This window comes from Glycine soja, chromosome 2, assembly GCF_004193775.1.
Source record: "Glycine soja cultivar W05 chromosome 2, ASM419377v2, whole genome shotgun sequence".
NCBI classification, from domain to species: domain Eukaryota; kingdom Viridiplantae; phylum Streptophyta; class Magnoliopsida; order Fabales; family Fabaceae; genus Glycine; species Glycine soja.
This window is the reverse complement of record NC_041003.1, coordinates 659,756-731,844: the sequence shown is the minus strand read 5'-3', so window position 1 is coordinate 731,844 and position 72,089 is coordinate 659,756. Positions and strand designations below refer to the sequence as shown.

Genomic DNA, 72,089 nt, shown 5'->3' with positions numbered 1-72,089 from the left:
GATAACATGATGCTTTTTGACTTTGATAACATGATGTTATGCAACACTTGTCAACTCATTCTGAGACACAAAAGCTATCAAAACTTCGGCTAGTCTAATAATGGTAGAGTTACCAATTTAGGTTCCAATGCAGAAAATTTGCCTACTCTACAAAAGCCCCGAGACTCTTAGCAGTTAACACACAACAGACATTGATACACCAATAAGATGGCAACACACATTATTCACTGAATCATTAGCTGATGAGACTAAAGCTCCAAAAATAATGCAATGTGAAAATAAGATAAAGCTCATTAAATCCCCAATTATATCGCATGGTTGATATCTGTGATGGAATGGGTGATGAGATAGCTGACTCCTATTTATTTCCCACAAGCAAGAAGAAGAGATGGATTTTAGTTAAATTATTTTCATCACTTACCTTTCACATCTTTTATGCTTTTATGATAAAATTAAATATCTCTCATTTTTTATTCTAAAAAGAAATATGTAGAAACTGTTTAGTAACTAAGATTAATTAAAAAATATAAGTGGTTACAACTTATATCAGTTGATAAAATAATAAATTAATTTATAATATATATATATATATATGTATTATATGAATATAGTAACTAAATAAAGTAATATATTAATTCAGTGTTATATATTACGAAACCGGTCCGCACGAAATGCACGAACGAGTGACTTTTTTTTGTCACGCGCTGTATTTTTAACACCTCCGCAATATTTTGCCTTAGCCACTGTTTTGACCCCTCTGCAACCTATCGCCCAATCATCATAATTTGTTGCAAAGTTTTCTTTAGTTAATCTGGATGAATTCCCTCAATTTGTTGTGTATATGATCATGCAAAAGACTAAAAAAGACAAAGATAATTATGTAATAATCAATCATCAGACGAATTGAAACAAAGGTTTGAGGAACTTAAAAACATAAGATTATCCATGAAAGGATATCTTCTGAATTTATCCATGCTTGGGTTGGTGGATTGCTGACAGTAATACTTCAATGCAAATAATGATTGAACTATTGTTGAATGCCTGGGTTCTGGGTTCTGGGTTCGGTACTGCTGAAAAAGATAAGTGATGAAAACGTAGGGACAGGGACAGAACAACATTAACGGAGGGGAGAGAGTAAAAACTCACTTGCACGTCATTCGTGCATTTCGTACGAAATGTCTTTCGTAATAATAAGCATTTTCCATATTAATTTATACAATATATATTATACTTTTTAAATTAGCAAATTATCTTTTATATATATATATATATATATATATATAAAATAATTTTAACACATAAATTTAAATTAAAATATTAAAAATTAAATAGTTGTTATTCAAATATTTCTTAAAATAAAATATTTGACTCTTTTAAAAATCATATATAATTTATTTATAATTATAAAATTAACTGCATAAATAATTTATAAAAAAAATTCATAGTTTATAAAAAAAAATTAAATTGTAGGTAATTTTGATGAAATAATATTTTTTAAATTTGATCATATCCGAGTACATCAAACATTAAAATAATTTAAATTTATTTTATTTTTATCCTGTTCATGTGTCATATCCTATCTTATCCTCAGTGAGCCTGAGCCTGTACAAAATAGTATAAAATAATATAATGTGAATAATAGTTTTGAATAATTGAATTGATCAAACTTAAAATTTAATTAACAAGAATAAAGATGGCAACTTGCCGTAGAACTTTCTTCCATAGAGTTAAAGTCAATTTGTAATAATAACTGTTTGATACTCTATCTCCCGTCATCTTTTCTTTTCATTTTTCTATTATTTTTTATATTTTGCCCACCAAACTTGACTAGATACGTACGTAGTCACATACAAGTTTTTTGCCCTACCCCCTGATTACATCTTATTCAACTTTACACAAGAACAAATTCTCCTATTTAAAACTGCTAACAATATATTCCTTGGTATACTTTTATCATTGACAAAATTTTATTAAAAAAACACAAACAAACACTGATAGGTTTTATCTCTCATTTAATGAGTTCTATTCATATATAATACTACAATTTCTAATAAATTTTGGTTAATAATAAACAAAAATATTAGAAACTGTATTGTTAGTATTCATCTCTTCACCTTATTAATAATATAAGATGTTTGTGGTGAAAAAAATTGATAAATATAGAATAACATATATATAAAAATCAGCACAAAATTTTCTGAGAAAATAAAACAGTTTAAGTTACCCTGTAATGTTTTTGTCTAATCACAAATAACAATAAGTTTAATTTTTATGCACAGTCACACGAGAATCAATTTTATATTATTATCCAATCATAAATTATTTTAAGATAATTGTTTTAAAAATCAATAAATTTATCATATATAATAAGTTATAATTAGATAATCGTATAAAACTTTTTACACTACCAATTTATAACCCTTTTACTCAACAATAATATATGATAAATTTATTAATTTTTTTATAGTAAATATCTTAAAAATTATATTCACCGTATTTTTTTTATTGGTTTATTGTTTTTCCTAGTCTCTAACATGTAACATCTCCTGTATATGGTACAATAAAATCACACTCAGATTGGTTCACCCCAAAAAGAAAATCAGTCAGATATGTGTGAACAAGAAAGAATTGTGTTGAAAAGTAATGGGCAGAATTTCACTGATTGTGGCAATTGAGTTTATGAGATTGATAATCAATCAGATTCAGATTTGGTGCAATGAATAAGACCTGGAATCTCTTTTTATTAGTTTATTAATTGGCAATTATGCTTGTAATATGAGCAGATTGCATATCAGTGACATGTGCATGTGCTAATGTTGCTTTTAACGTTAATGGGGCTTCATTAAGTGGGCTACATTAGGGGTCATCTCGAATAGACACTTCTAAGTGGCATAATTTATTAGTACTCACATGAACATGGGGTGCTTCCTGGAATAAAATGTTGATCTTTTAGACGTTAACATCAAGGAATCAATGGTAGAGACTAGAGGCCAATGCCATGGAGCAGGAGCAGCCTACACAAGAAATAGGATATAATTGATTACGGATAATTTTCAATATATTGTTGATGCATATTCTTTTTAACACAAATTATACTATTACTAAATTTGATCATAATATTTACTAATATAGTAACATATTACTAAATTATAATACTATAAAAAAATTGATGGAGTTCAAACCCATAAATTATTAGAAATAATAATGAGAGCTAAGCACAATGTCTAATGCTATCATCCCAAGGTGATGGTTGATATTTCTTGTCAATTGGTTGTCATCGTTTGGGAATGGATGGATTAAAAAAAGTGAAACGAGGCAAATGGTGGCACCTGTCACTCATTTGTTTTCAATGACACATAAATGATGCCTCTTACGATTTCAAGTAAAATGTTGATTAGAATCTACAGAACAGCTTAATTAATTAATTGTGATCTCCCTCTGCTTAAAACCAGTCCCATCAGTACCTAAAAACCATGATCTTTTTTTGTTATCCTCTGTTCGTTCTTAATAATATTTGAATTTTTCAAATTCGTTTCTAAATTTTAACACGGATATATTAAATTATGATTTTAAGAATTATAGATATATACAGTATTATATTAGTTCTTAAATATTAAATATAAAATTAATATAATTTAAAATCACGATAGAATTTTATAATCTGACGACTACTAATGTGCTTCTTGTTAAAGTTTTTTAAGAATTAGTTTAGGAGTTTATTTTAGTATATCATTTATATTAGGGGTGAGTTTGAGTTTGAGTGCAGAGGAGATGCACGTTTAAACTAATTAAAATTCCTTTTAAAAAAACTCATTAAAATTGCTTTCAATTTAAGTTTTTTGGTGATCAACTCAAACTAAACCAATAGAAGTAAGCTTTAGTAGTTTGGGTTAAATATTTGGGTCTTTTATTTTTTAAAAAAAAAGACTTCATAAAAATTTTAAAATTTGGAAAAAAATGAAAATTCTTACAAAAAAAAAAAAGTAAGACAAAAGACCTAAATCACAAACCAATCTAAAATTTAGTCACTGTTATCACAAATAAAATCTAATAACAAAAAACTTTCATTTTTCAATTTTAAAAAATTGATACAAATTGGAAAAATATCCGAAAGAGTTCGCATGAAATCTATTGTTCTAAAATGAGAAATAGTACAAAACATCTTCAGAGCAAGGGAATACCTAGAGATTGTTTGATAATATGGTGAAAAGAATGTTCGATGATAACAGCGAAGTCCAAACAGATGAAGGAAATCAGAAAGAATAATGAATAACGAAACAAGCAGTACGCGATATTAGTAACAGATTAGTAGAACAACTCCAAGAATGAAGAAATGAACAAATCAGGTTTGTAGTCAAAACTTTGAATACGGAAAATATATCAATCGAGAACTTGACACGACTCCAAAAATACATACGTACGTGCTTAATATGGGTTAGATTTCATTAGGTTTGATTTATGATATATGATTTCACGTATTTAAATTGTAATTGACTTTTTAAAGCCAAATTCTAATTGAGTTGATGAAATTAATTCATTTGTTTGGGATGGGTGGGGAGGGTTAGATTAGTTCATATTCACTATATTTGTAGATTCATTCTTATCAAAGGTTCAATATTTTTTTACATTGGCATTGCATGCGGATATAATTTCTATACATTGATATAAATGTAAAAACAAAATTATATTGTTTACCCTCTCAAACATGTCGTTTTAACACGTTATTTAGCAAATAAATTACAATAATATCTCTTCGGATTTAACTTATTATTTTTATTTTACACTAACTTTCTCTTTCTTAGAACAAAATTTAATGACCATTTTATCTACATTAAAAATTGTTTTAATACAAAAGTAAATATCAACGTGACCTATACAATTTCACGGATCATGGTACAAGTTAATCTTAAAAATTTTATTAACCTCTCTTACCTCCCTTTTCGAGAAATTAGTTGCAGAACAGAACAGAACACATGAACTCATTTGGATTGGGGCGTTGACACGAATATATGATGTTACATGAAGTAATGATGTTTTTCCTTACGACATAGATCCCATTGCCTTTAAGCGTCCACTCTACTTATGACTTGGTCTGTCTCTAACGTGGGCCGCTGGGCCCAAAAACAGAACACTAGTACTTCCTCCAACTTTTTTAACCCCTCACGGGGAAACTCTTTTAGTTTTTTTTTTAAAAATTTACTTATTTTAAAATATATACAATCAAATTTATCCATATTCCATAGTGTTGTGTTTAGCGAGATGGATCAGCCTCTCACAATACAACAAACTAATATTTGAATTCTTGTTGAATGATATGTCCATGTTTAACAAATCAAAGTTCAAATACTGATGCTTGATTAATCCCATATAGTCTTGTTTAGAATTTAAGATGAGAGAAATGTGAGTAGCACAATCTTGAGTAAATCAAGTGAATATATATATATATATATATATATATATATATATTGGTTTAAGAAAATGCTCATAGTAGTTCCTTATGATGAGTATGGATAGTCTGCAACAGTGATTTTGGCCATTAGATTTAAATCTAATGGTTATTAAAAATAAGAATATAAAAAATACATTTATATGTTTAATTATGAAAGACTAATACGCTGTTGAAGGGGCCGTATGAGGTATATATAGGGCGGTAGAGAATCTAAGTCCTCCTATTATGGAAAAGGAACATAACATAATGTGAGTAAATCGAATCACGCTCACAAAATTTATCCCACAAATTTAATCAATTAAATTGATTTACAGAGATAAATTTCAATACGTTTTAATTAATGATTTATTTTTGCTGGGCTACGTTTTAATTAATGATATATAAAGATACCCTATCTATTTTTTCATGAAATTAAATGCGTCTTTTGTAAATGGGAATAAACCCGCACACCTAATTTACAAGGATATGATGCTTTACGTATTGAGTTGATAAAACAGTTGTAGCTCACAAATAAAAAAATTATCCACATGATAAAAAGAAAAATAGCAATTGTAGCACAATCACAAACTTGATAGATTGGCGGCAATAATTACTTCACCGTTTTGCACTTTTCGCGGAGAACAGTGTGTAGCAATACGCTAACTGTTGTGTCGAAAGTTGTTGTGATGTGGTAATGCTCGACATGCCTTGAAGAATGCAAATCCATCAATATTCTTCGCCAAGCATATTATTATTATTATTATTAGTACTATCTCACTCTCATCACATCACTTGATCAATGAATAAATAAATTAACCATTAACAGACAGGTTAAAGAGGGATTTGCCGACAACCACTGTATGGTGAACACGTGGCAAAACATCCATGGCAAGCTAACCTCATTCACATCATCATCTAATTAAAAAAGAAAAGAAAATTGTAAAACAATACTCAATTATCGTATCCACGACTTTGACTTTATTACATTTTACGTTAATAATAATATTACCTCTCCCTTCTCTTGAGGGCTAGAAAGTGTCCCCTGAGAGGCAGATAAATCCTGTGGATTGGATTAGATTAGATTGGAAGTGTGCAATGCAATGCATGAACTAATAACAATGATAGATGAAAATGGGGTATTGTTGGAATTAAGATATAATGCAATGCATGGCGAATGGTGATGATGGGTATGGTATAATTAGTTGTACGGTCTATAATCCAACCTTGCATCACATCAGTACTTACTCATTGAGTTTGGACCCATATTAATGGGGCCATGGTTGAGATCGTGTGTATTTAATTGCATTGGGTCCTCTGTGAACTATAAGCCATGTTCCAGTGCCCGTCCCTTTCTACTTCCCCTCCCTGTGTCCAATAATTGAATCCAAAGGAAAGGCTTAATTCAGTTGCCATTAATTTGCTTTCTTTTAATTTCTAAATAAATGATAGCTAGTATTCTTAGGACTTAATTAAAGAATTAAAAAGAAAAATATTTTTATTAGGATATATAAAATTATACTATTTATAGTTTTTTTTATGATTTTTATAATATATTTTTTTTTTTAGTTTCTTAATATCATATGAGTACTTATATATTAACAATTTCTTAGTTTTTCCATATGACAATGCAACTTATCCTCTCTTTTCTTTTGACAATGAAAGATATCGTCTTGCTTGCACATGTGTGTGTACTCGACCTGAAGATCGTGACATAACCTTGGATTACCTATCTCGGCCTTCTCTCTCTCTCTCTGACCATGCTATATATTGTACCACTTTTGAGCCTCCTTATGGAAAGGGATGTAATAACTGATTTGCAAACTCAGAATTAATTAATTAATGCTATACCACTATTCACGCAACTCAGGATAATTAAAGTTCTTCTTTTTCTAAATGAGGAAATCAAATTGTAACCAATTATTGACTTTTTAATTACAAAATATATATCATGACTTTAAAAAATTATATTTTATAATAAATTTGTTTTTAAAGTGAATAAAATACATATAATTATTTTATTAGCATTTTAATAAAATATATAATAATCTAATTAAACTATTAAATATCTAATGATAAATATACTCTTATTTCTGTTCATTTTAAAATTAATTTATTTTGAATTTTTTTAATCTCAATCTATTAAAAAAAAAGACATTGTTCATTTGTTCTCTCTCTCTCTCTCTTTGTCTCTGAAGAAAAATTTAGACAAAGTACTAGTGAGTCTTTTCATAAGGCATATGCAAGTGAAGAAAGTAGCTTCGAGTAAATTGGAACTGAGTTGTGTCTTCACTCTCAAATTGATCATTTTGTGGTCGAATAGAGATATACGTGTACGTAGAGGATAATAATAATTATAATAGAGGCAGAGGTACACGTACTGAGGTAGGGTATTGGAAAATAAAATAAAATAAGATAAAATAAAATAATTGCATGTGTGTCTATAAAAATATAAAACTTGGGGAATGGGGCCCGAAAACCTTCCTAATGGAGGACTGCTCACCACCCTGCTGCTTAGCTAATTGTGAAAGATTTGAGGGAAGGAAAGAGACATTTGCATTAACTATGTAAGATAAATGCACAATTTAAATCATTTAGGAAAAGTTATAATGAAAACACGTAATTTATATGAAAATACGTGAAATGTGTGTATGTAAATTTAGGCCTATATTAACATTATTCTTTCAAGAAAGGTTATTGTTTAAATTTGCTAAGTAGCATATTAAATCGTAAACTTGAAAAGAAAAGAAAATCCTCAAGGCCGTCTCGCTTTTTCTTTTTTTTAAAAAAATAAAATAAAATAAAATAAAGATTTTCCAATTTTTAGGTTTCTTTTCCAGTTTTTAAAATTTAATTGTCATTTTTATAATTTCTTTGTAAGATTTACTAAATGAATGCGATGCTCAGCTATGTTGAGAAATTTGAGGTGAGAGCAGGATAAAAAAGAAAAAAAATTGTGAAGTTTTTTATGGACTTTTGCAGGTTGAGTCAAAATCGAGACATTTTATAGGGAGAGATTGAGTCAGATAGGTCATGAGCTTGATGCGAGTTAGTAAAAATAATAATACTAGATTCAATTCACGCTTCTAAGTTATGTCTAAGTCCAGTGTAGCTTGGTTTGCAATAAAAACTAAGCTGGCTAAATTTAATTTATGTTCGAAATTTAAAATTTGGCACCTATATTTTACAGAGCGAGCTTAAGTCAAGTCGATTACAAGTTTGATATGAGTTGTCTAGTATCTTGAGTAAAACAAACCCAAATTCAATTCAAGCTTTTAAAATAACGTCAACGCCTGGTAAAAATTAGTTTATATAGGCCTTTTGCTGGTTATGTTTAAATCAGGTTAAAATTGTGCTTAAATTTTAAAGCTTCAGCCGAACATTTTATTGAGTGTGTTTAGATGAGTTTAATGTGAGTTGTAGTCTAAAGCAAGTCAAAAGGAAACAAGATGAGTTTAGATGAGTTTAATGTGAGTTTAATGTGAGTTTCTAAGACAAGGTCCAATCCTAGTTTGTGCCAGCTTTTAAGGCTAATTAAATTTATACTACATTATGACACGATTAGATATGATTATAAAGGTCCCAAATCTAATTTATGCTCAAAATTTAAATTTCATATCATATATTTTATTGAGTGAGTTTAGGTCGAACTGACCACAAACTTAATACAAGTTATGACTGGATTAAGAAAAAAAATCAATCTTTAAATGAAACTCAAGTTTGATTTGTTTGAGCTTTTGTTAGCTAGGGTCAAATTGGGCTAAATGACCTATATTTACTTCATGCTAACCTCTAACAAAGATTGAATGGAAGCCAAAGGTAGAAAAAATATATAAAAGTATTAAAAGAGATGAAACAACTTCTAAATTAGAAAAAAAAACTATTGTTTTTTTCAAAAGTGAACTAAAGTGGATTTAAAATTCACTTTAATCTCACTTTACCCAAACTAATTTATTTTCAAATTTAAGTTTGAAAACATAAAGTTGGAAATCTACAATCACCCCAAAACAACACCTTAAGTTTTTTTTTTTCGGTCTCATGTATGTGGAAATCCAAAAAGTGTATTGTATAAAATATTTGCTAAAAAATCATATACAAATATATAGTAAAAATTAAACATTGGAATTGTCTCGGTTAGTATAGCCTTTTATGTAATGGAAATTATATTGTTTTAGTATAGATATTTGTGCTTTTATATTAATTTATAATATACTATATTAATATTTAGTATATTAGTAGTATATGTTAATTTTTTATACAGTAATAAATTATTTATTAATATAATATATCATATCCATGATAATTATTTATACTAAGAAACCTTATTTTCAATTAGAAATAAACCAAAACTAAGTTAATTAAATGTTAAACAGTTGCTACATGACTTTTTCTAATGATTCTTTGACTATTGAATTTTCCTTTCATTTTTTTAGGTTTTTATACGGGAACCAATAAATATAATAAATTTTATTTATAATAAAATAGTTATCAAGTTTCCTGTTGGTTTATATCCTTAATTAGCAGAATGACTGATAATAGATTTGTTTTCATGATAAATATGTAAAGTAAGTAAAAAAAATTATATAATAAGTAATTAAGAGTATAATTGACAAAAAAAAATATCATCTTGAATTTTGAAAATGAAAAATAAATAAAAATAATATTTCTATAAATGCCACACTTAAAAAGGAATGCAGAGAATATTATACACAACATTTTAAAACAAAAATAAAACCTCTTGAAAAAAAAAATTGGAGAGCGTGACACATGATAAACATGATAGTGAAGTGATGCTTGACAAACAAAAGCGTTCTGTTTGAACTGTAAAAGGTAACGGATCATGAGATTGTCTCTCTTAAATTAATTCAATGCCTATTGTTGAATTGGCCTGGCTGGTAGTTACCTAGTTTTTCTAGGATCCAAGTTCATCAATAGTTCTTTTTCTATCAAAGACTAGTGTCCTTTTCCCTTTTAATTTGGCAACACTGGCGCTTGGTAGAGGACCATTTAATCTTTTGGGAACCCCCATGATTTAAGGGAAGTTAGCGGCTGTACATGTGCATATGCACGATAGGGTCAAATTTAAGGGAGTACTCTTTTACCTGGCACACTAATGTTGGACTAATAACATTAGATATAATTCTTGTGAGAATAATTGTTAATTTAAAATGAGTTTTATTTACAAAACGCTTTGATTCAATGGGACGTTAAATAAGTTCTTTTTTTTTCTTCTTTCATTTTACACATTTCCTCACTTTAAAGGAGATAAATTAATTCAATAACATTAAGCATCTAATATCTTTGTCCAATACAATATATGTTATTTGTAAGTTTTGAATTCTTAGAGAAGTCGGTGGAGTTAAACATCAAGTGGGCAAGGGAAAGCTACATGTATGGTTTGATTTGTTTGATCATTTGTATGGTTTGATAAGTGGTGGATTCAGAAATTTTGTCAGCGAGGATAAAAAATAGTTTAATATTTTCTCAAACGAAAATTTTTATAAATTTTATCAAAAGTGGTAATAAAAAATTAAAAAAGTAAAATTTAAAAAGATAAAATGGATAAAACTAGTATTAATATATTCTTTTTTTTATCTTTTACAATTATTTATATTCATTTTATTAAAAAAATTATCTTGTGGAGGCAAGATCTATTTTTTTATGGGACAAAAAAATATTTAGTAAAAAAATTTAGTGAGAATAATTACCCATTAAACTTCATGTAGTTCCGCCGGTGATTTGATTAATGTGCATAAGCATAATAAATATATATTACCTCCTTATTTTTAATTTTTATGCGTGCATTCTTTTTTTGGGTTATTCATTGAAGCCAGCTTGGCCTTGGGGATAAAGGTCATGAAGGAGTACCAATTAATATACCTAAATCTGAAACTGATAGGACGGGATCACAAGCACACTCGTGCGATATATATGATTATTCACCTGGTTTAACCAATGCATGCATATATTATTGAAAGGCTACGCAGCCACATCAATATACGTCTAAACCAAGCCCCATCTTGGTAGGCCATGGTGTAATCTTCCGCAGTTGGCAATTTCTTGCAGAGGCCACAGCTGTTAATTAATTAACTCGAGTTCCCTCGTTGCCTAGCTAGGGAGAATAGGTTCTAACACTGCTTTTCCATTTTATAATCAATCGCTTTTGTTCCCACCGCTCTTAATTTTCTGTGTTTTTTCTGCAACTCTTATGCAACATATACCCTCTTTTAACTGTAGTGTTCTCTTGAATGCACCGACGGGTCTCCATTGTGTTTGGTGTTTGATCAATAAATGTCCATAATTAGATATAAGTGGGTTAGATGTTTAAGGGAGAAAGGATGAGAAAAAAGGTCACAGGTTCAATTTCATGCTAACAAAAATTAACTATTGAATTATAAGTGAAGCGAAGTTTTATATTGAGTGGAAGTGGAAAAGTTGAGAAAAAAAAATCTATAAACCTCAACTTTATGATTTTAAGTTAAAATGTGGTGTCGAGTTCATTCATATGATTTGCTCATGACTCATTGGTTAAATCTCATCGGTGTTTACTCATTCAGTTATACAATAATTAGTATCAGAGTCTGATTCCACTTAGTAACTAGCTCATACGAGTATAATAAAGTTAGTGGAGGATCCATGGGATTCTTATATCGAAAGTCTTCCTAGCGAATAAGTCAATTCTTTGAGGTCCACATTGGTCCTGCAAGTATTGTGGCGGTATAAGGTATTGGAGCATGTCAATGACAATGGCTAGACAAGTTGGGACAACCACTGTTAAGCTCTAAGGGCTACCATTGAATACTTGTGGATTGAAAATGACTTCGGTCCAAGGAAGAGATTATCATATATAAGAGACTCACATTTAAGGGAGTGATTGTTGGAGTACAAATATGAGGTGAAATTACACATTAGGTAGAAATGTGAAAGTTGAGTACCTTATAAGTAAGAAGAAGATCCAAACTTAAACCTTGAGGTTTTAAGTTAAAGTGTGCTGTCAAGTTCATTTTTATGATTTGTTTATAATCTATTGGTGAAAATCTCCTTAATATTTATCTCCTCAGTTGCACAATAATTTGATAATAAATGAGATAAAATTAGTTAAATTTTTTTTATATTTAAGATACAAAACTTATTTTTCTTCTTCTTATATTTAAGACCACAAGAATAATGATTAAAAACTCAATTAATTTTTTCAAACAAATTTAGTTCTTTTAATTTAAGGTGAGATAATGAGAGTATATTTACCTTAATTTGATTTAAAATGAGTTAAACACTTTAATTCATATCAAATGTGAATGTTCCTAGCTAGTTGGAATTGTGTTCCTAATGTGATGCTATTGCAAGTCTCTTTTAATAAAAAAAAATATGAATGCATCATTATCTAATTATTAACACATTTTCTTTACGTTAATTAAAATGAGTTAAACACATTTTATTTTTGGTTTCCGTAAAAAAATTCTTTTAAAATGTTATTGAAACATTTTTTTCATTAATCCTTGGCATTAGAAGTTGTTGACATCAACAAGTATCATATAAACAAATGCTAATGTCACAAAATGTTACTTCATACAAGAAAGTGTACATCGGTGAGGAATAAAAAAATATGATTTACAAAGACTAAAAAAACATAAAAAATAAAATTAAGGGACTAAAAAAATTATATTTACAAGGATGAAAAATATATTTAAGACTTAAATTAAATATTAATATAAATAAATACTTAAATGAAATAAACTTATATATTTTAAAAAATTAATATGAAATAAGCATTTGAAGGTAAATCATAGGTCAGCAAGTTAGATTTTGGTTTGGCTTGATCCCTAATAGGTTGCCTATCATATTACCGCCACTATAGGCCTTTAAGTAGGTCACACCAAGCTAGGTTCAATTTCTTTAATCAAGTTAAATCTATTTAAGAAAACAATGCCAACGTTTATTTGATCGCACTACCATACACAACTTTATATGAATAAGGAACAAATACCCAACAAAATTTCAAAGTAGTTTCTTCTTGCTGTCGCAAGTGTGACTTAACATTTTAGTTTTGTAAAACATGTCCTGATGAGTGGTGTTTGGGTCTCACTAATGACTATCATGGGTGATCCTGTCATGTTTGTTGATTGTTATAGTGTAAGCATAAATGATGATCTTTGATACTAAAGAATGGCACAATGAAGTCTAATTAGGTACTGGTGCTATGATTATTTGAATGATAGTCATAGGGGAGGATGGTTTAAGGATGACAACATGAGACAATTTTATGGACTACAATGGGAATCTAATAAATAAAAAAAATAGTGTCACCATCAACATTCAAATAAGTTAAGTCACATAAATAGGTTTTTAGGTTAAGTGACAAGTGTTAATTATGAGTATATTTTAGGGGTTAAATTATAGAGGAATTTATAATTTTTTTTCTTCTAATTTTTTTGTTTTGAGTAAATTATTGTTAAATTAACATCATTTAAATTTTTGTACATATTGTTAACTAATTGACAAGTGATGTAATTCGTCCAAGTAGTAATTTAAAATGGTAAGATCGAGTATCATATATATATATATATATTAAATTTACGACTTTGAAATCATATTTAAAAAAATTAAGAAGTCGCAAACTTTTTTACGACTTCAGCAGAAAAAAAGAAGCAAAAATAAAAAATGGTTTACCACTTTGAACTCAGAAGTCGTAAATTATACTATGACTTATTCATTTTTGAGTATTTACTTCCATTTAATAATTTAGAAAAAAAATTATCCCTAAATAATGGTTTGACCTTTAATATTGTGATATTACTTACATAATACTTTTTGATGGCATGCATTTGATGGTATCATTTGTTGACATAGACATTTTATTTGTGTACATGACATATGTTAATATCATTAACCATTAGCAACTTTTAATGGCAAAGATTAACGACAACAAAAATATTACATGATATTTTTTTTATAAGAATCCAAATAAAAAATATAGGAGGAAAAATTATATTTAGGTAATTTAATTAAATAAATTAAGTCATAAATTTGTTTAAGGGGATCATGTACAGTTCATCCAATAATAAAAAATATTAAAAAAGTATGTTATCAACTTTTTTTCAAAAAGACCAATTAATAGTATACCGTATTATTTATGAAAATGGTTTTTACTTTGTTGTGTTTGTTACCCTGAGGTGGTGCCGGTATGATGTCTTAGACTATTATTTCTTATATTTTAAAACAAAGACTATTATTTTTTATAAGAAAGAAACGTCAGTTACTAAGTAACAGATTTTTTTATGAATAAATCTAAAACAGTAAAGACAATAGTCGACTAGGGAAACAGCTCATGTGCATGAATATGATAAGCTCGCCAGAGTATACATTATAATATGACGATCACGATAAGCCGGAGTGACAGTTTCTAGTATCTTTTCCTTTTTTTTTCTTTTCATTTTTCTTGAATTATGTAGTTCCTTGATTCATTTATGATTGAATAATACTCCATATATTATTAAATATGCCAAATTTAATAGGGCATTGCTATAGGGTAAAAGAGGCTACTGCAATAGTGTTATAAACAGACAACATATATACTATTATTATAATATAAATTAAAGGAAAATACTTCCATATTCTCCTTCATTTGGAGGTTTCTTTCAAATGCTCTTAGGCATATTTTTCGTTTATGCCACTTTTATAACATTGAACATTTTTCTTTTTCATTTAGGAGAAAGAAAGAAATAAGATCGAGATATGCTTTTGGCTGTCTGTAAGTATGCATGCATCCATCCGGCCGGTGCTGAAGAATATTTGCTTATCACACCATGGCACAAACGCATACATTGTTCATTATTTTTCCCTCTTGACCAACTTAAAAGAGTTTCTCATATTATCGAGTTTCATAGATATTATTTTCAGTTTAGCTTAAAAAATTGGAGAATCTCTAATTTAAATTGATATTTAATTTGAAGTAGCAGCCGCAATAAAGAGTACTGGTTTTTAATTTGAGAGCATAGTTTTAGGCAAGTCCAAGCCTCTTGTTGGATTGGCATGGTAGTGAGTCAGATTGATTTGATTTGATTCCGTCGATCCATTTTAGGGTTGAATTAATGAATTAGTTTGATTAATTACTTATTAAATATTTTTTTAATATGTAAAATTTAGAAAAAATACAAAAAATTAAATGGCACACTCAAAAATTTAACTAAGGACTTAAAAATTATTTAGTGGATCGACTTATCACCAAATAATCATAATTAATTATTAAACTTTGATATAATTTATACATATACTTATATCAATTTATGTAATTTAACTATTGTCCTAGTGATCCATCAATTTAATACGTTGATCATATAAACAATGAGTCTAATTTTTAAAACTTCCTTTGAGAGTGATAATAAAACTAAAGTTATATATCTCTATTAAACCTCAAACCTTAAATGGTTATAACTTATTAGAATCGATCTTGCATTAAAGAAATTTGAATGATATACGTGTGAAATTTTAAGTTTAAACTTCATTAGTGTTTATATATATATAAATTTAATGATGATACGTTGAGAATATAAAATATTTTTATATAATAATTCAATCACAAATTATCATTGATATGACTCTTAAAATAATTTTTAAAAAATTAATAAACTTGTATATATAATAAATTATCATTGATATGACTCTTAAAATAATTTTTAAAAAATTAATAAACTTATATATATAATAAATTGTGATTAAACGACGATATAAAATTATTTTAAATTATTACTTTATAACATATTTTTCTCTCTATATATATAATCTTGAATCTTGAAAGTGTACATATCAATTAAATTGCATTATATTGTTAACATAAATTTGATCAACTTTTCAAAGTACAATCTCATTAATGTATTTGATAGGTTTTCTTATTTGAGAAATACTTTATCTATTTTTTTAACTACTAAACGCACTCATCACGTACATTTAATTTAACATATCATATTAATTCCCTTAACTTTCACTTAATTCTTTTGGTACAGATCAGCAGTTTTTATTTTATATTGATTATATTATTTTGAGAGATTAACGATGCCGTGAAGTGGAAGGAAGTAGCCTAATGAGTAAATCAAGAGCATACACCGTTAATTTTAAACTATTACTTTCTTATGATTTTTTTTCAAAAAAAATAAATGTGGGGCAAATCCCCCAAAACCGAAAGAACTGCAGCACTACATTACATTAGATAAGTAATAGCATATCCTCCGCAACATTTTTTTTTTAGATAAGTAATAGCATATTCTCCGCAACATATGATATAAGAATTTCTCTTGGAAAAGTATTCCAGGTGAGGAAGCTGCATGCGGAAAACAAATTAACGAGATTATCCAAGTCTCTATTAATAATATTTGATTCGAGAATAAAAGCGGAATAGTTAAGTTTCATATATATGGAAACTGTACGTTTATAACAAATGTTAAGTTTATGATATCTGTCAGATCCTAATTTCGTTTAGAAATTATCATTCGTTGATGTTTTGATTCTCGTTAACCAAAATGTGTTGTTCTGACACTAATTTCTGCACAAAATGTGAGAACGTTCGACGTTTTGATTAAGGATACAAAAAATATCCAAGAAAAGCAATAAAAAGGTCATTTCAAGCTATTTTTTGGATTCTGAGTCGCCTGACCCCCAAATTGCTTAGGACTGAAGAGCTCAGTTCACCTGGGCGAGCCAGTTTCTTCAGGACTAAGCATCAGCTCACCTGGGCAAGCTCCAGCTCGCCTGGGCGAGCTACCATAGTCACAAATACCCTCATTTCCTCTAAATAGGCATGAGAGAGAATGAGGAAGGGGTTGGGCATTCGACATTAAGAGGTTTTTGAGAGAAATTAGAAAGAAGAAGAAGAAAGAAGAGAAAAACGAGACCGATGTGCTACCAAATTACGATTATAATCAACGTCTAAATCGTTCTTTGTTCAGTGTTCTTCGTTTGTCATCTAGTTAGTTTTTGTTTTAAGGATTTTGATGCGATCTATCCACCCTTAGAGGTTCTCTTTGTTGTTTTGTGCATCTTCATCTTCTTCTTCTATCATCAGTATTTTTTTTTTGTAAAGTAAATTTCAACCAATCATTAATGCTGTAAATCATCCTTTTAAAGAGATTGAAAGTTAATGAATAAAACCAAGATAAAATCAACATATAACTGAATTTCTCTCCATTAAAGTCACTTGAGATCATTCAAGGTCCAACCCCTTAACGACCTCTTTTGGTTCTTGTTAGTTAAAAATGAATCTTTCAAAAGCCTAATTTTGAAGTCACGCTATGCACACTCGATTAAAGGTTGCCGCTTCTTGTGGTGAGCATGTGGAGTGCTAATAACTTCTACATGCGTAAACAACTCCTAAGCCTTTCTTTTCAAAATTCACATACCCCTTTTTGGTTTTTCTAACATTTTCCTCGAATAAATGTTAGTGGCGACTCTATGCGTTTTTTCCTTTGGAGACGAATGCTTTGACTGACTTTCGCCGTCCCATCGTAGAATAGGTTGCGAAAATATCCACGTGCGTGTGTGTGTATATATATATATATATATATATATATAAGGTTTGTTTTACAATTCATGCGGGTCGGGGCCTCGACAGCTAATGATATGCAATAATTCAGAGTTAGCCCTCCCTGTTTTCTAATGTTTTTCTATTGAGTTGTTTTTTTACTTTAAAGTATGTCAGATTGATGATTTTTTTCTCAGTTTCCCTGATTAGGATAATGTTCTTTCCCTGTCTGAGTTTTATGCCAAATTGAAGAGAATATTCTTTCCAATTTTATATATAGATGTCTACTTAATTCTTATCTTGTCCTGGGTTTTTAAGAAAAGTAATAGAAAAGATGCAGAAAGCAACCATAAGGAGGTAACTAAGCTGTAAAGAAAAACATAATACAACAGAAAGAGGAAGAAAGCTGCACCACAACCCTTAATTTGTGCTTTAGCTTCATAAAATATAAACTTGTGCTTTGTGCATTTTTGTATGTATACATTACATGTGTAGAATATGTAAATGAATAAATATTACTATTTTTCTTCTTTTTTATTTAACATTTACAAATAAATAATATTTAATATTTAATGCATGAAAATCACTAATATTTCCAAAACTGCAACTATGATTACTTAGATTATGGAATGATTTTTTTTTACAATTTATTTAATTATTATTTATGTTAAATAATTTATAAATTACAATTTTTTTTTCTGATTAAAATTAAAATTCAATCTTTAGTTATTAGTTATAATTGATGAAAGTTCAATATTGAATATTTAGTGTCAAAATATTTTGACGTGATTAAACATGAAACATCCTCTATATTCACAGCATTTATCATATAATTAGTTGTCACTTGGCAGAGACATATGATATGGGTAGATAATATGAATAGATTTTCTAGCAAGATTTTATTATTAATATGTAAATATTAGTATTCCTTTGATTTCTTCCCTTTTTTTCACATAAACATATTATTTCTTGTAAGAAATAATGATACAAAATCAAATTAATCAAGCAAAATTTCTCAACGTATGGACAAATCAATATAATTAAGTTGTTTAATTATATATTGGATGAATGGAACTTTGGTCAATATATAATTGTGCTAAATTTTCAACCGACAAAATCAGCTACTCGATGATATCGTACTCATGATCAACAAAAGAGCGTTTATTTAACGGTTCGAATAAGTTTCTGTCTAATTAATTAAAGAAAAAAATAAAATAAAATAAAAGCGAGGAACTTTAATTTCATTTGTGCAAAGAACTATTGCACATGTGAAGACCATACATGCCGGTGGGATGGTTGTGGAGTTAATGAAATTTTAATAAAACCATTACAAAAAATTAATATTAAGTGAAATCACTAATGCGCCCAATAGTTAGTTGTCTATAATAAAAGTTTTGCTTAAAAGTGGTAGGTTAATTATTGAGAAAAAGATGTTTTGTAAAATACAGATACAACCCTGTAGTATTCAAAACAGTTAGCACCAACGTATTAATAGGAATATTTTCCAAACTCCGTAGGTATAAGCTATTATCTATGCGTCTACGTGATCAACATCGCTATATATAACATAGTTTTATTAGTTTTGTTATTACTTCTTAGAGTAAGAATCAATATTTTAAATATGTGCATGCAGACTGCAGACAAAAGGAGAACCGAGAGAATTCAATCTTCCAAAATGGAAACTATGATCAGAAGAGTAATTTGCAGCACCCGGTGGATTTTTAACAGATACAGGAATAACATGCATTATTTCTGATATAAAAAAACAAAAATAAAGAAAAATTGTTCTTTCCACGTAATGATGGAACTTTTCAAAGAAATCATGACATGGATGAATCGCACATAAAGCTCAAGGAGTAAAGAATAGATAGGTCCTATTTTATTTAATTTTTTTTCAGACACAATTTTCCACCACTACTAGCTAAATGGGTATATTTCACATTTCGCTTTTCACAGACATAGACTGGCCGAAACTGTAGCATGTGACAAGGAAATTTTGCTATGGTTGTTTCTGTATGCTTTCTTTTTCTTCAGGAGACTATAAACCAATTAATTCAGGTTTTTGAATAATAAGGACTCAAGTTAGTAAGATAGTAGTAATTTCTGATCAGGCAACTTTGTCAGCATATAGTAAAACCATTTCTGCCATTAATTTTTCTAATTATCAATTTTTTATCTTCAGTTACAAGCATTTTTTTTTCTCCTTACAATGTTTTCGCTTGATTATAATATCAGCAACGGTGTCCCATCATTCCTGCAAGAGACATCAATGCTCACACCTTCGAAAAGACATGGTACACTGTTTCAAGTTTCAATCCCATTTTTTCACCTAGCCAAAAAAAACCTTTCTTCTTTTCAATTCGGATTCAGTTAAATAGTACGTATAAATATTATGATTTTTTTTACACTATCTTTCATTTTTATTTTTACGGATTAAAAAAACTCTGAACTATATACAACAAGAAGTCCTATTTCATATTGTTGAATCTCTATCAGATAGATCAACCATATAATTGTAATTCGACCCTTATATACATTTTTTTTTTCCAAAAAAAGTTAAAGAAAATACAAGGAACCTTTGTTGACTACGACCCTTCTCATGGGGCCTCGCTCTTATATTAGTTCAACTTCTTTTCTCAGCTGCCAGTTCATTTTCCTTCTTCATATCATCTCTCTCACTGTCACATGCTCTCTATCTATCCCAGCCACTCCAATAGCTTTGGTTCACTGCCACCCCTGCTGACATTTTTCTCGTTGGAATAAACAAACTTTGTGTTAACTTAAAAGGTTTAAGGGAAAAAGAAAAACTACAAAATGGGAAGGCACTCTTGTTGTTACAAGCAGAAGCTTAGGAAGGGTCTTTGGTCTCCTGAGGAGGATGAAAAACTTCTGAGGCATATTACTAAGTATGGTCATGGATGTTGGAGTTCTGTGCCTAAGCAAGCAGGTAATTAAATTGATCCAATTATCCAACTCAGCCTCCTTTAATCTCCTTTAGCATAGAGAAAATTGTTATTCATCTCTTTGTGAATGGCATGTATTGGCAGGTCTGCAAAGGTGTGGTAAGAGCTGCAGGCTTAGGTGGATCAATTATTTAAGGCCTGATTTAAAAAGAGGAACATTCTCACAAGAAGAAGAAAACCTTATCATTGAACTTCATGCAGTATTAGGGAACAGGTAATTGTAATTGTAATTTTAATTCAGTCTCTCTCATGATTGAATTAATGAATTCTCTCCCTTTTTCTTTTCTACTGTGGTTAACATTTATTTTTCTTTTTCATTTGCTTGACATGCATATTATTATCCTGTGCTGTCTCAGGTGGTCTCAAATTGCGGCACAGTTGCCGGGGAGAACAGACAATGAAATAAAGAATCTGTGGAACTCTTGCTTGAAGAAGAAACTGAGGCAAAAGGGAATAGACCCTGTCACACATAAACCACTGTCTGAGGTTGAGAATGGAGAGAAAGCAGCAGAAGTGTCTAATGAACTGAACCTCCTGAAATCAGAGAGCTCCAAGTCTGATTCAGCATCCTATGAGCAGAGAACATCAATTTCTCCAAAAGCCTATGCACCTGAGATGGATGGTTCCTGCAGCTCCAAGATTGAAATCAATTTTGTAACCAACAACAACTGTTACAACAAAGACTTGTTCCTAGACAGGTTTATGAGTAGTAGCCGCCAAGAGAGTTACACCACTAGTTGCCAGCCCTCAGATTTGATGGGGAATTTTCCAATTCAGATGAGTTATGCAACCAATGATCAGTGTCTCCCTAATGATTCAAACTCTAGTCATTGGTTCAGCCAAACTGGAAGGTCTTTTGATATGAACACTGAGTTTCCTTTCAATGCCGCTGTCACTTCTATCAATCCTACACCTACAACCAACTTGTTTCTTCCTAATAATTCTTTTTGCTACAAGCCTTCACTTGCTGTTCCCTCTGACAATGTTTCCATACCCTATGGATCCCATTACTGGGAAGCCAGTGCCTCCAACAACAGCAATAGTAGCACAGAATTGAGAAGTAGCAGCCCCTTGAACATCTTTTCTTCTTGGGGATTGGCAGATTGTGGCACCTCTACTACTAAAGAGGCACAAATTCATATGATGGAGAATCATAATACAGAAGAAGCTAAGTGGGATGAGTACCTTCATAACCCTATCTCAATGCTGGCTTCTTCTGTACAAAACCAAGCTCCTGAGTCTCTATGCAATGATATAAAAACATCCATGCATTTGGTACCTGATACTTTAGGGGCTATGCTACCTCATAACCATACCAAGCAGCAAGAACAGTCTCAAACTTCTAGTTTCTTTTCCAAGGACATCCAGAAGCTCAGGGCAGCCTTTGGACACATGTAAAAGGATTTTAGAAAGGGTTCCAATTCAAGGGATTGCTATTCTTAGTACAGGTGTGTGAAACCACAGATTTTTTGCTCTTGTATGTAGGTCTAATACAAAACATTTATTTTCACCTTTTGTTTTTCCTTCACTTTGTTTAACATTTGTGAGCCAAAAACCATTTGTCTTTTACTTTCTTCTTTCGGGTGTGGGGTAGAATTGAAGAAGAATAAGGGTTGCTATTCTGTCTTCTTTCTACTCTTTCTTTGCTACACTGTAACCGCAATGGTGCATTTTGCATGTCCAAGTTCAAAGCCATCACAGATTTTAATTGGTCCATGCAAAGTTTCATTTCCATTTTGATGCCAGGGACAGAGTTACTTTACCTGCAAACAATTTTCAGAATCACTTTTACCCGGTTCCCGATATGATCTTCTTTTCCCACTTTCATACTACTGAAAATGACACCAAACTAGTGTAACCAGCACTTTTACCAATCCAAGGTTCTAATGGTTGTCCATCGTTTTCTAGACAGTAGAATAATATATATTCACTTCCATACTAGCCTTGACACTTTCCCTCTATGCAAGTTTTGGGAGTGGATCCTCTCATGCAACATGACAAGTCATGTCATGTGTATTTACATTTTTTCTTCTTAATTTACTGTATATCAAGAAAGAGATTGACACAACCTACACATCATTTTGTCGTTTGAAATTTAATTATGAGAGAATCTATTAACGTGAGTTTTACTTTCATCACTAGCAAGCACAACGAGACCGTTAGTTTTTACTTTGAGAAATTACAAGTGAATAATGATTTTTGCTTTCCTCACCAAGAAAAAGACATGACCAAAAAATGAAGCTTAATTTTAAAAGCAAAAGAGATATTTTTTCCAATTTAAAAAAATAAAAAGAGGGACCGTTTTCCCCCTGAATAATTATTAATGTTAAGATAGATGCCTCTGGATATTCTTTGACATTTGAACACGCACAAAAGAGTAGCAAGGTCACGTTTGGGCAAAGTTAAGTGCCACCACTCAAAGCCATCGATAAATTGAAAATCGCTTATTTCCGTGCAATGAGACAAGGACTTCCAAGCTAACAAGGGCCACATTAAGTATGCTCCATGTCTTCTAGTTCCTTTAAGACACTTCAAAGCCTAAACATTATCCTAAACAACGCATTGCTAGCTAGAGTTATTAAGAGACCCTCCAATTTCAAGAGGTGGAGCAACTAAATCCCATAACGAAATTTTCCTACAGTCTCCAAATGTGTCATTATTTAACAATTTTGAATTCTGATTACCTACCTTCTTAACTTACCTTGTTAGAAAAGGCAATATCTCGTAGCGAAACTGAAAACAAATTTTTGTGATCAGAGTGCATGTTCAGATCGACCTCGATTAATTTTAACATTGACATGATCATTTAGTTTGAAAGTTATAGGAAGATATACTTGAGAGACTGAAATTAACAAGTACCTTACTTTTCTTTCAGAGTGCTTGGACAATGGACATGAATTAGAAACTAAATAAAAAACTACCACCCATTCTACTGTAATATTTAACATAGAAGACAGCTTAATTAAATACAAGTGTATGCACTCAGTCAGAATAGATGAAAACATAACTACGTTCTTGGTGGGGTCTTTGTTTTTTTTTTTTTTAAAATAATTTAATAATCAACACTGCACGATAAATGGAAGAGCAAAGAGAAATACATACATGATAGTGACTGGAGAGAGACATCCGAAGCATGAATTGTATTATCGCAAAAGTGAATTACATGTATGTATGTATATATACAAACTTAGAGTTACTTTGTAGACAATGCATCTAACTGATCAAAATGTTCACACGAGCTGTTTGACATTTTGGTCTCTTATTCAAAATCTGATATTCAATTACTGGTTTTGACATAAAGTCACAACTCACTTTACCTCAAAATAAAATTGACCTGTATGAGAGAATTAATTAAATGTGAAATAAAAAATCTTAAATATCTCTAGTTAAACAAAAAAAACTATAACTAACATGAAGTAATAATGTTAGTAAATTAGTCAACTAATGTAACTCAACAAATTACTGATTTAATATTTTGTTCCTATATTATAAAATAGAATATATAAAATCTACATTCTCTCATTTAAATATTTTCATTTTTTTAAAATACTAACAACACATTTTTTAAGCAACTCTTGTTCTCGATAAGAGTTTAACAACTCTTAAAGTAATTTTATGAGCAACACAACGCCATTGTTGGAGTGCATCTCATTTTTGGCAATTAAGAGCAACAGTTGCTGGGAAGAGAAGCACAATTCTTTACCTTTATGGGTTCCATGAAACATTTAGTAAGCATTGGGATCCATATAAGATTTTTTTTTTAGTTATTGCATCAGAGAAAATTAATTGGGTTGTTTGAAATAATAAAAATGATGTAGCATTATGTGGAAATGTGAGAAATAATATAAAATTATTCTTAGCAACTCTCATGAATTGTTTTTGTTAAAGTTGTTATAACTTTGAATACATATTTCATGATGATTAAAATTTATTAAAAATTATAAATAAAAAGAGAGTTATTAAATAATAAGTGAGATCCATTTTTTTTAATAAATTTGAGTCAATAATAAAGTTTGTACTAAAAAAAAGTATGTCAAATAGTATATTATTAAAATTTCTCTCTCTCTCTCTTCTCTTTGAATGTGTATTTCAAACACTATCCATGTAACTAGCTAAAATTTCTTCTTTCAATCATGTCACTATTTAATCTACTTAATTACCTTTTATCTTTATCTCTAAATTGAATTTCAATATTTTTTTTAAAAAGAAAGCATTGATACTTAAAAATAATATCACAATTTAAATCTATTCCTATATTGAGATGAGGGTGTTTTTATAAGTTATTATTGAATTACCGAATGTGAACACTTTTAAAAGTTATTTTCACTCTCATTAATTGGAACACATGTCTTATCCTAATTCTATATACCAAGCCTTTTTTTAAATTTTTATTATTTTGCAATATATTTATTTATTTATTTTAATTTAATTTTGATTTAACAACTTGTCCAAAAAAATAATTTTCAACCGTCTCAAGCCACTTATTATTTTTTTGTCAACATACTTGATTTTATTAACTGTTTATCTCTTTAATTAGACCATTTTTCTTATTTCTAGATTAAATTTCAATAATTTTTAAAAGAACATTGTATCATAATATAAATTATTTATTGTAAATCTAAAATATAACTTATATGTTCAGAAAATATTTATTTATTAATTTTTAGTAAAATATAATTTATATGTTCATAAATATTGTTCATTATAAACTTCATTTATATAATATTTTGAAGAGTAAAAATATTATAAAATTCGGGAGTATGTCAGTATCTTGCAGTGGAGATCCTATAAAATCCAGGGAACAATAAATAAAAACTTTATTTTTTCAATAATAATAGATTTAAAGTTTTTGGCATTACTCTTTTGATATAATAACATAAAATATATAAATAAATTGTAAGTATTTATTGGGATGCACTACTTTCAAAATAGTATATGTTTGAATGTTCTTTCAAAATATGATGCACGATGTCCAAGAAAATTTTAATGGTCCACAAACTCAATTATATAAAAAGGAGGGTCTGAATCCTTTTAGAAATCTTATTTTATCCCAAAAGTCTGATCGCTACAATAAAATAAACAAGTACTTAAAAGTTGGACTGTACCTGTCCTACGTAGAGCAGTCCATTTGGGGCACTTTCAGTGGTTGGACCGTTCAATGGGATTAAGAAAAATGGGTATAGCCTTCAAAATGGGCTAGTCCAACTGCTCTAGATTTATATTCGGCACTTGTTATTTACACCCTAATTTCTTCTGGAGACGATTAAGGTATATAATAATAGATATAATGGCTAATTAAAATATAAAAAGGGAGATTGGGGTGTACTTAGCAAAAATAGGAAGTAAATAGCAAGTGCCATTATATTCTATTCACTTTCCCTCCCCTTATTCACTAAACTACAATGAATAAGTTAGGTTTAGGTGACTTAAATATGTTATCCTTGTTTAAAAAAAAATGTCTCATTATTAGATTAGAAGTTAAAGTATTTTTTAAAACACATTAAATTAAAAATAAAAAATTACAAAAAGATCCTTAAACTTTAATTATAAAAATTAAAAATTAAACTTAATAATCTTATATAATATTATATAAACAATACATAACACATATTGATGTGATTTTATTCACACAGAAGTAAGGCCTTTTTGTTGATGTTGAGCTAAATAGCTTTCGGTACGCGTGATTATTTTGTTAATGTTATCGGGTATTTTCAATGAATAATCTCCTGAAAATAAATGTCGCATCATTGGTAAGAATTTGTTGCTCTAGATTCCGTAATAATTCGTATTCTTATTGAAAAAATTATCTATAACACCAAGAACATTATTAAAGCATAAGTTCTCGCTTATTTCTGATTTCACCATGCATATCCATCATACTCTTGTCTTGGGAGTAAGGATTAATGGATCTACCGATCTAGTCAGTAGTCACTGTCACCTAGGTATGTTTATATAAAATTATCCGTTCCGCATATGCAAAAAGAACAAAGCCACTAAACTTTATTGATTATTTTTTACTTGAAAAGAAGTTCTTCTCGTGACATTTCGCTTTACATTTCATATAAAGTAATTGATTTGCTTCACAGAATGGTGCAACTAAGACAAAAATTAGCACAGAAAGTTGGATTTTGTGAATTCATTTTTTCTTCCCAAAAGGGAACACGAGATTATTAAGAAATGTTAAGAGTAATGTGGTAAAGCCCTTTGATTATATCTCGAAGATAATGCACGTAGTCTGATTATAAGCATTTTGATCAAAAGGTCAAAAAGCCTCAAACATGGGGGTTCTTGTAATTGGATGGATGTTATAATTAATTAACACTATCTTCCACTAACGGGGGAGAAGGAAGGTTCGTGCCAGGCTCTTTTCTCACAATTAGTTTTTCCTATGTTTTGGTGCTTAATCATATTAATACAATCGAATTGACCTAACTCGCGTGAACGTGGAATATAGACAAGATTAATATGCCAGTTAATAAGTTGAAAAAAAAAAGCATCAAAGGTTGTGGTGGGAGTGATTATAAACCATTATAAATGCGTGGAGTGCTCAGTTAATTATATACCCCTAAAGTATCAGTTGCAACATGCAAGAGTTTGATCTAACCATAAACTTATAATTAACTCAACTTTAAAGTATATTTAATGGTATAATGTATCTTAACGTACGTCTTTTAACCAAGCTAATAAAACTTCTACTAAATAGGTTAATAGGTGCAAGACTTTATGGAAGCTAATATGTCTAGGCATTTAAATAGATCAATAAATACAATCTCAAAATATTATGATAAACTTTTAATAGTAATAATAACAATAATTTAAAAACATATTAAGTTTAAAATGTTTTCTTAGTAGGTTTTAAAAAATTTGAACTAACTAATTTAGTAAAAAGATATGAGTAAACTATAAGCTTGATATAATTAGACTATTGTATTATATAGCAACTTATCTATTTTCATTCTTATTAATAAGCTTTTCCTTAATAATATATAAGTTTGGGTTTATGTAGCGACCTATCTATTTTTTTTCTTAACTAATTTTGGGTTTCAAATTAACCATGATTCAAATAGAAGTAAAATTAGTTTTTTTTTTTTTTGTTAGACCAAATCAGAATTTGCTGATTATAATCCGTAAATCACATCATACAAATACATTGCCGCTCCATTCCCTTCCTTCTTAATTCTTATTTCTTACACACACAACACAACACTGCCTCAGTCACTCCTCTATATCTTCTAGTAATAATATATGATACTATACTATAAATGATCACACCATGGCTTAATATAATAATGACACCATGACCTTTCAGTTTCACTCTTCCTTGCAAGATGAAGACGTTAAAAACGATACCGATGATGGCATGGCTATGTACATGTAAGGCTTATCCATCGAAGGAGATGATGAATTTTCCGATGGCAAAGAGTTCTTGTATTCCTCTGATGAAAAGGAGTTGAGTAGACCTTATCATTTGCCAGCTACACCCCCACGTGGCAATGAGGCTCGAAACACAAAGGAAAAGGTGTAGGAGAATGAGAAAGAGTGAGAAAAAAGACAAGGAAAACGTGATGGTTGTAAGTGATGAAAGTAGGTTGAGGGTGATAACAAGGCCAAAAGGTGGAAGAAGGTCACTGTGCATGGACTTGGAGGAAGTGAAGGCTTGTAGAGATACCCTCTCCTCTTTCTCCAATTCCACACTTGACACTAGTAGTGGTGTTACTTCACCAATTTGCTGCATCTCTAGTCCCGGTACGTTAATTTAATCCTCCTATATTACTAAACTATATACACTCTTCCAAGTTACAACACTAATTAATTAACATACTCCTTTAATTTCCGTAAAGTCTAGTCTTCCAAGATGATGTGCAATATGTACATCTACCCGTTTACATTGGAGAACATTAAGTCTCGTCTTTTTTGTGCATGGTGATTAATTAAATTTATGATTTAGGATTTATCTGAATAGTACGTACGCTATAAGAACGAACTAATCGATCTCTCTAATCAAGTTCCTTTTATTTTATGTTTTTGTCCAAACTTTGTAATTTAGGTGATGATCCAAAAGATGTAAAGGCTCGGCTCAAGCTGTGGGCACAGGCGGTAGCAGCATCTGCATCCAGATACGGCACTTGACATGCTATTATTCTCCTAACTAAACCCAACCCCTTTCTCTATGGAGGCTATAAACACATTTACTACATATAATATCTAACTATAGCTATGTTGGATTGGTGAAGACGATGGAGTGGAGAAGAACATGATATCAGAAATGTTTCATGCATGGCCATTAATTTCTTATCTATTTGCCACCTAGCTAGTAAAAGAAAAAGAAAAAAATATAGATATGTTAGGATGAAGAAATAAAAAGAACATTATTAATATTAATGAAGTATTCGTACATTCACATATCATTCCTCATAAATGTATTATGCTTCATTATTTAGATTAGTAAATAGATTAGTAAAACGATAGTGTAATACTCAATAGAAATTAGTGGAACCTATTGTTGGGTTACAAGTGTGAGGTGAAGTCCCACAATGAGTAGAAGTGAAAAGGTTGAGCACCATATAAGTGAGGAGAAGACCCATAAACTTGAGTCTTAAGATTTTGAATTAGAGTGTGGTGTTAGGAAAAGAACCCTCGAATTTCCCCAACACCTATTTCATTCTATTCTATTAACCGTCAATTTTTTTTTCTATTTCCCCTAATTTGTAACGAAAGAGAGATGCAATAAGGATCTTGTTCTATAGTATATCTAAACAAGGAAATGAATTATTTTATTTCAACATGTTTCATTTTACTCCATTCTATTCCATTTATCCAAACATGGAGGAAAGGGTGATATAATTTTCTTTTTGTCAAATTCCCAAATCCTTGGGGAGTCTTAATTGGTTTTTCAAATTTATGTCCCTTTTTTTTTGTGATGGATCGTTAGTTTGGTCACGTTTTATCTGTATAGTAGTGTTTGAAAATGAAGCCATGATGAGAACAGAGTTGACATCAATGCGGTAGAAGTGGGTGGGTTGGGTGGAAGTTTTAATGCATATAAAGTCAATCAGTGGTCACTACTGCTACTACTTTGTGTACTTAATAAATTGACAAGGAGATCCTCACCTCAGTCTCGGTCCCTCCTTTGATGTGTACAATAGAAAATTTGTTGGAGATTTGGGTTAAGTATCATGGAAAGTCGGCCTCATATTCTTAGAAAAAATTTAAAAATAACATTAAAATGACAAATTATTTTTATTTTTGTTTAAACTTAAGTTATCCTCCACGGGAGACAATTCTTCCCAACATTTAACATAGCTGAATGTCCAGTCGTTTTTATTTTGGAATTAGAAATCAATGATAAGTTAATAACATGAAGACATTTTCAACAAAGTAAATGTTTAGACTTGTTTGCGCGCACCTTAAGTCATCATCCTATGACTATAGCAAAATTGTTCACAAATTACGGTAGCAATGATTGTGTAACTTCATGACTTCTATCCCAGGTGAGTGCCCACACCAGATCAAATTAAAATCACTGTCCATTTTTTTATATTCTAACCAAAAGTAGATAAATGACTACTAATGAAAATGCTGATAAACTAAGAATGGTCTTTCCATAATAATCAATGAATGTTAATTGTGGAATATTCATTGCAGTTACAAGGATTAAAGTGGAACGAGGAGACAACAAATTTTGTTCACTTAAAGTTAAACACCAGATTATGGCAGCTGTTGTCACACGGGTAAGCACAGTCAATAGCTTTGACAACTTCTCGATCAAAATACCAGTCTCCAATAGCAACTGCAATTGGCTGCATCATAAAAGGGTATTATTTTCTGAGGCCAATAAACAGAGAAATGGGAAAGACATGAAACTTAGTAATGAATTATGAATATTTCATCCAAGGCATTAAAGTTTGTCGTATTGGATTAATCAAACTTGGGTCTGCAGTCAAAAGAAAACAAATTAGTTTTTTGAAAGAGCTATAAGTCTGAACAGAGTATAATGGAGTGTTACCCCTTAATCCCCGTATACTTTCTTAAACCAACAATGTTTTGTCTTAATCTCCATTAGTTGGTCTGGACCATTATGGTCTCTATTAATCTCCGCATGACACCTAATTAAGTATTATTAATTTTTTTCTCGTAAATTGACAAAATTGAGTACATGTCACATTAAGATTATTCAAGACCATAGACAGGGAGTGGATCCAGACTACCTAATAATTTCTCTATCTCAAGACAACGGAAATCTAAATTGAGCATATACCTTGTCCTCGATAAGGGGAGAGTCATCAGCAAACCATGTCTCCTGTCTCTCAGACTGACAATGAGCAAAACAAGAATTTATGAATAGCCCAGTTTGAGATGAGCTCGAGAAGTCTTTAATGTCACTAAGCATTTGATTTCTGAAGTCTGCTTCAAAGAAAAGAGATGACATGTTACAAAAAAATCAGATAATTGCAGATGTACCTTAATTGATGTGAATTATTCACGTTAGTAGACATACCATTTATTACAAGAAAATTAGAAAGTTTCGTATATGTACATAAATTTCTGTGCATAATTCACAATAGGAGATTGAAAACACCTTGGAGGAACTGCATTTGAGATGAGCTACAATTTGCATGGTTCGATTTGCATTCATTCCAAGAGCCAAGGCGGTCAGCTGAAGGTGGGGCTAAACTAGCTTGGACCTGATGAAAATAAAGGTGTCAACATCAATGATCATAGTAATTGTTATTCCTGGTTTGACTGTTGGGCCCAGGTTTTTTAATTGGGGGATGGTAAAAGAAGTCCTAGGTTTGTGAAATGTTAAATCCAAATTTGTATACCTTACTGTACAAATGAAAAAAATGACCATGGGAACCATTTGAGGCCAAGGGCAATCTCAGACAATAAATTAGTCAAGCTAGAACATATAAAGTGTCCATGGGATAGAACTTAAAGGACAAACGAAGATATGTGTTCCATGTAATTAGCATATAATCAGGTACTAAAATCATTAACATAATACAGGATAAACAATGTGCTGATTCATGTTACCTGCCACACATCATAAGCAGCGTTGAGTAGAAACAATGGGGTCTCAACATGTTCGATCATATTCTGAGGAAAGAAGCACTGTGGACGAGACCGGCATGATTAAAATATGAATGTATAAAGCAATTTCAAGTTAAGAATAGCGTGACATCCAGAATAAGAATTACCGAAGTTGGGTCTAGTTGGTCAAGACAACTTTTTGGCAGATTTTTTTGTAACTCCTACAATTTCAAAACATCATACACATGACATTTGTACAGGTTTTCTTAACCTTACATAAAAAATAATGAAAGAATATATTGATACAGTTGAGTTAGGCAATCATATGTATCTTCATTTAAAAGCTTTTATGATCCCATCATTGATGATTAAATTGTATTTTATCTAAATATAAGCATAACCACATAAATCAACTAATCCCATCATTGATTATTAACTTCTATTCAAAAATATTTTATTACATAACTAAATTAAATTTTACCTGCAACTGAACCACACCTCCAAAAAGAGTCCTCAGTGTGCGTCCCCCAGATACATCCATTCTACATGATTGGATAGATCATTAATTATACCTAAGTTTCTAGGCAAGGGAACAGGCTAGAGGATGTAATATCATGAAAATATAAAACTTACACGTCAAGAAAAAAACCTCCATCACTCAAACATTTGACTTTGGAAGATTTTGGAAACAAGCTCCGGAACTCATCACAGTGTATTATCGATGCCAGACCACCCGCAGAGCATCCAGAGAGAAGTGCCTGATATGTTCATTTGTTGATTAGCATTCATGATTGATGCATATGAAAGACTGAAAAACAATATAAAGAGACATAAGGAAACCTGATCGGCTTTCTGCATTCCTTTGGACATTAATTCCTCCATTGCAGCTAGCCATATTTTTTGTCCTCGAAATTGAAGCTGTGCAGACTGAAAAAAGAACCAAATTCACATATCAAGGCAGATTCAAATTCCAAAACAAAGGATCTTTCCATGACAATTAACTCATCAGCACTAAAGGGTATATAAGAGAAACTTGTTCATTAGAAAAGATATGTTATCCTCACCAGCAAATATTCAGAAAAAACAAATAGGTTTGTTAGTTTTGCATTTTAAATAGTTTTATAGGATAACATATTGGAATTTTGAGAATTCATGTGCCACTACTGGGAGAAATTATATTGCAAAAGGTTCCTGCATGAGGTGCAAAACATGATATATATATATATATATATATATATATATATATATATATATATATATATATATATATATATATATGTTAGAATTGTTACAACAATATATATATATATATGAGTAGGAGAATCCTATTTATCACCTTAGCGATGGGGTAATGCTAGTGCTATACTTTGGTGTGGCCCTAAGTTCTGGTACTAGGTTTTCTATTAGAAATAAGTGATTTTATAGTGTAGCGGAATTGATTGGATGTATCAGCAATAACTCAGCTTTCCACGGAAATATGAGGGCTGTTAATAGCAATTGTATAAATAAAATTAAGAAAAAAAAAGGTGGTATGTTTCTCTCACTGACCTCATCTTCACTATCTCCACTGAAAGACGCCCCATCACAGTACCGTAATTTAACTCTATTCCAGTTAAAGAAATCTGTACATGGAAGATTACATACAAAAAAATGACAGAACACAGACTTGAGTATAGAGTATACGTAATTGCAGCCTACAGGAGGAGAGAGTTTAATTGAACTACAGGTAAAAAAATGCACGCATGTTTAAGATAAAGGGAAAAACCAGGGTTTTCTTCAGGTTTGTTGCTCAATATTCCCGTGAATGGTATTTGATTTTCCATGTGTTTCGAGGATCCACGACGAGTATTTTTTCTATAGACACAGTTTCTGATGGTATTACACCATCCTCCTCCCTGCAGATATTCAAAAAGTATCAGTAATAGCATGAGTAGAAGTTAGCATGGTTAAATAAATACTTCAAATATTAATTTTTCTTTCTAATCTACCCTGTCAATATAGGCCAATGACGAAATTTTTAGAAACTATGGAACCTTGAAAACATTGTTATTAAACCTAGAACATTCTTTACCTCCAAATGAATTAGCCAACTATCTGCACCAGATCCAAATCCACGATCCAAATGGTATCCAGGCACCGTTCCATCCAAACAGACTGGCATTATAGGAGAAAAGTACAAAACTTATTTGCCAGATTTCAAAGCAAGTAACAAATTTATGCATCAGACCATCTTTACTCTTTTCAACAAAATAGGTTTTGCCATCAATTATGGAAAAACTCAACCAATTCAAACAAGCACACACACAAATATGAGGCATATTCAGACAGTAATCAATCAAAATAATATGCATTGCAAGCAAAATGAGACAAACAGGGGATGTTTGTGTGGGGCTATAACAAGTCTATCTCCATCTCGAATCCCCCCACTAAGGTATCTCATATACTAAGAATTCTGATTAGGAAGTAACCAAAGTTTAGAGGTAACAGAATTGGGAGGAGAAAAGCAAAGAAATGCAACTCTAGCAAATAATTTTTAATTTTAAAGGAGAAACAAGAAATGGGGGTTAGCTACAAAATGTGGAATTTCATGTAATATCCCAAAGGTATATTATTGATGCTTACAACCATCAATAACCAACAAATCAAAGATAGACAGAATACAATGTGTAGTAGTATTGAGTACTAACAACAATGAAGCTCAAAATGTAGTTTTGAGAAAGAGACACACCACACAAAGAAGCAACTCAAAAATAAATAGAGTGTGTGAGAGAGAGAGAGAGACCAGCTCCTTTAGAATCAGCTCCTTGAATGAGAGTGAGGTCGACCATAAGAGGTTGAGATGAAGAGGAAGGTCTTGCTGTTGAGACGACATCGTTTTCTAAGAAAGAAAGCTCAGAGAGTGTCTCAGATCCAAAGGACAAGATCCCAGAAACTAAGCATGCAACTTCAACAACGGCTACCAAAAGCAGCAGCTTCATTGTCATGTTTATTATGTTCCACTCTCCCCAGCAGCTACAACTAGTTATTATTTATCTCTTGTCTTGTCTTTCAGTATTTATTATTTGCTTTAAATAAGAACCGTTGGTCGTTTCTCTTCTCATGTGGAGGAATCAAAGCCTTTCTTACCGCTACTAAGTAACACACAAAGATGGTACTGCTAGACCCATGTCGTAATTTTCTTTTTTTCATTATGATGTTCTTCTTCAAACAATCACCATTCACGATATTAATTATTAAAGTTTAATCTATGATGTCTTCAAAAGTCAAAACTACGCAAGATCTTCATTATGAACCGATTCCTCTTGCTTTCCATTTACTAGTTATTAAGGAGTACACCCATAGCCACGTAGCCATCAAATAAATCAATTCTTTCTCTTTTCAGCTCCTTTTTTTGTTAACTGGTGAGCTATGGATAGCAATATTCTTAGCTTCTTGTTACTAAGAGGAATAGTGATAGTTGTTTTGATCCCATTAACTACTCTTTCTGAAGAGGTACAACACTATGATTGTTATCACTAATCACGTTAAATTTTATCCATTATGAAAGGGTATCAAAACTTTCCTGTTGGCTATTATAAGATATATAAATTACATTTCACTTTGAGGTTTGCTCTGCTTTATTTTACAAAACATGCTTCATTATATTAATTAAATAAATATATAGAACCTCCTCTGTCACTCCCCCCTTCCTGTTTTCAGTTACCCAAAGGAAAGATCCTAGATATTTCATTATGTTGTCCGAAAACATGCAGATGGATACTCGTTTGCAATTCTATTAATCAAATATCGCTACAATATATATAATTTTTTTGAAAAGTAAATAAATACCTTTTAACCTTTAACCCTATGAAGTACTTTTATTTATAAAATTATTAGGAAGGCACTGCTTGAATTTACTTGTCACAAGTTGTTCAATTGACATCTATTTTAATGGAGCTATACTTATATTAGTTTTTAACTTTTTTAACTTTTTTTAGTAACCGAAAAACTTGTTTGATTGTTTTATAAACAAAATTTTTTAAGTAGTATCTAACATTTTTTTAAACTTACTTAGCTTCTAATTTTTTTATATTTTATTCTTTTTATCTTTAAAATATTTATTTAATCTTTTTTATTATCTTTTTTAAATATGTCATTTTACATTTTTTAATTATTTCAATAGCTAATTTTATTAGACACTTATAATTTAATAAATTAATTTAAACACTCTCAAGTAACAACTAACTTTTTAACTTAAGTTAATTTTCTCAAATATAACCTACATCAATATCAATAACTACAAGCGCAAGTGATGCGTAAAATAATTAGCTTTGTATTTTTCTGTGTTGAATTCAGTGGACCCGGGGGTAAAAGCAATGTAATGCCCCAAAAGTTTGCTGAGTCCACCACCACTTATTGCGGGAATTGATTCTTCGCAAAAGTGGATTGCATTCTACCATAAGGCACATTAATCAACATTACGACTCCGAGCAGCTTAAATTATTCACTCAACCGTTTGTAAAAAAAAAAAAAACATTCATTCAACCGGCTTTACAGCTTTTTTATTTATTTATTTTTTGACTAAACGGCTTAACAAGCTTAAACTATTAATTAACGGTTTATAAATATACGTTAGAAATTATTTATATCTAAGTAATATTTATCACACAAGTTTTGCTCAACTTTTATACTTATAATGAGACACTCTACCCAATGGTATGCTTGATACCTTGTTTTCAAAAGGATGACGTTTAAAAAATTTGATAAATCTTCCATGAGTAAGTTGGTTTTAACTTTTTATTAGCAGCACTGCCAAAATTCACAATGATGATGTAAAAATTCGACGCAATACACTACAATACACATCCAATTCCAAATACATTCTTTTAAGGAATCAATCACCTTTCAAATAATCTATCCGAATAAAACTCTATAGGCAACTAAAGTTACAAATGGGGAGGGAGCAAATTGTCCCCCGAAAACACTCCATTTGTGGAGCAAATTGAAATATTCCTGTTAAGGAGCTTGGACCAAAATTAGCTTCTCACAGATTATTATAATTGACAAAAATTAATTGGAGAAAAAATAATTAACCTATGCAGACACTGAACCAGTGGATAATATCTCATTTTCTTCACCAAACTTATGATGCTTGTATACTTCAAGCAGCAGTTCCCTACATGGGACAACGGCCCCAATCTTAATGCATGCCAAAAAAGCACCGGAAAGCTTTCTGTGTAGACTATAGGCTTCATCAGGTGGAGGAGTGAGCCTGTGCTTGAGCATTGTTGCCCCAAGATGAGAAATGCTTTGAGTAATGTTGGTTGATTGGAAATCAAATCCACCAGGTCTTGAGAATGGCAAGCCCACAATAAACCCAGCTTGGACGTGGGCATCTAGCATCACATCTGATTCCATTCCAGTGAGGAACCCCAGTCTTCTGGACATCTCAATGACCCCATCACTATCACCATTTGCACATGCTAGAACCTAATCAATTATGAACAATAATAAGAATCCCGAAGAATTTGCTGCTCAGCTTAAGAAAAGGGTATAATAGTCAACTAGCTCTAACCCTCCCACCAAGTTGAAGTAGAAAGTTCAAGCAATCAAGTGTTATTAAACCATAAGATGAAAACATACAGGAGAAAGTTGAATTAGAAAACGGTACCAAATGAGTCTGTTAATCATATTAAATGAAACAGCCTAATGATCACTTTAGTTACTAAGATGGGATTGGGAACCCTAAATAACGATTATATATATAAGTGCAATATACTGCTATGTAGGCAGTTTTGGATATAAGTTAGGACCAGTTATGTATTATAAAATATGTGTAGTATGTTATAAGCAGGAGTTATGTGTGTCGTAATTCTGTCAGTTTTGACAGAATAATCTCTTTAGGAATCATTAGACTCTGGGCCAACAACCCTTAACTGTATCGTATGAATTGTAAGAAAACCACCAAATTCTATCATATTACAATGACATGACTAATGAGTAATGGCATTTCAATTCTCTTTTTGTATATTCTTTAAAATTTTGATCATTCCATATAGAATCAGACAAACATAACCTTTAACTTGGTGTTCAACTTCCATATATTTATTTATCATTAACTTCAATTAAACCAATAATTTACCTTACGTTAACAATTTTCAATTGAGAATCTAGTCACTTCCAGTTTAGAGTCAGCTTAATGTCAGTTTTTATTTTAATATTGTAAGAAAAAATTGGAAGCAGTCAAGAACTGACACGATGTTATAAATTAAGATTTCAAACCTCAGCTTAGTTATTGATATAAAGAGATAAATTAGAAAGGAAGAGAACCAACCATTCTTAAATAATCATCAACAAATCTTTTAGGGTAATCCCGTGCTGCTCCAAAATCAATCAGATTGATTGTCTTTGTAACTTCATCAAATAAGAAATTACCCCAATTAGGATCAGTCTGCATTAAACAACACCTTCAAAGGTTAGAAGAGACCAGAAAATAAGATTTGAAATTGTGATTTAAAGAAAAACTTTATGTTAACACTTAACATTGAAAGACATGAAGCAACAAAACACAATAGAAAGTGAAATTCATTAACATAAAATCTCTCTCTCTCTCTCTCTGTGCGTGTGTGTACACACACACATGATTTCGTTGTATCTATTTTTTAGATACTTGGTATTTGGAGAGAGAAAAAAGGTGATAATATGTGTTAGGCTCCAGTAGTCTAATAGTGTACTGTGTAGCTACCAAGTGAAGACCGGAAGTTGAATAATGCCTTGTCAACTGATTCAACCAGTCCCTGCAAAATGGTATAACCTAGGCTATAGTATTATTGGTATTGGTAACTCTATAGCAGCCCTAGTCACTTATAACATCCCTATATCATATCAGCTTTGCTTTTACAGTGTATAGGAAGTAAACTATGTGCAAAAATAGAGTGAAGTTTTTCCTCTTAAATCTTAACCACTCTGCAAGCATTTAACATGGAATATTTTTTTATAGATACTATGTCAGTGAGGATGATAATTTCATTCAGACCTAATCCTTTGTAAAATTTCACTCGAGTCTTTTAACAGTAGCATATGTTTACTTGACTTAAACAACACCTGAGCTACATAACTAAACTAAAATTCATCAGATACACTTCAAATTTCATATGCTTGGACCATAATTCTCTGATGGCTGATACTACAGTCAGTAAGTCAACAATAGCCTTTAATATATTACACATGCACATATATAAACCCAGGGCAGAATAACATGCCTGCATAAACCGGAATACAAATAACTCCATCAACGTGAGCTCTAATAACTTTTTCCCGATATAATTACGAGTTTCCTGGTCCAGTAAAGCCACTTTGTCAATTGTAATTCCTGTAGCAAGAGAAAACCACCCCACATTCAAAGACAAGCTAAAAATTCAATTCCCAAGAATATCATTCTATTTATTTAATCTAAATAATGTAAGCAGATTGATCATTAAACTGAAGAAGTCCAGAATTGTTTGCTACATATTCTTTTTCCCTGAATGGAATAATTAGAAAATTGTAATGAAAAGAAAAGCATCCCTTGTTTAATGAACAGGATAAATAGCATCATTTTCACCAATAGTTAAGAAATACTTGAGCAAATAATGAATAAAAGCATCATGCACAAATGTTTGTTCATAAAACTATCTGATTAATTAAAGGTAACAGAATTTCTCAAAACATAATTATACAATGACCCTGGTGCAGCGGTAAAGTTGTGCCTTGGTGACTTGTTGGTCATGGGTTCGAATCCGGAAACAGCCTCTTTGCATATGCAAGGGTAAGGCTGCGTACAACATCCCTCCCCCATACCTTCGCATAGCGAAGAGCCTCTGGGCAATGGGGTACGAAGTTTTTTTATAATTATACAATGAAATAGATAATGTTTCTTATTGTTAGGCCATCTTTCTTATCACTTTTAATGAGTAAAAAAAATGCAAAGATGAGATAATTGAGTAAATGACTAACAAATGAGATTATGTAAGATAAATAGGAACATCTACAGAAAAAATTTTCTATCCAATTTGGAAAACTATATCTTCCATGCAAATAATACTACATATTGAGAGCATTGCCATCTAAACAGGATGTCAAATGCAGCTGCAGCTGCATCAAACACCACATAAGTTTTAAATCTTTTGATACACTTAAGTGTATAATAGCTATGCAAGTTATGGTCCTAGAAAGCTCTGTTTGAGTAAGGATGTATCAAAAGAATGCATTACAAGAACTGCTGAAATTTGTTATAATTACCACGAACAAGCTCAGTAGTTAATACTCTTTTGCTTGAAATATTATCCACAACTATTGGAACATAAAATCCGTCTGTGCCAGTAAGAAGATCTCGGAACCGCTTCTGATTTGCTGCCTCCAACTTGTAATCACACTCGCGAGATAATTCTTCTTTGGCCACCTAGAAAATACAGGAAGAACGTAAACAAGCAAGGTTTTAACATATAGACAATTAGACATATATTCGTCAAATTATGGAGACATTTGTTTTATATATGATAGGTAAGAGACTCCAGATCAATATCCACCATAGATATATATAATACTGCATAATCCAATTTAGGGCAGAGTACATGCAACATTAGATGGATGGGTTGAAAGGTGAAGAAGCAAAAACAAAGAGGTAGTAATAAAAGAGTTGCACAAATATATACACACATTAAACTATTACAGATTGAATATGGTTTAGGATCTCACTGATAAATTTGAAGGCATATCACTCAGTGAAAAGAAGAGAGGGGCTAAGGGATCCAAACCCCTACAGACAAGATACAAAATTTGCAGGTTTAAAGACTAAAAAATGAGAACATTGATCTAAACACACAACTGAAAGCATGCATGAAATGATTGAATTATATTAATAAATACGCACCTTTATAGCTCTGTCAAGATAAAGTCCTTTAGGAATTAAATTTGTGTAGTTTAAAAGAAGCTTCACATTCTCAATGTCACTATTGATGCTATCTCCCACACCAGGGTACTGAATTTTCATTGCAACTTGCATGCCATCCTTCATGACAGCTTTGTGCACCTAAATTCCATGAGGAACCTAATTAGGCAATACTATTATACTAAGAATTTCCTGATATAAAGTTGCATGATATTGCTGTTAGGACACATGTAAAAAAATTGTCTTGCTAAGAATTATTGAACATAAGATTTCATACATGAGGAAAGGAACTATGGCAAAATTTGGCATTCTTATAAGAATGACTTTTATCGTAGGATGAATCCAAAGTGAATTACACAGTCCAAAGCCACCTCAGTCTGGCTTTATGAAAAGTATGGATAGTGGGACTGAGTTTTCAAAGCATTAACATATGTTTATTTGTGACTGATATCGACGTGACTACCACAGATTGAAGAACTATATATAACTCTTGTAAATCTTTTAAGATATAAAAAAATTGTAATATCTAAGACCGACTTCCCTAAAAGCTTATGTTGTAAGGTGAAGGCTAAATAATAGTTTTTATATATTTCTAACACAGACACAAGATTTCAAATTTGAAGTGTGGACAATGCACAGGCTCATACTTTTTCAAATGCAATGCCCCCCCCCCCCCCCCCCCCCAAAAAAAAAAAAAGAAAAAGAAAAAAGCATACATACCTGGCCAATACTTGCAGCAGCTATAGGTTCATAATCAAAACTAATTAATTTTGATGACCAGCCAGGACCTAATTCAGCATTTAAAACTTGATTAAGCTGGCTCTTTGGCATCACATCTGCACCTTGACGAACAATTTCTAATGCAGCCAGGATCTACATATAAAGGATTAAGAGTTTACATTTAAAGTCACATAAAAATATAAACAAAAATAATTTACAGATTCCTCCATGGAACTGAACTCATGACCTTTCAATAAGAGCAAATATATCCCTTTTAGGACAGAATAATTTTTCTTCCCAGTATTTGTAAAAATACAACAGATACTAGCAGCTAATATGAAATTATAACCACAAAAAAAAAATATAGATTTTACAGCCTAATCAGTGAGTTGGAGATGACAAGCAGCTCTAATCACGGAACACATGATCATGGCAAAGTGTCCAGTAAGAGGATCTGTATCCATTATGCAGCCTTTAGTAATATGTTTTCAAAATTTGCACTTTTACTCTATGTCCAACCTTGACCATTTGAAGGAAGGATGCATGCCTGACTGGTGATGACATCTAATCCATGTTCAAGTACATCATATATAATTACACTTACTGAAACAAAGACTTAGAGCCTATTTAAAATTCAATTCTGTGCTGTAAATGTTAGAGCAGTATGTTTGATACATTCCAAAAATTAATTTTAACCAGGGAACTAAAAACTAAACATGGGAGATTGTGAGAGATCATTGCATTCAGCAGCAATTCTTTTCTTGCTGAAATAGTTGAAAGAAAACAATATTCTATAGGACCTATACAATAGCCTTGACCATATAATCAGAAATAGCTTACTTTAATACATTTTCAGCATTTAAATTTCTGTTTTTCTACCTTAGGAGGTTTGTCTGGGCATATGTAGAGAAGACCAGTGAAAGTCCAAGCTAAGAGAGTAGATAAAATGTAAGGTAGCTCTATCACTGGAAGTACTGAGGTAGAGAGAGACCAACAAAAAACACAAGCAAAATCATTAAGGATTTAGAGATCAATGGTGTCTATGAACATGATTCACAATAATAGAACAATATATGTAACATTCAACATGCCTCTACATAAAGAAGATACATATTAACGATAAATATGTGCGCATCATACCAACTGGATAAGGCTCCTCTAAAGTATGTTTGTCATCAAAGCAAGCAATGGTGTGTCCAACCTTCATTTAATTTAAAGTGAATTGTAATCTTAACATACTAAATAAATTACAAGGATAAACTCATAAACACACCCTTACTAATCACTCTAGAGACAATCCCACTTTAGAGGAGCCATTTTGATACCAATTAAGCTGCAAGAATAAGAGACATGTCATATTACCGGAGCAGGAACAAGAGATTCATCTTGTATGCTCAACATCTGCCCAATTTTAAGTGCTGCTCCACGCATTCTACATAGTGCAAGAGCCAAACGTTCGGCATTTTTTTCGGACAAAAACGGTGAAAGCGCAGATTGATTGCCTTGCATAGTAGGCGTACCAAAGGCAAGCCTCTTGGCAGATTCCTGAAGTGTCCCCCACGCAAGACCTGCTCCTAGCCCAGCAAACCTACAATTTCATAATAACAACAACAAGCAATTGAGTTACAAGTAGTTAATGCAGATTCATCACAATTCAAAACAGCCAAACGCAATGCAACATATCACAGTGATGAAATTTCAATGAAATAAAATAACACTGACCCAAGAGCCCTAGAAAAAGGAGTTGCAGGAACCTTCCTCTCCCTCGGCCTTCGTTTCCTCAACGGCGACGGCGGAGGTTCCGGTGCCGGTGCCAATTCCCTACTCGCACCTTGATTAACCGTTTCAGCAGAGGTCACAACCCCACTTTTCTCCTCCTCCGCAGCACAAACATTTGCATCGGAAGCTTGCCGGTGATTTGCGTCGGAAGAAGAATAGGCAACATCATCAATGTTTGTTACAGTTGTTGTTGCCGGAGTGGAATGAGATTGAGAAGAAGGATTGTCGTCGGCGAAAAAAACAACGGAACTAGACGCAGCAGCGTGGTCGTGTTGTGTGGTGTTAGAGGAGGGAGGAGTATCGGGGAAGTGGCGAACCTTTCCCCTGGTGATGCCGGAGAGGTCGGTGGCGGAGACGAGAGTTTTCTTGATTAGGGTTTCGAAATCAGAGGTTGTGGCAGGCAAAGAGCGTTTCGCGAATTCGTTGGCGATTAGGGAGAGGCCGTTCAAGAGCCTTGTGAGGTCCCTGAAGGAGGCCATTGCTTTCTTCAGAAGCCAATGCTCGTTTTGAATTCATCAAACTAGGGAAGAGGATTCATTATCATTTTAAAATTTTATGCCTTTTACTTCTTAATTACAAAATTTTAATCTATTTTTTTCAAATACATTTCTTAATTTTAATTTGATTTACTATCTCAAAAATCATTTTAAACTATTATCTTGTATCTTTATCTATACAAATTACTTTTTTAATCATTTATCGTTTCTAATATACTTTTTTTTTTATCTTTATTCTTAAGAATTTCACTAATTTTTAGACAAAAGTTGTTTATAATTAACATTAAAACGAATGTTGAAGCCATGAAGTGTAAAACGTTACGTTTAAACCTCTGCACTGCATTGGCATTTGATCCTGATGGACGATTCAAAACAGCAGCAACGAAAGAAAAACTACCGTAAGAGAAGCGCTCCAACAGACAAAGATGAACTTCCTCAATCTCAAAGCAACAATGAATCCGACGACGAACGAGAAAGAAGGTTTCTCTCTCATTTCAATTCCACAATTCTAATAGGGAAAATTTTATATCAGGGTTCCGATTTCACTGAGCCAATTACATTGAACAGAATGGCATTGGAGGAAATTAAGCTCCTCCAGAAGCAGAGGGAAAGGAAATCTGGAATTCCAGCAAACCCTAGTTTGCAGGTGCAGAGTGGAACCGGCGGCGGTTTAGCAGCTAAAGCCGCCGAAAAGAACGACGGCGATGGCGGTGACAAGGACGAGCTCGTTCTTCAAGACACCTTCGCTCAAGAGACCGCTGTTATGGATGAAGACCCCAATATGTGTGTAAATTATATTAATATTGTGTTTGTGGCTGTGGTTGTTGATGTTGTTGCAACTTGTTTGTTGAACAGGGTGAAATATATTGAGCACGAGTTAGCGAAGAAGAGGGGAAGGAAAATTGATGCAGCAGATCAAGTTGAGAACGAGCTGAAACGTGCTGAAGATGAACTATATAAGATCCCTGAGCATCTTAAAGTGAGTGTCTCCTCTTTATTGTTCTTTCTTTACTTTCTAGTTTATAGTTACTATTAAGGATATGAATTATGTTTATTATAGTTAGTGCCTGATACATCTTACTCTTCCAATGCGCATTGCCCTTTTCTTGGATTCATATCATCTTTCTTTTAAATATATGGTGTCCTGTCAGGTAAAAAGGCGAAATTCAGAAGAAAGCTCTACTCAATGGACTACTGGTATTGCTGAGGTTCAGCTTCCAATCGAGTAAGCGTTCTCATATTTGTTGTGATGGGCTGTATTGAATTATCTGTTGGAGAAGCATTTAATAATCCAGCATTTTCTTTCAAGTCAATCCTTGGCTATCTGTTATTCATCTGGGTGATAAATTGATCTTTATTTTATGATTACTATGGTAGCCTTTTGTAGACAGGTTTAAACTGAACAAAACATATAAATTTTATTCTCTGTTTGGTGCATTTTTAAAATAAATCATAGTGGGACATGGAGTTACAGATTGGTATAGTTTTTAATTCACAACAAATTCTAACTCAGTGCCTATAGTTGGAAAGAAACAACCAGATTTTAAGGATATTGGGTTTTCAACTGAAGCTTATATTTTTTTCCAATGTTTTATATTTAAGATGGTTCATCTTGTCCTTGGTTCTTTGCTTTTTAACTGTAATAGTTTCTCTTATAAGTTGCAATTACCTGCTTGTCTTTGTCTAATTTTACTTTTATGAGTCTATTTATTGAGGAAGAAAAATGGTGATGTGTCTTAATGGGGTTTGATTCAATGTTTGCAGATATAAATTAAAAAATATTGAAGAAACAGAGGCCGCCAAAAAGCTTCTACAGGAAAAGAAGCTTATGGGTCGAACAAAATCAGATTTCAGCATTCCATCAAGTTACAGTGCTGATTATTTCCAGCGTGGCAGGGATTATGCTGAAAAACTTAGAAGAGGTTGCATTTCCTTGATTCTGTAATTTCAGAGTACATATGTATGTTGCTTGTTTGCTGTGTCATTGTCAGCCTTGATTTAGTTGTCAATGAATTAATTTTGTGGCATTTGCCATTATAGATAGAGGTTGACACTTTAAAGCATTCTGATTTCTGATTACTGACTGGAAAACCCCCCCAATTTGCAGAACATCCAGAGTTGTACAAAGATAGAAGTCACCAGGATGATAGTTCTGGATCCAAACAAAATGATTCCAGCACTGATGCAGCTGGAGCAGTACAGAGGCAGGCTGCAACTGATGAATTCATGTTAGAGCGCTTCAGGAAACGAGAACGTCACCGTGTAATGCGAAGATGACATGAATGCTCTATATATGGCATACTTTACCAGACATCAAAAGATTGGTGCAAGTGCATATGCTTGCTTATTCAAACTTAGCAAGAAGATCATTGGGCTGCTTGAGCGTTAATTTTTGTTGGTTCATACTTTTTTCAAGAACAACTGATAAGATTTATCAAGAATATTTTATTTTAATCAAAAGGCAGCAAAAGAATTGTGACGCTGACGGCACCAGGTTCCTTGTAACAGGATCTCTATGTATTTTACTGACATTCAAAATATTTTACTGACAGTTTACGATAAACCGCCATTTGAATCCACCAAAATCACTCTGTAAAGTAACTTAGTTGTGGTTTGTTTTTGATTTTGGATTCTCGTAATTAATTTGAATAAAAATATTTTTCACTAATCTATAATATACAACTTGATAATCCAAAATTAGGTTTGAATAACACATGGTGATGAAACATAACAGGTTTGGATGACATTAAGTAACATATTTGTTCCATTATGTAATCCTAAATTGGTTTTGATTAATTTCGAAATTAAAATTAAATCATTTATAAGTAAATCAGTTCAAAATTTGACAATCAATTTTTTTTAGGGGAAATCAAAATTTTAATTGATTTCAATTATTTCAATTGATTTTAAATTTTCCGAGTCAAAAAATGAATCATTAATATAATAGATATACAAAATTATAAGTAAAACAATTATAAATCCTTAAATGCGGTCAATTATGATAAACTTAGGACATTAAAAATTCAATCATTAATATTATGCATTTACCTGATTTACGAAATTGAAAGCAAATCAATTTATAAATTTCAATTGATTTATTTATACATTTTTATTGGTGCATTGGTGTTCAATCATGTACAACAATCGAATCCATGTCGTGCTAAATTTACGTTTCTATGGGTGCTTTAGACCGTAACCTTTGCAATCATATGAAGGCGATAATAACTGATAAAAATCATATCAGCTCCATACTTTAATTAATAATTACACGTATTGGTTGTATTTTTATTATATATACACCCCAGAAATTAAGCAGACAATAGAACAAAAGAAAGAGATGAAAGAAAAGAAGTGCATTTGGGTAGGAAGGAAAATTGTGGCTTCAATGGCGCAGCATTACAATAGAAATATGGTATACAAGACATAGTTTTAGTGCAGTTAACTTATGTATTGGGTGAATGCTTTTTTATTTTTTTTCCTAAGGAATTTCTGTAATAGCATAAACATATAACGATCTTTTATTGGGTTTGGGAAGGGATGTACACCGAGTTTGGGTGGAATGTTTGTTTGTGCCTGTTGTATATATTGGAATAAGGTCAGGGGATGTAGTTAGGAGGTTAATTTTTTTTTTTTACAACTCATATCATATAGATTGAATCTCTGGTTGAATACTATCATTAGTTACATGATACTTGAGCATTTTTTTTGTAAATTGACAAGAGTTGATTCAGTGATAAGGGGATTTGAGCATCTATTGTTGCTACTGTGATGTGAAAACCTTCTTGGTGAATGATTTATAAGGATTTATGTAATTATTCAATGTTGAACTTTGATGTTTATGAGTTTCGGAAACCTAATTCATCTAAACTTTTCATTATTAAAAAAATAATGGCTTATACCAAGAAGGCAATGCTACTATAGATCACCACGTGTTTGACATTTTCACACAAAAAAATGTTTTATTTTCTATCTTTTTTTCATTTCCTTTTTTCTGGGTCATGAAGTACTTTGTTTCTTTGTGAGTTCATAACTGCATATGGAATTCAGAAACAACAAAAGGGAAAAAAGAGGATTAAAGTGAGAAGAGTAAAAGAGTGTCCAAACGTGCAAGAGCCACCTCCTTGACCATCTAGATACAATGGACGCTCTACTTTTCAACCTGGAGCATAAGTGCCAAGCTCCCTTCATCCATCATGTGCCAAACACTTTTGTGCCCAATTTTTCAACATCTAACAACTGTATTCTTGTACTTGAATTTTTATGCCTTTTTTTATAACTATATATTTTATGAAAAAAAAAACGAAAATTCTTTTGTCCCTCCCTTATGTCAAAAGAAACGTGTAATAGTTAAATTCATGTAAACAAAAAAAAAAAAAAACCGCTACATTCGGAAGTGGAAAAGTTGAAATTTTCTTCAACCATCTACTTATAGAACATACAAAAATACTAAGGAAACTTCAGATAATTTTATCCAACAATGTTAGTCCAACATTTAAAAAGTCCGATATAAATATCATCCAATAATAAATAAAATAATGTTTGAGAAGGTGTCAGTATACATATTTTTACAAGTAGGTCAACCAATTAGAAATTATGTTAGGTATAACATTTTAAGTAGTAATTGTTGGAATTAAAAAATATATTATAAAAATAAATAAATTTATAATTCATGATATTTTTTTATTAATTGATTAACCATGTAAAAACTTTTTATACAGTAAATATACTATTGTTTTCATGTTAAATTATAAATAAAAAAAAATACATATATAGAACCACATACTTCTCTAAAGAAATTGAGGGCCCATGGGAGGCAGGGCCTACCCCAATTCCTCTGCACACGTTACTTTAACTTATGATTTGAAACTCTTTTATGTGAGATTATATACACTTCAAAGTGAGTATCTAGCAAACGTGCAATAGAAGCAAAGAGAACATTATTAGCATGGACGAAGAGGGTGGTTCAAGAGGAAAAGCCAATAAGGATGAAGATCAAGAGCATGTTAAGTACAGAGGGGTACGTAGGAGGCCATGGGGAAAATTTGCAGCAGAGATTCGTGACTCAATGAGACAAGGTCAAAGGTTGTGGCTTGGAACATTCAACACTGCAGAGGAAGCAGCTAGAGCCTATGATAGAGCTGCGTATGCCATGAGAGGTCCCTTTGCAGTCCTCAATTTCCCTAATGAATACCCCCCTTTAGCAATTGGTGCTTCCTCTTCTTCTTCTTCTTCTTCTTCCAATGCTTCTTCGGCTTCGGCTTCGGCTTCACCCTCTTCAAGTCATGTGGAAGGAAGTGGAAGGAGTGAGCAAGCAAACCAAGTGATTGAGTTTGAGTACTTTGATGACAAGTTGTTGGAGGAGCTTCTTGGTTACGAAGACAAAAATAAACCTGACAAGTGAAACATGTTGTTTGCAAATGTACTCCTAATATGTCAATCTCCACGTGACAGTGATCATATTTTCAAGAAAATTAAAAACATATCAGGTAAAGATTGACCGGGATTCGGTCATACAATAATTTCTCCCTAATATGACTAGAGAGAATGCATGTGTCACTTCTTTTTTGTGGATGAAACCATGCATGTCTTGAGCTAGGTGGCTTTCTTCTGGTTAATTATATAAACTGTCATCTCCAAATTTTAGCATTCAGGAGTGATCAAATAAGAATTTTCAATGCTTTTTGTTTGTTGTCCCTCTCCTTTTCTAAGAAAGTTTCTTTTATTTACAGGGCAATGATATATGTTTTGGACCAACAAAACAATTGAGTTACGTTGGACTCTTGCTTTTTCTCCAAAGCTCCATTTCTTAAATTTTTTTGTGCTTCAAATATGTACCATTGAAATGTTAGATGTTTGATAGCTAGTTATATAATGGTAGGTTATTCAAAATAAATTAAGCTACTTAAGCTGCTGAGAAAATGTCTTTTTTGAGCTTGCTTACACTGCTATAGTGGATTTTACTTTAACTCGTTAGCTAAAAACTTATTTATTTATTGCATCTATATTCCTTTCATACTGTTTTACTCAAACCCGTACTATTGCTCTAACTAATTAAATAGCACGAACAAATTACTTGTGATACAGCTAAATACTAGTTAATATGCATCAGCTCAATAGTTAGATTTACAGCAATTCAATAAATTAAGCTAGATTCAGTTCCTTACGTTAGACAATTAACATGATAAAGATTTTTCCTTAAAAACATTGATAATTTGTTTGTCTACATAAACTAGTAATTAAGGCTAAGAGTAAAAGTAACTTTCACAAATGCAAATCTGTTCACAAAATTAAACCACGCATATATTGCATCTACCAATGGGCCAGTGCCGTGTCTAGTAACTTTGAAAGGGGGGCAGTCGCCTCCCTAGTTTACCAAATGTTCTCGAGGTAACACTGCAGTAGTTTTACTCTTAATTTGCATTGTTTTTAATTGCTTTTCAAAGATATATATTATAGAATTTGGATTGATTATTTGATTTTAATTGCCTTCTCTCATTAGAAATATACGTCAGGCAATCATTTTGTTTTGAATTTCTTTTAATCTGTTTTATAAATGATTTTATTTATTGTTAATTAAGAATTTATAATATTTAAAATTTGGTTGATAAATTAACTTTAACAATGATAAATTAATTCTTATAATGTAGTTGAAGCATCACAATTTAAAGAGTTCTTTATTTTTTTTTAAGAAAAGAGAAAGAAGTCAATAATTTTGATTTTTCTTGTTATATTTACTTTCATAAAATATATGATTTATTTTTTATTAAACTAAATTTCAAATAATTATAAAAATTAAAATTAGCCATTATTGATTTTCTTTATTATGTGTCAAATTTTCTCCCCCTAATAAATTTGTTTGGTTCCGTCCCTGCTTAGGCGAATTTTATAGTTAAGTTTTCTTTTCTGTGTTTTCAATCTGCCACTAAGCTATTGAAGTAATAAGTAGGAAGTTTAAACTTGTAAGTTCACCAAGACTCAACTTCTTGATATTCTTTTTGATTGATTAGTGTGAAAGCTGAAATTAAAACTCATAAGATCGATTGTTCAAATTTTCGTGCATGCTGCAGAAAAAAAATGGAGTTTTCAATGATAAAATTGATATTCATGAATTAATGGATGCATCCATGAATTATTCATGAGATTGATATTAATAGACTAATTCAAAATCCTTTACTCTCCTCTCTCATGAATCATCTTCCTTTTCGTTGTATATAATTATACATGCTTTTTCTTCAAAGGGAGTTTACTAAACAAAGAAGAATTTCATTCTAATTAACATGTGATTTAGCTTATACATAGCTTAATTCACAAACTATAAAAACTAGACAAATTAAACAAGTTTTAAATATCTTGGTTCATTTCAATTTATCTATCTCTTAATGGTGTATACCCGCACGATGCGCGGGTCAATATTTAGTTATGACAGTAATGTTCCATCATTGTTGTGATGGTGAGATGGAAATGCGACTTGTGTTGTGAGTTGATTTCGGGTTATGTGTTGTATAAGCAGGTGCAAAATTGTTTTCATTAAATGAAAATGCAATGTTGCTGATTGTTGAGTTGTTCAATGGCATAATTGAACTCTCAATGCGTTAGTTACTGGAAAGGATAAGTGGTTGTGAGATCAACGTTAGGAATTGAATTTAAATATATACTGTTGGATATGATGCTTGAGTCATGAAATATTTTTGGGGTTTGAGTGCATGGTGAATGGAGGTTTTAAACTCTTGTTCCATCTACTAGTTAAAGCATTAAAGAATTGAAATACAGTCTATTTTAAAGAAGTAAGATAGATAAAACATGAATTGAAGGAAGATAGATAGAGCATGAAGAATTGAACTGTTGCACTAGTTGCTGAATTTTGGACAACAATTATCTTATTTTCAAATAATTCGTTTTAAATCTACCTTTTGAAATAGGCCAAGCCCTTTTACATTCTTACAGTTATAAATGTCATCTTTTAAACCCTTATATTTCAAGAATATTTGGTGAATTTATTAGTGGGACAGGTTCAAAGTGTCAAGGGGCAGGATAACATGTACTATCGATTTTGTTTGGGTGCATTTGAGGTTCAATGTGGTTCCCTCGTTTCAATATATCTTAGAGGTGTCTAATTGTAACTCTGTTCAAGTGTCATATTAACCCTGTTTAAGTATAGGAAAGGCTGGACATATTTGGTTGTCATCACTATTTGAATATACTTGTGAATTGGAATGAAGAGAATGTCTCCCATATTTTAACATGGCCTTATAAGTGTCTAGTTCACACGATGAGTTTGGGGAAGAGAATCTAAATCTTCGCAAAATATGTACTTGGGAAGGGTGATAAATTTTAAATGTGATTAATATTTCAACCAAAAATTAGTATATATCATAATTGATCAAAAGAATTAAAACTTGTAAGAATACTTTTAGACATAGAAGAACCTAAAACATTAATTACGGTCATACCAAATCAAAAAATAGGTGTTAAACCACACATGTGTGTTTGAAAAATATAACAAAATTGTAATGCAATGGATACATGTGTATATTGCTGAATTGTATTCCTCTTGTATTTAACCTTATACTATTTGCATTCGCGGGAACACTCTATATGGAATTCCTTGATGTCCTTGCATTTATCCTACATATAACCAAATAGGATAATGAAAATTATATTTAAGTTTTTTTATATTTGACTGTTATTTTTTTATAACATCTATTAAATCTTTCATTTTTTCTTCTTTTATTTTTCTTTTTATTTCACACATTGTATGCAAAAAAAATATCATTGGCCAAAAAATAATATGCATAACTTACATAAAAAAAGGATTTTTTGACATCCAATAAGAATGTTAATTAGGTGTTTGAAATTTATGAGTGTTAAAAAATAAGGACTAATAGCATATATTAAACATTTTCTGAATACAACATATCGGGGTATAAATATTAAATTGATAAAATTAAAAAATAATTTAAGAACTCTTTTTACAAATTAAAAAATATTAGGTTATAAATTAAGTAAACAAGACAATTTCAAGTTTTAATTTTTTAAATAAGTCAAATCTAAACTTTTAATTAGCATTTAAATAAATGACTTAAACTTAGGTCATTCATTTTTTTCATAAATCAAACTTAAATTTTTAGTGTTTCACTCCATTCTATTCATTTACACCTATATCAACAAATAAATAATCTTAATTGAATGACATAATTTAGAAATAAATTCATCACATGTTACATCTACTCTCATTTTGTCATTTCAAATCAACAAACTTAGTTCCTTGCCAAGAAAAAAAGCGCAGTGCCAATAAATCCGTGAGAGATTATTTGTAAAATAGGTGCCAAAAATGTTATTTTGGAATCAATCAACAGCCATTACTTTAGCCATAGAATCAAACACCCAGAAACGACAGTGATCATAGTCAAAATGTTCAGTTAGTCATTTGGAAATTGTACAGAAAAAGGGACCTGCACCCTTGTTTCCATGCAAGAGGGAATTAAGGCATCTTCCTTCCATTTTCCTTCACATTATGCAAACATCATTGGCTATGAAAACCCTTTGCCTTTACATGATATATATTACCATATAAGCCATCACTGGCTTGAAGAAATGCAAATAAAGAAAAAGAATATAACAAGGCAACTCGCCCCTGAGATTTTTAGTGTTTTGGGTAAATTTAATAAATTATGTCTCGTAATCATGTAAAAATTATTTTTTATTTTTTGTGAAAAATTATTAATAATTTATTTATAATTAAGATTATTTAAAATATCATTTTTGTTCAATGTTTTGTTCATAATTTATCAATTCATTTTCTTAAAATTGATCTTTTGTGGAGAAGTTGAAATATCACTCATTAGTTGTCTAATTTCTGATCATTGTTTCCCTGAAACAAATTATAGATAATTATTTCATTTTTATATAATTTAACTTTTATAAACTTTTTATTTTAATATTTATATAGGGTATAGACAAAAAAATGGTGTCCTTCTAAAAAAGGGACTCAGCAACCACCCTCAAGGCCACCGTTGTAACAAGGTAAAATTGAGTGTTAAACCTAGAAATAAAAATATTAGCGCTAGTATCATGGATGATGTTGCCAAAAAAAATAAAAGCTAGTGGCGTGATAAACCTAAATTTGAAAGAAACTACAAAAACTAGTCAAGTATTGGACGGGAATATAATTTTAAATTATTGATTTTTAAATATATAAATATTTGATATAATAAAATTATTAAAAGATATATATAATTAATTAACTTAAATATATATTAAAAGATGAAATAATTTAGAATATATATATATGTAAAAAAGATACGTATAGTTCATTTTTAAAAACTTATAATTTAAAAATTTAAATTTAAGTTGAGGATGAAATATGTGATAAAAAATATATTAAGGTTATATTTTTTCCATTTTTTCTTAAAAGATAATTTAAAGTTAAAGCACAAATAAGAGTTTTGAAAATAAAGTGGAATTTGTTTAGCAATTTCTATATTTTTTAGTTTTAAAGTTTCTTTCAAGTTAAAATTTATTTGTTAAAAAACATATTTAACACTAATTATTTCACACAATAGAATAACATATTAAAAATACTTAAATGAAATTAATTTTTTGTTACAATAATGTAAAATTAATTTAATCAAGATAATTTATTTTGATGAAAGAAAATATAAAAAGTGTTACTATATATATATATATATATATATATATATATATATATATATATATATATATATATATATATATATATATATATATATATAAATTTTTAAAAATGTCAACAACAATTTTAATAAATATAAGTAATGCTAAACATGTCTTAAAAATATTCATTATTAATTAACGAATTTTTAATTATTAATCATAAAATATAAAATATTTAAAAAATTCTATATATTTTTCAATAGTATTTTCAGAAGACAAAAAATAATATATTTAAATACTTCGATAATGTATGTTTATATGAAATATTATTTAATAATAATAAAAAAGTATTGTATAAATATGTTGTTGTAATTTTAAATTAAAAAATCATATCTATAAATTTAAAAATATGATATCTAAATTAAATTTAAAGAGTAAAAAATATAGATAATTTAAAATATTAAAAATTATTTAACTATATTATTTACTCTTTGCTTTTCTGGAATGTTCTTTAATTCCATGTAGTGAATATGGTTAAAAAATTTAACTTTAAGAGTATAAAAAATAATTTAATTAATAAAAATAATGTTTATAAATATTTTATTATATACAATATTATTTAAATAAATTTAAGTGTTAGTTATATAATTTAAATACTTAAAAGCTCCTATATTATTGTTCAATGACATTTTTAAAATATAAAAATAATTTATCCAAATAAAATTCAATAATGACAATGTATATTAAAAATTATTTTATAAATAATCGAAATAGTTTTAGTAAATATATCATTGTAATTAAGAATTCAAAAACGACATCCAAAATTAAATTTAACAAATAGAATTATAAATATTCTGAAATATCAAAATTTTATTTAATTATATTATTTACTCATTTCAATAACGCTTTTTTATGTATTGAAAAATAAAAAAATAATTAATATATTTAGTTTTATAAAATAAATAATGGAAAAACAAATTAAGACCTCATATAATTTAAAATAAACTCAAATAGTCGATAATAATTTAATGGAGAAGCCGATGAATCACCGAAACTGGAAAATCAGTGATTTTTTTTAATAGAAATGTTATTTTAGCATGAGTCATGATTTGAAGAGTGGGCTATGTGAACAAGCTTCATAAAAACTAGGGATGTAAATGGCGTGGTATTATGAAAATCAACATGCTCGAAACATTGAATCAATGTATTAGAGATTAAATCGGTGAATTATATTATTGATCTTATATATATATAAAAAAATCAAAAATATAATAATATAATTAACAAAATATAATTAATCTATAATTTATATTTCAATATTACATAATTATTTATTATTATTAATTATTTTGTTATTTTTCACGACTAAGTAAATTATCAAGTGATCATAAATAAGTCTAGTAAAATTATATAAAATCCCTGAATATTAAGTCATATAAAGATAAAGATAATAATTGTTAGTTATTATATATTATTATGAAGGTCAAAATAATATTATAAGAAGTTAGTATATACTAGGATTTAATAAGTATCTATTAATAGTTTAACATGTGTTTATGAATTGTAAAAAAAAAAAAAGGAATTGCAAAAAAAAAAAAGTTGATCGATTAGGTCAAATCAGTTAATGTTTGAATCACTGATGTTGACTAAACCCAAACAAATTGATTAAGGTGAACTATATTTTCATTATGATTTATAATTTAACCGAACCAAAGAGATTATTGATTTCTAGTAGAACAGATCAAATTCAGTCTTATTTAATAATGAAGCCAATGACATATAATTGGACTAATTTGTTTATATTTATTAATTAAGCAATCTAATCCGAGTAAACCCGACTATAATCAAGTTGATTCTAGTTCTCTTAAAAAAATGTTGATTCTAGTTGGGTAGTTTGGGTTAATTTATTAAAATAAATATAATATATTTTAGAAACAAAAATATAATAATAAATGAAAAGAATGAAGTGCCTAAATAGTTTAACTCATTCAAAATTAAGACATTTAAATATGTGAAAAGTAGCTAAACAATAATCATAGACAATCTAACCACAATCAAAATGACACTGTATATTATGCAAGAAGTTTAAAATGACTCACAAGTAAACGATTTCAACTTAATCAGTCAGAAATTAGTCATGTTATCAAATACTCAAATGCATGCCTAAACTACAAGTCCAACTATCATAAGAAAAATACATATCTCATATTGATAAAATTAGAATAATTATTATTTTATGAGAAAGGATGAATTTATTCTAAGAATAATAATTCTTTTAAAATTACGCTTTATTTCTATTTTTTATTATCTTAAAATGTAATGATTGTAATAAGCAATTAATCCAAATCATTAGATTTTAAGAAAATTAATTAATGATTAAGATGTTAAAGTAACTTAATCCTTTCTCTTATTTTATTATTAATATTATATGTATATCAAATTGGATCAAGTTAATTGGTTTTGAATCTCATTAACTCATACCAAACTCAACTATAATTAGGTCAGTTAAAATAAATCTAAATTAATCTAATGATTCAATTCAACTCGCTATAATATAGTCCGGTTGGATTTGTGGAGTTTGCCGGTCAATCAAAACCTGCTTATACTCCTATTTTAAGCTAGAAAAAACACTCTCTTTACTAAACTATAATTAATGGTTTATAAAAATAAGTTGCCTATTTTTTTAAGAGTTTTTTTCCCCAAATATTTGGCGCAACTTCTTCTTTTAAGGAGAAAATAAAGTTGAAAAAAGCTAGGCCTAACATACTATAAGCCACTTTAAAAACTGCATATATATATATATATATATATATATATATATATATATATATATATATATTAATAAAAAAAATTTAATAGAGAGAAATAAATTGTTTGATATTGAATATCTGACATTTAATACAGCTAATATTTACAAAGTTTTATCAGAGAAAAATTGATATGTACATAAACATGAAACAAATTAGTAAGGACTTGATATGATATAGATTAAGAAAATGTGATAATTATATAAGAAAAAATTATTTATAACTCTACAAGAATTAGAAATGAGTCGATAGTGAATTGAGAATTTAAATGTAAAAGAAACTTCAAAACAGAAAAGAAAGCACGTTTTTAGTGAAGGAATTTGCGTTAATTTAGTGATAAAAAATATTAAAGAAATTATATATTTATCTGAAAAATAAAAAATATATTATTTTTAAGAGTAAATACTCTAATTTATTGTTAACTGTTTTGTTAATATATTTTTAATGAAACTAAGATAGCAGAATGGGCTTTCTCCGTAGCTGCATGCATATGTGAAAGTCTTAAATTTCAAAGATGCCAATTGATTGGTGGGCTAATGTTGGATGTTGAAAGATCCATCAAATAAAAGTATATATCCATACTATTCGGAGGACTATTAAAAGATTAGCTAAAATCTTAGTTTGGTGACATTGGGACAATGGGGGAGTGCATCTTGATCATTCAATGTACCCAGTTCCAATTGTGATTATTGAAAGCTATGTATGCTACTATGTTCTACGGATAATGATTCCTCATCAGAGACTAAAACAAACAACAATTTGGTAGACAATTCATTCATGCCTATAAGGGCCAAGATAAAGGGTCATTTTCATTTTGGCTTTACATTTGTAGCCATGCATGATCTATAATTAAACCTTTCACATTAACCCTTTGCAGCCAAAACTAAGAAGATCCAGAAATTCACTTACGGGTAAGTATGTAAATAACTATAAGTTCAAGAAACATATACAACCAAAAAGAAAATAAATATAAGATATATAGTACATATTATTTGCATTTCCGTAATTCAAATCAAAAGCACAAGATTACCCCTTTTAAATTTTACATACTCAGTAAGCATTTAGTGCATTTTGTCATTGAATTGGCTAAAAGGATCAAATTAATTATCAAATGTATAGGTAGAAGAAAAATGATTTAAAACGAAAAGATAATAAACAGAAAGCTTTGAAAATGTGGATAAAAAGTTATTTTCAATGCTATATTTTTCTCATTTTGTTTGCTTCTTTTTTTCCTTCTACTAAAGGGTACGTACTTCACTACTTCCTAATCTCAGCTGGGACATACAAAACAAAGAATAATTTTGTCAATAATTTTTCTCAATTTCTTTTGTAATAGAAAAAAAAGGAACAATGGATAAACTAAACCTAATGTTAGAAAAAACAAAATTAACCGGACTAAGTCCAAATTACAAAACTAAACATTACCCCTAAATTAATCCAATCCATTTTACTGCCTCTAAATTAATGAGACATAAATATACATTTGCATATACCATTTACTTTATTCATTTAAACATTGACTTGTACTTCTACTTCAAACCCCTACCTTTACCCTCGTAAAAAATCCCATTCTCATCTCAAAGAAAAATACATTCTCAGTGGGTCTCTACATCATCTGGGTTCAGCTAGAAAAAAAAATTAATTTTCTTATAAATTTTCTCACTTACTAAATACAGAAAAAATGTATTTTAGATTTATAAAATCTTAAATACATTCAAATTTCATGTAATAAAAATATTATAATGATTAGTAAAAAAATAGTTTCAAGAGGATTTATATATCACATTATACCTTTTTGTCAACATATCTACATTACAAATGCAGATCGTTTAGAAGATTAGGCATATAGATTTAAGTAAAGTCAAGCGTCAATTAGACGAATAGCGCAAGATGCTAGGAGTGTAGGTAGCTATCATTCTTGATGACAAGTTTTCGACCTGAAGTAAACTGAAAACAAGTCAAGCAGATAACACCTTCGAAGATTGTAGAAATTTGTGATCAGGTCCCCTATAATCTAATTCTGGAATGATGCAATGTTTATAGAAGTTCAAATTGATTTGAACACCTACAGTTGTTGACATATTCTCATTTAATCATGACCTCACTTTTGCCACAGTTTTCATTGAACCTAAGAATTTAAACAATTTTATTGATGAAATCTGTTAATTTTGCTGATGGGAATCAGAAAGTGAGTTACAAATTCATGAAGTAGCATTGTACATCTATATGCCGACGACCTATAATGATGCAACAATTGTTGTAGTCAAACGTCTTCTGTTAGTTTTTGGCCAAATACAAAATTTAAACATCAAATAAACACCTTCATGCCATATCAAATAACCACCTTCATTCTATCGATATTTGATATTTATTTCTTTCACATAAAAAAATAAGAAATTAAAATTAAAATCTAATTATAAACATTTATGAAATTATTAATATTATTGTCTCTAATGTGATTACTTTTATTATTGTTGTTCTTACCATCATTAATGTCACATCATATAATAATGGTAGAGATGATAATAATAACAGAGATAAAAATCATAGCAATAACATTAATTGTCTCACAAAATGTTATTTATAGTTTAGTTTTAATTTTGATAATTTAATATTTTTAATCATCATAAGGATTGTTATTATTTGTTCTAGTATTCTAACAATGGACCAAAAAACTGTTCTCACAATGACCAAATATACTAATAGGAGTCACTCCTTATATATGTTTGCACACATCTATTTAGATAATCATTTTTATATGAGAAAAATAAATATGAATCATATAATCATTCATGAGAGTCAAGATCAGGGATATTAAAAAAAATCTTCATTTTAATTATTAAAATATCTCACTTTTACTAACTTATAATTTTTTAATAAAATATTTATTATTTTTATACATAAAATTGAAATTAATTTTTATCTTAAATGATAATAACATTAACTGTTATCATAAAACAATAAACACATAATTAATTTTATATAATTTTATTTTAATTATCATCTTAATCATTACAAATACAACTAATTTTGTAGTACTAATTAACCTTAATGATTATTATAATTATTATAATAATGTAAATAAATAGTTATTATTTAAATGATTTTTTGATTAAATAATAGTGTAAAATTATTTTATTGAATGCATACATATTAAACTCTAAAAGTATAAATACTAATCATTAGATTTTATTTAAATGAAAAAAGATTATAACACACGTCATGATATTTTAAAGTTGGTTAGATAAAGTTAAATCTTTCCGGCTGTTAAAAGAAAGCCGCAGACCCACCAAGATGTCATTGCCTGAGCTTTTTCAACCATTTTTTCCACCAAAATCTAAACACAGCTAAAGACACGCTGCTTTCAAACAATTGCAACGAAAACTATTAAACTAACATATATACATGACTTACCATAATATCATCCTTACAAGTTACAATAAACCATTAATGAGAGTGAAGTGACATAAAATTGACTTAATTAACGTAATTTTCTTCCTGAAAAGGATTGTTGATATACATTATTTTAATTTCTTTCATTTTTCTTTCTTAACCTACTTTACAAAAATATCAAAATCTGTTGACTTACATATTTTATATAAATACTTAATTACACTTCTTACTTTCAATTTTTTATTTTTTAACAAAATTTATTTCCAACAAATTAATTTAACATATTTTATCTTTAAGTTTTTATACACTCGATGATGGATTAATTTTACTAGCAAATCATTTAACATTTATGTGTCACTTTTTCAGCAAATTTTTAACAAGAGGGAGTGACAATTTATTTTTATTTTTTTGACAGAACGCTGTGACTTGACAGAGTAATAGATACTGGGTAAGATTATGACATTTTTTAGAGACTGTTGGGAACATAAATGACTATTTTTTTTATAAATAAAAAATAAATGAAAGATATCTTTTAACGCATCGACGTGGAAGGATCCAGTTTGATGCTATTTTATTTTTGGCGTTAATAGGGTTCATCATAACTGAGAATTTACACTGACAGAAACATAACAATATATTTATAAATGTAAATGACGTAATAAATTGAGGTCACCTAGAATGTCCTTAGCTTGACAAGGACTACGTTTCTGAACTGGTGATCTTGACCCGTGTGTTCTTTCTTTTCATTTTTTTTATATTTTTATTTAATATTATAATAATTAATATTTTTCATTAAAATACTTACAATTTTAATAATTTATATATTATTATTTTTCTATTTTTATTATCATTAACTATACAAATTAAACTATAAATAAAAAAATAATTAATATTATATTTAATTTTGAAAGTGAGAGACAAATAAAAACAAAAAAATTATTAGTTAGCACAAATTTTCAGATTTTACCTACAATTGCCAAAAATTACCTAAATTCCTTTTAGGTACATATACATTATTTTTTTTAAAATATAATATGTTATATTTTTGTTTTAATTATTATAAGTTTAGACCAAACTCTAACGTACTTTAGGGGAAAAAAAGCAACACACTATTATTTATTTAAGTAATTTTAAAAGATCATTAAAACATATTGTTGGTCCGAATAAAACTGAATTTAAAATATTTAAATAAGATTTTGAATTCAAGTATTATGAATAAAAAATATGATTAGAAGAAAATATCCGATAAAAAAGAATTAAACAAATTTTTCAATAAATATTAATTATCTACAAAATAGTGGATAGTTTGCATTGATAACATGTTCACCCAAAAAAGGTCAATTTTATGATTTTGTATTTTTATGTCCAATGTATAATTTTACATTTACAAAATTTTAAGTGAACTCATTTTAATATTATTTTTTTGTTAAAATATATTTTGGTCTCCTATTTTACATAATTCACAATTTTAACTCTTACAAAAAAGATAAAGGCATTTGGTCATTGTTGATGAATTGGAAAGTGCATCAATTTGTCCCAAATAATAAAGTTAAAATGAAAGTTCGAGTGTCGAATCCACATAAATTTTGTTTGTACTTAGGTAGATGAATTTTATTAATAATAGAGGTTAAAGAAAATTGATTTGAAAAGGTTATGAAAAAAAAAATTAAAATTGACAGAAAATTAAATCAAACAAAATGAGAAATTAAATAAGAAATTAAATTGATTAATTGAAGACATAAAAATTAGAGAATCCAATAATATTGTAGAAGTAAATTCAAAAGATGAGAATGCTAAAAACTTAACCTACCAAAGTTACCCTTTGATGTAATGTTAAGGGTTTTTCTCTATTTATAAATATTCCAATTTACATCTGCATATACTAATATACTCTAACTTTGGTCTCCTGCATGAAAGAGCCTAATTTATCTATTTTATAACGGGCTAAACAAAAATAAACATATTCCTAGTGATGACTTTATTTAAATATTCTTTCTCAGTTCTATTAGAAAATAACATTTTCCAATGTTACCTGTAAAACTTACTATACAAATGGGTGATCAAGTCTTAAACAATAATATTAAGCACAAGAAAGGATAATGCAAATGTAATATTATTACATAGATAGGAAGATAAATTACATCAAGAGTAGTTGATTGTCAAGTTTCCAACAAAGGGGGATTAGTCTCTCATTGTCATGGAGGCTTTACAATTGCAAGAGAGAAATATTTAGTAAAGAGGAAGAAGATAGGAAAGGGAATTGAGGGGATGAATGACTGTGAATGTTTGTTTCTCCTTCTTCTAACCTTTGCTTTCTATAAGGAATTATATTTTCTTGAAATTTCTGCATGTCTTTTTCTTCTCTATTCTTCTTTTGTAGGTACAGATTAGCTTAGTTAAGTGGGCTTGTGAATTAGCTTGCTTTTCTTAATTAGTCTTGTTTTCCTAAATTAACCCGCTTTCTTAATTAGTCTATTTTTCTTAATTAACCCTATTTTCCTTCATTAATATGTTTTTCTTTAGTTGCCAAAAAGAAAATGTCACAGGGAGGCAAAATACTCCAAAAAGGCTTCAATGGTGCACCAAATATAGTAAGTAAATTGGGAAATTTGTCCTATAAAATATAATGACACACATAAAGATATTAATAAATTATATCTAGTTATCCTTCACAAAAGATCTTATTCATAATGTTCTTTAAAACTATTATAACTTGAATTTCGAGGACCAAGAAACCTCTCTAACATAGAGAAGAAGGAGAGAAAAAGAGAAAATTATATTTGCTTATTATTTCATGTATGATTCTTTACAAACTTTTATATATCCTGAGATTGAGATCTAACGGAATTAGTAGAGTACAAGCATATTCCAACTGATTCTAGAATATTCTAAACTCTCTAACAGCAGAAGTTGTTATGTGCTTCCCACTTGCATGCATAGCTCTACCCGATTCCCACGTAATCCTCCACGTACGTTGGAGCTTTCGTTTTCCTCTTGGGCCTTTCTTCACGCTGCTGTCCATTTACTACCTGCAACCCCTCTCCATTATTCGTAACAAAAATCATTACAATTTAGATCATATAAGAATTAATATAAATTATAAGAACTTCAGCATAAAACTGGGGTTCTAAGAAATTACGAAATTAAAATTAGTAACATGCAAAAATGTAATCGACTAAAGAGTACTACAAATTATTCATTTTTTATCAATCTTACCTTTTCCCTGCTCTTGGGCCACGAAGCTGGGACTTTATACCCTTTGAGAAGGGGAAACAAATTGTGCAGACTAGTCTTAGAACAATGCCTTTCCCTGTGCTCCATGTGCCTTACTTGAGTTCAAAGCTTAATTTCCTTTTGATTATCCAAACAAGGTATAAAATCATTTTAATATGACTTTTAATATATTATGATTAGTTTATTTTAAAAAAAATCCATTATTCATAAATAAATTATGTTTTAAAGAATGTTGACATTTAGATAATAAACTAATATAAAGAAGACATTAATAAATATGGTTCAAAGGATAACTTACTAGTATTTCTCAAGGGGATGAAAAGCAAATTTAAATTGAAAGATAGAAATCAAAAATGAAAATTTGGAATTGTTTTCCTTTTTAATCAAAGACTTTGCATGCATGAAAGACTGCTTAAATGATCAAAGTATTCATTTTGTTGTTGACTAGAATGCAAGATTTTCAACACAAGATATTATTGAAAGACACAAGCTGAGGATCATTGGCTTACCTCAAGAGATTGACTCTTTTGAATCTTCTTAGTGGGAGTCCTCACGGTAACAAATTCCTCAACTGCAATTGAGTGAATGCCTGTACAGTGGCATTACAATCAATCTTGGTCAAGTCAGCTTTAATAGCAACTGCAGACCCCTGGGCATCAAGCAAATGTATATAAAGTGAATTGAAAACTCATGTATCATTATCAAAGTAATACAACGTAAACCTTTATGCATGCTTGACTGATACTATATGATATACAGGTGAAGAATCTTAAAATAAGAAAGCTAGATAAGATATATGAACATAATATATGCTTATTCCACAGTTATAAGATTGATTAAGTAGCTGAATAGATAAGAAAGGAGAGAGAAGCTACCGATTCGAATTCTTTACACTAATAAAACTAACACATTGGCTCATAAAAAAATGTGCTTATTCTATTATGGCTGAATATAATAAGTGATTATTTATATACACTTAGGATCATTTTGTTTAAACTTAAATAAAATAATTTTAAAATAAATGTTTTTTAAAAAGTAATTTTTTAATAAGCAGATAAGATTTGCTTCTTAAAATAAGTAGAAAATTATTTTTTCTTAAGTAAAAATAGTTTAGACAAAAACGTTATAAGAAAAAAAAAGTTATTTATCTTATTAAAATAAATATATTCTTTTTCAATAAATAAATTTAAATAAACTGATGCTTAATCATTAAACACGTGAATCAATCCCTACGAGAGATTGTTTTATTTTAATTAATGGTCTTGAATTTGTATCATGTATAACGATAATAATTGCGTTTTTGTTTAAGCCTCTTTGATCCACTTATGAAGCATAATTGCGTCAAAAAGTACTCAAAAGCAACAATTTTTTGCTTCTGTGATGCGTGTCAAGCTGCTGGTGAGGATGAGAATTAAAAAATGTTATAAATTCACAGAGAAAGAGTTTTGACATTTATAATAATCCTGGGAGAGTATAATCCTGACATCCTGGGAGAGTATAAAGCGATCCGATTTGGTTGCCTTCGGATAAAACGCTTATTAAAGAGCTTATCTATAAAATTAAAATTCAAGAGCTTATTAAAGAGATTTGTAATTCATATTACTCAACCCAACATGTTAATTCGAATTTAAATAACTAATATTCTTACTGAACTCATATATAAAGAAAAAAAATTATTTTATATTTTTGAATTTAAATACAAGCAAATCTAAATCTTCTCTTATTTAATGATAACATTCCTAAACATCATTTATTTAATTATAATTCTATTTTCAAATGATTTATTTTATTTGTGATATCAAGTTCTTATGAAGAATATTTTAAGAATAATTTTATTTTTTATCTGAGATTAGTAAGTTAAATTATTTTAAGTAACTTTCTTAATCAGTGTGAAAGAGATTGTTATTTTTAATCTTTCAAATAAAAATTTGCATTATTTATCCATCAAATTTGAAAAAAGCTCATTTTAGTTCTTTCGTTAGAACTTAAGAAACTAAAAAAAAATATAAATTTTTATTTGATGGGAGAGACTAATTTTTTTTTTTTTGAATTTAAGAGACTAAAAAAATATAAATTTTTATTTAGGAGGAAAAATATATACCTCATAATTTAAGCTCATTGTGAAAAGGATTACTACTTTTATAAATTAATTTGTGGTGATTTTATAAACATAATAGTATGGTAATTTTATAATAGTCTAAATGGGAATTTTATGGTAATTATTAATTTATTTTTACTCCAAAAAATAAAAGTAAGTGTAGGAAATTGGGAATGGAGATAGCCAACGGTATAACCCCTCACAAATACTACGAGTCAAGGAGATACCCCAATTGATCCTATCTCTTTCCACACACCCTCCCCTCCGCTAACTGTTATCCCATTGGCACTAAGCCTTTAGCCGCCACTTTTATCATGGCTTAGCGTCATCCAATTGCATAAAGAGTGATGATATTAATGAATAATTATAGAGTCTCATGATTTATTAGATTAAAGATTAATTTTAATTAGAAAAAATCAAAGAGTCTTATTAAATAAATTGTTCCATCATATATAAATTTAACGATATTTTACATCATTTTGAATCAATCCTTTTGGCCTAATAGAGATAGCTTTTAGAAAAATGATTAGCCTTTCACCCCTTAATAAATTAAGGTTTAAATTTCCAAAAAGATAATCACAATTATTGTTCAATCATGTAATCCTACATCAATATATTTTCATTATAAAAGTTTTATTAATGACTATAATTTGTTTAATATATCATTTAATTTCATTTATATTTTAATATTCAGACTCAAACTCAGTCAAGAAGGAGAGATGTGCTGTGTTAGACTCTGGACGATCAAAATAAACCTCACCATTGTAATAATCATATCATCGATCTCGCTTACATATATATACTTCTCTTTATAATATATAAAATATAAATCTTTTTTTTATTTGTTGTATAGTATCTTTATCTATCTAATTAAATTAGCATATCATATTTGACACATAATTTGCTGTGCCTATTTAAGAGAAGAGTGGGGGAGGTTCTCCAAAACTAATAAAAACAGAGTAACTCTGTTATACTCTTCTCGAGTTCCCTCCAAACACCCAACACTTTGAATGGATTGTTCCTCCGTTCTCCACTCATCAAACTCCTCATTCTTCCCCTTCAACGAAAACGACCCCGAAGAGATGCTCCTCTACGGCATGATCACGTCATACCAAGAAAAAGTGATCATCAAAGAAGAGGAAGTGAACTCAGAGGAAAACAACAACAAGAATAAGAAAAACAACAACAAGAGCAGCTTCCGCGGCGTGCGGAGTCGCCCGTGGGGGAAGTTCGCGGCGGAGATAAGGGACTCCACGCGGCACGGCGTGAGGGTGTGGCTTGGGACATTCGACAGCGCCGAGGCCGCGGCGCTGGCCTATGACCAAGCCGCGTTCTCCATGAGGGGCTCCGCCGCGGTGCTCAACTTCCCCGTGGAGAAGGTGAAGGAGTCATTAAGAGACATGAATTGCACTCTCTCTCAGCTTGATGGGTCTTCTCCCGTCGTGGCCTTGAAGAGGAGACACTCCTTAGGACGCAAAATGGCTGCTAAGAAGAAGAAGGTGGAAGAGACTCATGGTGATGTTCGGTTAGAGAATGTGGTTGTGTTGGAAGACCTAGGGGCTGAGTATTTGGAACACTTGTTGATGATGTCCTCTCATGATACTACTAGTTGTTCTTGGTGAATCTAATTATGTACAAGTAGAACCATTGTTTAATCTTTCATGAGTTGCAACAATTTCTTTTTCCTACATGTTTTTTTCTTTAAAAGCAATTCTGTTTGAATCTTGATTTATCATGTTGCAGAAAATTAACTTGAGCTATTAATTGTTTAGTTAATATATCCTATGTACTTTTTTCAGTGACCATGGTCATTATGGTCATTGAATTTTTCTTTATAGGATCTTAGAGTTTAAAGCTTGGATAATTTGTACCGAGTTATCTTGGTGGCACCCATCTCCTATGTTCTTTTGTTCTTGTATTTTATCATTCAACATTTATTTTGGTGGAAAGAACATTTGTCATAATGTACGTTACTGATGTTAGAATGATCATATAATATATATTTATAGTTGATCTTTTCGTTTTTCCCTAATATGTAATGTGACCTTTTCTTTTTAGCTGTCTTGTAAAGATGAGCATACAAGGAATATCAGTACTTGTGTGTAAATTAATTATAGAATATATTACACTTGTCTCTTTTGGATAAATATATAAATTATTACAACTCTCTACTTATTGTTTTAAAAAACTCAACTGAGCTTCCCAAATCTTTTTTTCTTCAATACACTTGATTTAACTGGCTTACTTTAAACGATTACTATTGAATTTAACACTTTTTAATAGGTATACACTAAGAACATGCTTGGGAGATAAATTTTGAAAAAAATAATTGAAAAAAAAAGGTTTTAGATTTTGCAGACTATTCTTTTCTCTAAAAAAAACCTATTCTTTTTTCTTTTCGCAGACTATTCTTTCAATCATACGCTAAGTTTATTCTCTGCTTGACCATCAAAGATTAATACTTCCATAAAAAAATTAGTAAAAAGACATAAAAAAAATATTCAATACATGGTTGTCTCTTGTCGGACTTTTTATTGGTATTAAATTCAAACGAAATGAAGTTTGGGGTCAAGGATTGAAATCAATAATTTGAGTATTTAAAATACCAATTTATTTTATCTTTTTTATTTCCAAATTAATAATAAGATGTTCATAATTAATCATAAATCACTCTAAAAGTTATATAAAGAAAAAAGTTGTCTTTAATATACTAAACTATAATATATTTCATCTTTAAAATTATAATTTCTAAAATTAAAAGACAAAAGAAAATATAATTTAAACATTCTTCAGGTAAGAGCTTACTTTTTCTAAATTAGTTAATGGGACTCTAGATTTAGCTCATATTACATTTTAAGTCAATTTGGGATGATCGAATTCTGCACGGTTTAAGCCACCCGTAACCACGCACGGGGTTTGCTTATGCCTTTTGGCGTCAGTTTTGTCTTCATGGCGTACAAAATTTCAAACTTCTAGCATGGAAACAATTTTATGCAGTAATTTGTGATGAAGCAAGACAAGAAAGTAGTGTTTTTATGTGATAATTTTATGATGATAATGATCATAAAAAGTTATCACACAAATACCGATTAACACAAGTATAGTGATTTATGTCTTTTAATTAAGTAATTTAAAATTTAAAATTTGATATTAAATACAAAATAAATCATATTAAAAAAATATTCATTTTATGTCACTTACATTCTCCAATAAAAAGTCATCATAATAGCTGTTCAGAAAAAAAATTATCATAAAAATTCCTAACTAATCTATAGGGCCCAATAGATTTTAACAGTTGTAATTTTTTAACATGATATATGACGTGGTGAATGCTTCCTTTTCATGACGAGTATGACAAGCATAGTTATCAAACTTCTCTCTCTATCCATGGCTCTTGTTCAAAACAAGTGGCACAGCTAGCTTGCCATGGTAGGAGGCTAGGTTTGTCTCTCATGACCATAACTAATTATTTGCAAAACAAAGACTCAAAAGCACATTGGTGTGAGAAAGGGACCCCAGTATCAAGATTAACTTGATGAAAAAGGAATTAAAAATTGCAAGAGAAGAAAAAATATTAGTATGTCATCAGCAATATTGTGTAGAAAATGAAAAAGGAAAGGACAAGGAAAGAGCCTTACTAAGTTGGTGAGATATCTAAAAATGTTATCAATTCCCAACTTCGTAAGTTTAATATTAAACTCTTCTTGGCCAACTTTTAGAGTCCAACTTTGAAGCAAAAGAAGCTTCTTCTGGCATTTGATTTTTGTCTAATTGAAATGGTTTGATACTTGGACCAGAATCCGAAATCTTGTGACTCATTTGAATTTTAATCCTCACGTGGGTTTTTCTTGATTATTCTATTCTTTTTTAATGTTTTACCATTTTCTCTTGGTTTCTTGTTTCAGTGGTCTTAAAATGGAAAATATCAATTTGTTGTCCTAGAGGAAACTTCCTGGATTTTGAGTGGCATACCCTCTACCTGTGAACTTTAACACAATTTCGGAATACATTTATTATATATATGGTTTCTCGAAGAAAATTTTAGGTAACGGAAAATTAAAATTCACATTCTTTTCAAGCAGATATACCTGATGTTTATGCTGAATATTTTATCTTGATGATCTAATTAATTAAGTTACTTCCTGTTGGGTAAATTATGATGATAAATCAGAAGAAATAGTTAAATAGTTTTTATGCAATGCATTTCTGTACCATTCAACTTTTTTCTTTTTTTAATTTGAGTGGCTTCACAGTGTCATTTGTAGAACAATTCCTAACATGCTAATTGCTACGTGATTCATTATTATCAATGATAAATTTCAAGCTCATGGTCTAATAACAAAACGATCCAAATTAAGGTATTTGTTTCATATAGGATCAGCATGATAGATTTGGTATTTAGTGGAAATCCATGATTTAACTTTGATTATATATGGTTCCACCCTCGCATGATTAAGTGAATTTGGCTTACATTTCGAAAGAGAAGTACAAATGGTTCAAGTATTCTCATTATATGCTAATCATTAAATCACTAATCAAACTTTTTTTCCAAAGAAAAGAATAATTTGGAGAAGTTGTCTAATGTGAGCTATTTAGAAATATCAAATATATATATATATATATATATATATATATATATATATATATATATATATTTTACTTTTTTCTTCCATCAAATATTTAATTGTTTAGTAGACATGACTTGGAAAATAGATTTCATAAGTCCATGGGCTTATTCGGCAAGCCTTTTGTGCTAAATGATTGTCAAAGTTAGGCTTAAATGGTAAAGCTGCAAGTCGGGCTCAAACGTCCAATTAATCTTTGAAGAAATTCAATTTTAAATGAACACTCCTATTAATTTACTCACGTAAATGAGTGAGAAATTTTTGTATTCTGTCATGCATAAGTTGCTCAAAAGAAAAACAAGCATCACTTACAAACTATGCCGAAGTACAGCCATTTGTCAGTCATATACAGAAGTAAATAAACAGTATGCCTTACAAAATCCCACGACCCAACATCAACATGTATGTCAAGTATCTAAAAAAGAATGGGTGAGTGCAGGGTGTTCAAAAAATCCGGTTATAGAAAACCAATTCTTAACCGTTGATATCTAAATCACTTTAAATTCATTTTAATGGATTGACTTTATATTTAAATTCAGTTTTTTTATTTTAAATCCTATCCAATTATTTGGATATGGATGAGATATTTTATTGGATTTTTAAATTCTATAACATTCCTCCAAAATAACTTTGGTAGAGGTTAGTTGAAAACAAATTTTTAGCCGGTATCGACTAAGATTATTTTTTGATCGACATTGACTGAAATCATTCTTTGATAGATGTTAGTTGAAATTTTCTTGATCAGTGTTGATTGATAATGTTTCCTAGCCGACCTCGCCCGAGACTACTTTTCGGAGGACATCGACTAGGTTTTTATATCAAACGTTGGTATAGACTATTTTTTGGTCAATGTTGTCTAGAGTTTTTTTTTTTTACCAATACTGATTGACGATGTTTTTTTACCAACATTGACCAAGGTTGTTTTTTTGTTGATGTAAGCTAGAGTTTTATTTCAACCAACGTTGGTCGAAACTATTTTTTGATCAATGCCATCTAGAGTTTTTTCGGTTTATGTTGATTGATGACTTTTTCAGTCAACATCAATTGAGACTATTTTTCACTTGATGTCAACAAGAATTTTTTGTGATCAATATCAATCAAGACTATTTTTTGGCTGATGTTGACAAAGGTTTGTTTTGGTATTTTAACAAAATCATTTTGATATTTTATCTTATTTTGATATTTTATCTTATTTAAAAATTTTAAAATAACCATTTAACCATTTAAATATATTCAATTTTATCCTTCAAATAACATTTGAATAAAGGATATTTTGAATATATATATATATATATATATATATATATATATATATATATATAAATTACTATTTTGAACATTTTAAATAAAGTGAGGTACCAAATAAACTTTTAAAAGATAAAAAGGTCATTTGAACCTTTTAATTAAGATAAAATATCAAATGAAAATTTTAAATATATAAAATCAAACTAATCATAAAAATAAAA

General features: G+C 29.9%; 7 protein-coding genes across 8 annotated transcripts; 5 read left to right on the top strand and 2 right to left on the bottom strand.

The window, feature by feature from the left end:
• The first annotated feature begins 20,572 nt into the window (after positions 1 to 20,572).
• LOC114377897 (transcription factor MYB61-like) lies at positions 20,573 to 22,615 on the top strand. The gene is made up of 3 exons (XM_028336370.1): positions 20,573 to 20,883; positions 20,984 to 21,113; positions 21,256 to 22,615. The coding sequence occupies exons 1-3, from the start codon at positions 20,751 to 20,753 to the stop codon at positions 22,295 to 22,297; spliced, it is 1,305 nt and encodes a 434-aa protein (XP_028192171.1). The 5' UTR covers positions 20,573 to 20,750; the 3' UTR covers positions 22,298 to 22,615.
• Positions 22,616 to 28,170: 5,555 nt separating this feature from the next.
• On the top strand, positions 28,171 to 30,399 carry LOC114377914. Its single transcript, XM_028336393.1, has 2 exons — positions 28,171 to 28,645; positions 28,947 to 30,399. The coding sequence occupies exons 1-2, from the start codon at positions 28,393 to 28,395 to the stop codon at positions 29,027 to 29,029; spliced, it is 336 nt and encodes a 111-aa protein (XP_028192194.1). The 5' UTR covers positions 28,171 to 28,392; the 3' UTR covers positions 29,030 to 30,399.
• Positions 30,400 to 30,413: 14 nt separating this feature from the next.
• Positions 30,414 to 35,037, bottom strand: LOC114377905 (pectin acetylesterase 3-like). Its single transcript, XM_028336381.1, has 12 exons — positions 34,713 to 35,037; positions 34,002 to 34,084; positions 33,696 to 33,825; positions 33,479 to 33,552; positions 32,771 to 32,857; positions 32,564 to 32,688; positions 32,412 to 32,472; positions 32,098 to 32,151; positions 31,934 to 32,011; positions 31,479 to 31,584; positions 31,158 to 31,303; positions 30,414 to 30,699 (listed from the first exon to the last, which is right to left on the bottom strand). Exons 1-12 carry the CDS (start codon positions 34,912 to 34,914, stop codon positions 30,586 to 30,588), a joined length of 1,260 nt encoding a protein of 419 aa, XP_028192182.1. The 5' UTR covers positions 34,915 to 35,037; the 3' UTR covers positions 30,414 to 30,585.
• A 1,723-nt stretch (positions 35,038 to 36,760) lies between these two features.
• Positions 36,761 to 43,885, bottom strand: LOC114377879 (protein ABC transporter 1, mitochondrial-like). The gene is made up of 8 exons (XM_028336345.1): positions 43,281 to 43,885; positions 42,921 to 43,146; positions 41,559 to 41,711; positions 40,821 to 40,979; positions 40,190 to 40,349; positions 39,172 to 39,281; positions 38,244 to 38,360; positions 36,761 to 37,399 (listed from the first exon to the last, which is right to left on the bottom strand). The coding sequence occupies exons 1-8, from the start codon at positions 43,814 to 43,816 to the stop codon at positions 37,004 to 37,006; spliced, it is 1,857 nt and encodes a 618-aa protein (XP_028192146.1). The 5' UTR covers positions 43,817 to 43,885; the 3' UTR covers positions 36,761 to 37,003.
• A 225-nt stretch (positions 43,886 to 44,110) lies between these two features.
• Positions 44,111 to 46,435, top strand: LOC114377888 (protein COP1 SUPPRESSOR 2-like). The gene is made up of 6 exons (XM_028336357.1): positions 44,111 to 44,314; positions 44,402 to 44,617; positions 44,690 to 44,813; positions 44,986 to 45,059; positions 45,599 to 45,756; positions 45,942 to 46,435. Exons 1-6 carry the CDS (start codon positions 44,193 to 44,195, stop codon positions 46,109 to 46,111), a joined length of 864 nt encoding a protein of 287 aa, XP_028192158.1. The 5' UTR covers positions 44,111 to 44,192; the 3' UTR covers positions 46,112 to 46,435.
• A 2,218-nt stretch (positions 46,436 to 48,653) lies between these two features.
• On the top strand, positions 48,654 to 49,766 carry LOC114370289 (ethylene-responsive transcription factor ERF096-like). Of its 2 annotated transcripts, XR_003657814.1 has the most exons (2): positions 48,654 to 49,320; positions 49,564 to 49,766. XR_003657814.1 is itself a non-coding variant. In XM_028327594.1 (1 exon), exon 1 carries the CDS (start codon positions 48,780 to 48,782, stop codon positions 49,233 to 49,235), a length of 456 nt encoding a protein of 151 aa, XP_028183395.1. In that variant the 5' UTR covers positions 48,654 to 48,779; the 3' UTR covers positions 49,236 to 49,512. The 2 variants fall into 2 exon arrangements, 1 of the variants encoding a protein (XP_028183395.1); XM_028327594.1 differs by lacking the exon at positions 49,564 to 49,766 and having other exon boundaries at positions 48,654 to 49,512.
• Positions 49,767 to 66,930: 17,164 nt separating this feature from the next.
• LOC114377865 (ethylene-responsive transcription factor 1B-like) lies at positions 66,931 to 68,011 on the top strand. The gene has a single exon (XM_028336338.1). The coding sequence runs from the start codon at positions 67,009 to 67,011 to the stop codon at positions 67,618 to 67,620; it is 612 nt and encodes a 203-aa protein (XP_028192139.1). The 5' UTR covers positions 66,931 to 67,008; the 3' UTR covers positions 67,621 to 68,011.
• The last annotated feature ends 4,078 nt before the right edge of the window (positions 68,012 to 72,089 follow it).

Excerpts from the sequence above, each read along its gene's own strand:
- LOC114370289 (XM_028327594.1), top strand. The coding sequence starts at position 48,780 with ATGGACGAAGAGGGTGGTTCAAGAGGAAAAGCCAATAAGGATGAAGAT.
- LOC114377865 (XM_028336338.1), top strand. The coding sequence starts at position 67,009 with ATGGATTGTTCCTCCGTTCTCCACTCATCAAACTCCTCATTCTTCCCC.
- LOC114377888 (XM_028336357.1), top strand. The coding sequence starts at position 44,193 with ATGGACGATTCAAAACAGCAGCAACGAAAGAAAAACTACCGTAAGAGA. Across the intron at positions 45,060-45,598 it reads GAGGTTCAGCTTCCAATCGA|ATATAAATTAAAAAATATTG; the intron begins GTAAGCGTTCTC and ends CAATGTTTGCAG. Across the intron at positions 45,757-45,941 it reads TGCTGAAAAACTTAGAAGAG|AACATCCAGAGTTGTACAAA; the intron begins GTTGCATTTCCT and ends CCCAATTTGCAG.
- LOC114377879 (XM_028336345.1), bottom strand. The coding sequence starts at position 43,816 with ATGGCCTCCTTCAGGGACCTCACAAGGCTCTTGAACGGCCTCTCCCTA. Across the intron at positions 40,980-41,558 it reads CTGCTGCAAGTATTGGCCAG|GTGCACAAAGCTGTCATGAA; the intron begins GTATGTATGCTT and ends CATGGAATTTAG. Across the intron at positions 38,361-39,171 it reads TTGTATTCCGGTTTATGCAG|ACTGATCCTAATTGGGGTAA; the intron begins GCATGTTATTCT and ends TGTTTAATGCAG.
- LOC114377905 (XM_028336381.1), bottom strand. The coding sequence starts at position 34,914 with ATGACAATGAAGCTGCTGCTTTTGGTAGCCGTTGTTGAAGTTGCATGC. Across the intron at positions 32,858-33,478 it reads GTGGAGATAGTGAAGATGAG|TCTGCACAGCTTCAATTTCG; the intron begins GTCAGTGAGAGA and ends TTCTTTTTTCAG. Across the intron at positions 30,700-31,157 it reads CTCCCCTTATCGAGGACAAG|CCAATTGCAGTTGCTATTGG; the intron begins GTATATGCTCAA and ends TTTATGATGCAG.
- LOC114377897 (XM_028336370.1), top strand. The coding sequence starts at position 20,751 with ATGGGAAGGCACTCTTGTTGTTACAAGCAGAAGCTTAGGAAGGGTCTT. Across the intron at positions 20,884-20,983 it reads TTCTGTGCCTAAGCAAGCAG|GTCTGCAAAGGTGTGGTAAG; the intron begins GTAATTAAATTG and ends ATGTATTGGCAG. Across the intron at positions 21,114-21,255 it reads CATGCAGTATTAGGGAACAG|GTGGTCTCAAATTGCGGCAC; the intron begins GTAATTGTAATT and ends GTGCTGTCTCAG.
- LOC114377914 (XM_028336393.1), top strand. The coding sequence starts at position 28,393 with ATGAGGCTCGAAACACAAAGGAAAAGGTGTAGGAGAATGAGAAAGAGT. Across the intron at positions 28,646-28,946 it reads TTGCTGCATCTCTAGTCCCG|GTGATGATCCAAAAGATGTA; the intron begins GTACGTTAATTT and ends TTTGTAATTTAG.